Below are 72,089 nucleotides of genomic sequence, written 5' to 3'. Positions count from 1 at the left end.
GTATATGTATATGTATATGTATATATATGTGTATAACATATACATATATATATATATACACTATTGGAGTTAAAGCCCTTAAATAGAGTGTAGCTTGTTTTTTGTAAAGACAAATTATATATCTAATATAATAAGAAGTATTTTATTAATGTTTAGATTGTATTAAATCAATCCAATAAACTAAGATCCAAAGTTATTTTATAAAACTTAAATATGTATATGGAAACATATAGGTGGATCACGTTTAAGTGATAACCTAAACGGTTTGTAGTAGATGGATAAGATTGAGTACCTTATCCTGGTGACACTATAAATATGACCTGCTTTGTAGATGTTACAATTGTCGTAAAGTTCTAAAAATGATCTGATCCTGATCGTTCATGTGGAGACATGCAAGGTAGAGTATTCTATACAAACTGTTTGTATAAGATCGGATCACAAAATGAATAGTCTCTCTATATAACACCATTCCTAGAAGAGACTTACATTTTACTAGGATGACCATATGTGACTTGACCTTAATCTTGAGTGAGTTGTGAACTTTTATCTATGAGGGCAATCATTTGATTTGTATGGGTGAGAATGACCTTATTAGCTGACTCAAGAAGCCTATCATTTTGGAGATTTATCTGATAGAGAGCTAGGAACACAGCTACACAAGATTAAATTAACTCTTGTCCCGACCTTAGAAAAAATAGATAAATTGATCCTTTAATGGCTGATTCTAGGACTTGCACATTGAGACCTTAACCTCTCAATGGCCCGAGAGGTGTTGGTTTATAGTTAAACTATAAATTGTTTGTTCATTAGAGGAATTAGTGGTATTTAAGAGGTTAGATGTAACTATAGGGGTAAAACGGTATTTTGACCCAGCTATAATTATGAGCAATTTATGAAGAGTTGACTCTCTGTTGATTGTATATATTCGTGGACACAGAAATAAATTTACAGTACGAAGAGAGCAACTATCAGTATTTAGTGGAGTGATCAATAGGTAATGAACACTGATTAATTTAATTAAAGACTTTAATTAATTAATCTTATATCATTGGACCTTTTAATGTGTAGATCCATAAGGTCACTTTATTAGCTCACTAAAGAATATATAAGAAGAATAATATGAATTGTTCAAATCAATTGCATATTAATGAGATTAATATAATATGGTTAATTATAGATGTGATCTAAAATTAAAAAAGAAAAATATTTAAATAAAATTCAAATATTAAAGGGATGTATACGTATAAATATGTGATAATTATATGTTGTTTAATTAAATATTAAATATGATTTAATATAGTCGTTTAATTGATTAATTAATTAATTAATTAATTTTTGAGAAATAGAGATAAATAACCATGTGATGTTTATTTATTTATTAATTAATTAATTATATATATATATATATAATTAGATTTAATATATATGGTTATTTAATTATTAGACTAATTAATTAAATAAAAGTTATTTAATTAAATTAGAACTAGAGTAGGAATAGGAAAAACTAAGAGAAGGGGGCACCCCTCATCTCTATAAATAGGTCTTTATGGCCCATCTTCTCTTCTCTATTACTTCTTTCCTCTTCCAAGTCTTGGAGACCACACATCCAATTCTTGAGATTCTAGAGAATAACAAAGTTTCATTTGCGGTGGTATCCCATGATCATTGAAGAGATATTCTAGAGAAGACATGGAGGGAATGGTGAAGAATTTGGGAATCCAAAAAGGTAAGTTTTAGCTCTTTCCTCTTTTCTTCTCTTAAATGCATGCTATTCTTAATTTTTTATCCATTATGTTATTATTTTATTCCATATTTTGTTTATGTAAAATCAAAAAGAAAATTTCAAGGTGATCACACGCTTTCACTTGGGATTCGATCCCTTTAATTGTTTTTATATCGTATTTTGTTTATATAAAATCGAAAATAAAATTACAAGGCGGTTAGATACTTTCTCTTGGGATTCGATCCCTTCATATACATTATATATATACACACACATACAAGAAAAGTGAATGGCTAAAAATGTTTTTTTTTAAAAAAATGATGTTCTCAACGATGTCAACATGAGAATCTTGAAAACATATTACAATAAGGCATCTAAAATGTCGAGATGCCTCTCACGCACCATGTCCTAGCAAACATGTTTGAGCATCACCTTATATTCTTGCATGACAAACAAAGCTAATCTAGATGCCCATCTCATAGGAGCCTTAGATTCCAAGAAAAAAGATGGACTCTAAGCGAATTAAAATTTTTTTTTAGGAATGATAATTGAAAAAGCGCTAAGGTGACCCATCACGCAAACGAGAATGTTAAAACAAAGGCATTGATAACAAACATAACAACAAAATACCAATAGCAAAACACAAAAGTTGGTAACCTAGTTCGGTAAAATCCAACTACATCTGGGGGCAATGTGCCTAGGAAAGATAATCCACTAATATTAAAGAGTTAGCTGTTTATAACACAATACTTATCTGCAATACATAACTACTACAACGACTCATGTAGAGCTCAACTCATTATTCATCTAGGCTTCCCTTAGATGTGAGACTCACTCTCAAATGTACTTAGGTTCCCCTTAAGTTTGGTAATGTTGGTGTTGAATACTTTGGCTTCCGACAGTGTGTGAGACTCCTCTCAACGTTGTTATCATCCCCTTAAGTGAGTGAACTCCCTTCACTGATGAATCTTAAGATCCCCTAAGATGAAGAACTCCTTCTCTAAAGCTGAGTCTTAGGCTCCCCCTAAGACCAAAGTTCCCTTACGTTCAACTGTACCTTAGGCTCTCCCTAAGACAGAATAATCTTTACATTTTTGAACGATGCACACAACGACGTTGCATACAATAGATGAAGAACTTGCACAATGAAATGTAGTGAGCAAAGAGCAAGAATACCAATATGAACAATTCGGCCACAGAACATAAAACAACTTGCTCGATTAATAAAAGCAGCAACCCTAGATGATCAACATAATTGTCTTTAAATAGTCGAATCCAAGAAAGAAAGAAAATCCTCATTTGCAAAAGATAAGTTGCACCTTAATAAATAAAAATATTAGATGGAATGAATCAGTCTAAATTTTTTTGATAAGGAAAAAATATCTTGTAGGAAAATAAATTGTTGTCTGAAACATATGTTAAGACTTTATTTGAGACAACTGTAGAAACTAATATTTTAGAAAAATATAAAGCCAACCAATCAAATCTCCAACAAACTCCCCCTTTGGCTGATATTTTTTTTAAGGCAAAACAAACCAAACAACAAAGCACATCAGCAAAAGATAAGGAGTTGAAGGACTAACGTGTTGAACCAATCTCATTCTCCCCCATTTGTTTGACTTACAAAATAGTCAAAGCCAACTTCAACATAATTAGAAACCATGACTTTAAGAATGGTTGAAATTAGACAAAATCATATTTTGAACACCAGACATTTGATCAATCATAAGACTCCCTAGACAAACAATGGACATTTCAAACACAACACTACCTTCGAGATTATTCTATATAACATCAAACTTAACAGAACTAACTTCAGAAATATCACCAGCCTCCAAGACAGATGCAATGACATTTTTAGGAATCACAACAAACAAATTAATTATGAAATGTACAAGCAAGCAACGAAAACAATCAGAATCAATAAGCACTCTAATTACACTTAATTTGAGTTCTAAAATCATGAATGAAAATACTATTCAAAGAAGAGGGTTTCAAAACTAATACCTTTGAAGAAATCTACCAAATCCAAGTTACTCTCCACGAATTTGAGCTGCAAATTAACAGTGGACCACCAAGAGATCTTCTTTACTATTCTCCAACTTGGATTTGAGTGGTGGAACTATAGATTGAGCTTAATTAAGAGACAGAGGAGAGGGTTTTTTAGAGGGAGGATCTAAATTTCTACCGAATTTCATAAATTCAGCAGCCTCTCCTCTCAATCTTAGAAGAATTGAAGGTTTTTAAATATTTCGTACATGCAAGCACTCAAGGTATCAGCCACAAGACACTTCAAATGACACTCACATGCAGAGCTAGGTGTTGATTTTGTGTTTAATCCACCAAGCAACAAAAAAGTTTGGAAATTTTCACTATCTCAATTTTTATTTTCAACTTTTATTGATTAAATTTTAAAAAATTTAATCAAATATAAATTCAATTTCTCAAATTGAATTTGATAATTGAAAATTAATTTAATTTTTAAATAATTAATTAAATAATTAAAAAATAATTTAATATCAAATATTAAATAAACCAAATACCTAATTCATACATGAATCCCATTCATGTAATTAATATTTAAATCATCATTTAAATATTTTTAAACTCTCTAATTATTTTGAATTTCGATAAATTAAACGTTAATTATATTGAATATAATTATCCAAACCCTAATTTGAAATTGAACAATTCAAATTCAAATCCTAATTTAAAATTTGAACACTTCAAATTAAATTCCCAAGTTAAATTTGAACGTTTCAAATTCACTAAATATACTAATCCAAGATTTACGAGCTAGTAGAGGGACCTTATGGACCTACAGATCATGAGCGCTCCAACAATTTGAGATTAATTGGCTAAACTCTTTAAACTGAATTAATCAATATTCGTTAACTATTGAGACACAATAGTTCAGTAGTTACACTCTCCTCACTGTAGATATATTTCCATCCATTTGATTTAATCATAATCAGTAAGTCGACCATTCACAGGTTTTTGTAATAACGATTGGGTCAAATGCTATTTTACCCACAAAATTATGTCTTGCTTCTTAAGTCCTACTAATCCTCTAATGAACAAATGGTTTGCGGCCCAATCATTAAATTAAGTCCCTCTTGGGCCAATGAGAGGGTGGAGCCCCTTGTTCAAGACCTGGATTCAGTATTTAAGAAAACAATCTCTCTACTATCCCTAAATCGGATAGGTGTAAATTTCGTCTTGCACCCTATGTCCCCAAATATCTATCCGGTCTTACCTTTGAAATGGAAGGCCTATCGAGCTGGTGTTGTTGAGCCAACCCTCACCTATGAAAATCTAAGGATAATCCCAAATAAACAGGAGTTCATAGTTAGCTTAGGATTAAGGTCGAGTTACCTAGGTCATCCATTTGAAATAGTCAGTCTTAAACAATAAATAACATTATAAAGTAAGAGTGATTTATTTCTTGGTCTGATCTTATGTAAACTCATTGCATAGAACGCCCTTGTTCCTTATGTCACTACATGAACGAATCAGGATCACTTCGTTCGTGGCACATTACAACAAATTGTAACAACTACAGAGTGAGCCGCATCCAATAGTGTTACCAGAATAAGGCACCCAACCTTATTCATATACTATAGATCATTTTGGCTATTTACTTGAAATTGATCCATCTTTATGTCGCCACATAAAGTTCAAGTATTCATATAATAGACATGGATCTTAGTTTATTGGATTTAGTCTTTACAAGTGCAATTTACATATTTAACAACAATTTTATTAAATAAACATGAATAACAACTTTATTAATAATAGAAAATGTTTAACATTACAAACTGCGAGTTTTAGGATATACAACCCAAAAATTAGCACAACCTACACAAAGAAGGTTGATTTTCACAATTAAGACATACACACCAGTAACTTTGATTATGGGCTTCAAGCAACAAGCGACCTAAACTGGAATTTTCATTAATTTCTACAATTTAATTTTGCACAAGCCCAAAGTAGGCCTCAGGGCTTCATTAAAACTCTTAGTTTCAGTTGAAGATGTAAGGCAGGTATTGTTAATCATCTAGAGATGTAAGGGGGTGATTTTTACAAATTCTACTAGATGAGGACTTGTTACTAATTTCGGCTTGCTCAGAAACTGTCTAGATATTCTCTACTAGTGTTTCAATATTCTTATCAGATGGCATGTTAAAGAAGATGTTAGGAACATCTGCATTGACAAACGAAAGCACATTGATATCTTATTCTTCCTCAGTTGTAAAAATCGATAAATCAGTAACATCATCAATCACAACATTGATGGATTCCATTACACAACGAGTTCGTTTATTGTAGACACGATATACTCGACTATTTGTGGAATATCCAAGAAATATACCTTCATCAGACTTTGAATCCCATTTTCGTCTAGCTTCTTTATCGGCCAAAATATAACATATATTGTTGAAGGTATGGAAGTATTTACATTTGGCTTTCTGCCCCTTCAAATTTCATAATTTGTGTTGGTCATACCTATGCAAAGAGCAATCTGGTTGAGAATATGACATGTAGTGTTGAGAGCTTTATCCTAGAATTGAAGAGGGAAACTTTTGGCATATAACATAAAACAAGCCATTTCTTGGAGGATCCTATTTTTATGCTCAATCACACCATTTGGTTGGGAAGTAATAAGACCTAAAAACTCATGATGTATTCCTTCAGAGGAACAATTTAACAAACTGCATATTTTCAAATTATTTGTCGTGGACACTACAGATGCGAAGAATCTTCAAGTCTTTTTCTCTCTGAAGTTGAACACACAAAGTTTGACAGCAGAAAAAGTGTTAGCATTTTTTTCTAACAAATCGATTCAATTGTACCTCGAGAAGTCATCCAAACACACAAGGATATAGTGCTTCCCACCAAGACTTACAAATTGCATTAGACCATTGAGATCCATGTGCAGAAGTCCCATACTCTATTAGTTGTAGTTTGAGAAACTTATTTGTGAGAGGCTTTAATCTGCTGTCTAGCTTGAAAATTCCCACAAATGACTCCATGAACATCATGAAAAGAGGGTAAACAAATTATAGCATTTTTTGCTAAAGTATTTTGAACAGATACAATGCTTAGATGACCAAGACATTTACGCCACAATGTAGTTTCATTTTGTTTAGAAAAATGTTGGAAACAACATTAGTAACATTAAGAGAGCAAAGAAAACAGAGGAGCGCATACCTGTTACAAAAAAAGCTATGATATTATCTATAACAAGACAATTATCTTCAGTGAAGTTAACATTTAGTCTCTAATCACGACTTATGCGGATAAGGTTAGTAGTGAGCCATTCAACAAGCATTACATCTTCTAGTGGTGGGAGATCGGGATATTGCAATTTTTCTTTTCCAATGATTTTTCTAGTAGCACCATCACCAAATGTCACTTGGCCAGATCTCACAAATTTGAGATTTGTTACAAAAGACTTTTCACCAATCATATTCCTAGAATATCCACTGTCAAAGTACCAATCATCTGTTGTGGACAATTTACAATATGTAAATACCATATTGCATCTAACTCATACTTTTACACGCCACTCCTATTTTAGCATAGGAGAAAAGGGCTTTTGAACATTAATTTTGTTGACTTATATAGAAGGTAACCAAGATAAGTTGTTATTAAAACCCTACAATTTAAAATAATAAGATCAAATGTGAGCTTTTTTTTATCACAGTGATGACATATTTTACAAACTTCGGAGAGGATGTGGGAGCAGATGTTGAGGACACATATGCTGACATATGCTTCTGATCACATCCACCAGTAATCTTTTGTTTCCCCTTAGAAATAGACTGATCAATAACTCTTCTCATTGTTTCAGAGGTTCCAAGACCTTTAAACCACCAACTTTCTTCTCTTGAAGCAAGATCATAACATGACCATTCATTCATGAGTTAAACATCTTTATGCACTTATACATAGATTCTAACTCAGTCTATGCTTGATTCAACTCACGTTTAAGTTCAGAAATACTAGTCATCAGTCTATGGTTGTCAGAAATAAGCGACTCAATTCTTTATTTATGAATATCCATGGATTTTATATCCTCTAAGCATTATCAGTGTAAAATACAATAAGAAGTTTCAATCGATTCATGGGAATCTTCATCTTCTTCATTACTATTGTCCCTACACAAATTTTCTTGATTTCTATCTGTATGAATGTCTAGAAATGTTACTAACAAGCGCTCTAGCATCTTCTTCAGATTCACTTGTATCTTCAGCGTTTTTATTAAAAAAAAAAAAAAATTTAACACATAACTCTTATTTTGCCGTTTGAGATAATTTGAACATTTAGACTGATTGTGACCATAACCTTTACATTCCTTACAGTGGAAGGATTTTCTTTTATTATGATCAATACTGCTTGAATTATCAACATCCTTCTTCTAATTCTAAAATTTGTATGGATTGAATATGTGTTTCCTCTTTCTTTAACATGTTGAGGCACATAATTTTTCAGATTTATTTTTTAGTGCTTTAGAACCTTGTTAGACTGTTCATATATATCGAGTCTGTAAGAGATTCTTTTGATTCTACAATTTTACCTTCAAACTGATCATTTACAGAGGATTGGAGGGTAATGGTTTCTCTTGATATGTTTCCTATCAAAATTCATCTCAAAAGTATGTAGTGATCCCATGAGTTCCTCAAGTTTCATATCTGCAATATCTTGAGCTTCTTCTATAGGAGTTACTTTCATGTCAAATCTCTTAAGCAGAACCTGAGAACTTTTCTAACCAGCTTCTCTTCTAAGATCTTCTCAACTAAGGCAAAAGATTCATTAGTAATGTCAAGTAAGCAAACATTAAATTCAGCACTAGTTTCATCTTCAAGCATTTTTAAACCTTCAAAATTAGTGGTCAACAATTGAAGTCTAAACATCTTGACTCTCGATATTCCCTCATGAGTAACAACCGAAATTTCTCAAGCTTTCTTGGCAGACACACATGTGTTAATCAAACGAAAGATATTTCTATCCACAACGTTAAAGATAACATTAAGGACACGGAAATTCCCTATGCATGCTTTATTCTCAACATCGGTCCATTCGACTTCAAGCTTAGGAGCATTCTCAACATTAGGAACAATAATCTGAGGAGGAGTCCATCCAGTTACCACTACTTTCCGAGTTGTATGATTAATAGACTTTAAGAAAACTATTATTCTAACCTTCTAATATGAGTAGTTTGTTCCATCTAGAATAGGGTGTCGAGTAGTGGAGCTACCTTCTTTGATTTCGTTTGTGATCGAAGCACCTAAGATAAAGGTGACTCACTTTGAAACCAAATGAAAAAGTGTTGAGGTGACTCGTCACACAAACGCTTATGTTAAAAGGAAAGCATTGACAACAAATATAACAACAAAATACAACCAACAAGTAAGCAATTAAAGAGACACAGAAGTTGATAACCCAGTTCGATGAAATCCACCTATATCTAGGGAGCAATGTGCCTGGGAAAGATAATCCATTAATGTTAAAGAGTTAAGCAATTTACAACGTAGTACTTATCTGCAATACACGATTACTATAATGATTCACGTAGAGCTCAATTCATTGATCACCTAAGCTCCCCCTAGATATGAGACTGATTCTCAAATGTACTTAGACTCCCCCTAAGTTTGGTAATATTAGTGTTGAACACTTTGACTTTCGACAGTGTGTAGGACTCCTCTCAATATTGTTATCTTCCCCACAATCAGCAAACTCTCTTCATTGATGAATCTTACGATTCTCCTAAGATGGAGAACTCTTTCTTAGCAGCTGATTCTTAGGCTTTCCATAAGACTGATAATCCTTTCTCTTCAACTATGCCTTAGGCTCCCCCTAAGACAAAATAATCTTTACGTTCTTGAACAATTTACACAGCGACGTTGCACATAAAGGATGAAAAACTTGCACGGCAGAATGTAGTGAGCAAAAAGCAAGAACATCAAGATGAACAATTCGGCCATAGAATAGAAAATGACTTGCTCGGTTAACAAAAGCGACAATCCTAAATGATAAACATATTTATCTTTAAATAATCGAATCCAAAAAAGGAAAAAAAATCTCACTTGGAAAAGATAAATCGCACCTCAAAAAAAAAAAAAAGGTAAAATGAATCAGCCTGAATTTTTCCGATAAGGAAAAAATAATTTGCAGGAAATAAACTGTTGTTTGAAACAGATGTTAAGACTTTATTTGAGACAACTATAGAAATCAATGCCTCAGAAATATATTTATAAAGCCAACCAATCAAATCTCTAACCATTGTTAAATTCTCCTCTTTTTTTTTCCTCTCTTCTTAAAAACTCTAAATAGAGAGGAGGAACTCTCACATTTTTTAGCTCAGCTAAACATAAATGTAAGAAATTTCAACACTTAAATAGTCAATTTCTTTGAAGTTATTTTGAGTTATGGAAGAACCAATTTGATAACAACTTACATAGACACCATTATTTTTTAAAAGTTTTAAATAGATACTTTTGTTTCCCCCTATTTTTTTAATTCTTGTACCAATTTTTTAAAGGAACCAAATAGAATCCAGATCTTCTCAAAGTATAAAGTTCTATAAAATTCCACAAAGTCTCAAAATCATAATCTCTCCTTCAAAACTCAATGAAAAGATGAATCGCCACATACAAAATGGCAACAAATTGAATATCATCTTCCATCATGGAGAACAACCTTTAACTTACACTAAAATACTAACGTATTATTTTGTTAAAACATTTAAGTCCTAAGGTCCCTTAATGGTAATTTCATTATTCTCATTTTTTCTTGCTATGTCCTTTACACCTTGATTGAAGAGAGTAATTTTAGAGATTGGAGAATGAAAGAAGGGAGTAAAAGTATTGAAAAAGAGAGGAAAAATAAGAGTAACTAGAGAAATGTTAGGCTATAAATTGAAGTAGAAGAGAGAGAGGAAATAAAAAAAGGAGGTGGTTTAGTGAAGATAAACGGTTTCCATCTATATACTAAGGATAAAAATATTTTTTTAAAAAGCTTTTCAAGGTTAAGAGTAGGAGGGCCAAGGACGAAAGGTAGAGGTTCAATGAAAGACAGAAAGTTGTCGAAGTTTTTTATCAATCAAATAATATTTATGTTTAATATAAACACATTAAACTTCATAACGAACTAGATTAGAGGCACTAAGATAGCACATTTTGAGTGCTATCATCCAAGATGATTGATCATGATCGATGGAACCCAACCCATGTCCAATCTATATTTAACCACGACCTTTGGATGTCAATCCAAGTGGATTGACTAAAAAGCCCTGAAAGACCTTGCTAGTCCCATAAAGAACTCCTATAGAACCCATGGAAGACCCACACATAAAGAACTCTTGGAGCCCAATGGAAGGCCTTGCAAGACTCATGGAGGATTTTGCAAGACCTATGAAAAGGACCTTGCATGACCCATGGAGACCTTGCAAGACTAATAATTGACTTATGGAGAGCCTTTTAGAATCTTGTGAGACCTATAGAAGAACACTATGCATAATCTAGGGAGGACCTCACATGATCCATGAAAGGCCATATGCAGGATCCCTACTAGACCTATGGAGAACCATGTAGGATCGATGGAGGTCCTTTGCACCTTTGAATTAGTCTATAGAGTAATTGAACACAATTGTAGGTAGTTTACTCAAGATTTTCAATAGATGGTCCATAAAGGAACTTTTGAGAAGTTAGAAAGAGGGAACAATAATGAACTCGAGTGTCAATTACTTATCATTAATGTGTACATATACAATGTAAATCATTCGTCAATGGTACACTACAACTATAGACTATTTTCAACTATCAAGTTACTAACTTACCAAGATCGACTTAAGCCATCAAAGTATCGATAGTTTTACACCATAACCATGTTTAGTTTTCTTTGTTTTGTAGAACACTATTATTATCTTTATCTCAAATTACAAATTTACCATTGATCCAATTTCAGTATCAACTTAAACATTTAGGCCCGTTTGGTAACCATTTGATTTTTTGTTTTTGTTTTTTAAAATTAAGCCTATAGGCTATCTGCCTCCAAATTTCTTATTTTGTTATATATTTTTTACCAATGGTTTAGAAAACTAAGTAAAATTTTGAAAACTAAAAAAAGTAGCTTTTAAAAACTTTTTTTTTGTATTTGAAATTTGACAAAAAATTCAAATATTATAAAAAAAATATGCAAATCATTATAAGTAATGAGGAGGAAATGAACTTAATTTTTAAAAACTCAAAATAAAAAACAAAATGGTTAGCAAAGAAGGCCTTAAAAGTTGTTTTATTTTATTTGATTTCTTTTTTATAATTTAACCAAAATGCTTTTAGCATGTCCTTAAATTTCCTCAAAATATCTTGCTTCTCATACGCTCCTTGTCGGCGCTTGGCTTCCTTTCCTCTCCCAATTAAATTATTGTTGGTTTCCTCCCTCTCCCAATCCCTATATTTCCCCTCACTTTCTCTCTCCTTTTCCCCTCACTCAAAAGAACCTCCTTCCCTAAAAACCCTTTTTCCCTGCAATGAACGCCGGCGCCGACACCGGAAACAACCACAGAATCCTCGACGCCGTTAACCGGCGTAAGCCCACGAAGAAAACGAAACAACCCAACAAAAAGAAACCCATCAAAGTTGTTTACATATCAAACCCCATGAAAGTTCAAACCAGTGCTTCTAAATTCATGGCTTTGGTCCAAGAACTCACCGGCCGAGATGCTGACTTTCCCGACCCCTCCAAATTTTCCCCTTCCGCCGTCTGCGGCGGCGCCGCCTCCTCCGACCTTCTCCACAACACCGCATCCGGCGGTGGTGACGACGAGCACGGTGCTAGTAATCTTATAATGAATAATAACAACTGTTCACTTGCTGTCGAGTTGCCGGTAGATGACGACATTCTTGGTAGTTTTTACGACGACTTTGACGACCTGATTTTTCCTCCTCCGGTTATCGGAAACTTCTCTGGGTTGCTTCCGGCTGCGGCGGCGGTTGTCTATGAATCATATGCAAGGTGAAAATATTGATATATAATGTGTGAAAGATGGTTGTATCTTTTTAATTTTAGTTTCCATTTCTCTATAAGCTTTTTAATATACATATATATATTTAATCAGGGAGTTAATTGTTAACATAAATATCAAGGAATACATCTATATCATAATAAAAAGATGTTTGAATAAAAGAATGCGTATGAATTGTATGTTTTAATTTTAAATATTATATCTCTTATTTCTTGAGTATTGTTTGCCTTGATATTTGATTGTGATTTTCCTTGACATTTTAAGATGGGGATATATGAATTAATTATTAATACCATGTCAAATATTTTAATTTATGAAAAAAATAATACTCGAGTATATGTCAAGATGCACCTTTTTTGTACACTGGACTTCATCTCACACAAGAAAAACAAATATTTTAAGAAGAAAGAATAAAAGCTTTTCACTAGGCAAATTACAATTAGATTAGATGCACAAAGATGAGTACAATTTATGATACAACAATTAGTATTTTTCTTATGAAAATATCAAGTAAACAAAAGTTTTTAGAGTAGATTTAGAAGTGATTTGAAATTGTTAAAACACTTTTGTCAAGTTCAAAATCAATCTAAAATACACCCTTAATCACTCAAAGTCTTTTTAATGTTTAATATTATACATTTGAATATCATTTTTGTATCATCAAATTTTGTTTTCAACGATTAAAAAGATATTTAAAAGCGAGTTTAACCATTTAAGAATGACTCCAAATTATGTCCTTGGTAATAAACTAAATTTGGGTTTTCATGTGTGTGTGTATATATATATATATATAGCACTTTTTTTTTTCCTTGGTATAATCTCACAACAACTTGGGGAAAGGGGTTGAAGTGAAATAATGGAATTGGCTGAGCTATCAAAGATATGATAAGTTATAACCTCATAGCCAAACAAAACCTCAAAGACCCATAAAGGGGTCAATGTAATAAACTTCCATATTTAAGAGCTAAAGAATCTTAAATTGTTAGATTGAAATAAAACAAATGATTATTAGGTAGATTGAGGGAAATGGGATAAGAATAAGGGTGGAATATGTAAGGGATACACATCCTCTTATTTGATACAAATTTGAAAGCTTTAAGCATGAGAATAAACTATACTCGTGCATCCTTTATATCTATGAATGATATCCATCCAAAAGTTTGGATTTTCTTAATGTCCACTCTCTCTCCCCTCTTTCAAAACATGAATTTATTCTTTTATTTTATATTTATTAAAATTATTAATTTTAATTTTCTTTTACAAATTAATTAATATGTGAAAATATTATTTATTATTTAGAAAATTATATTAAAATTTTAAATTATAATATTTGAATTTAACTACTCCAATTTCATAAATTAATTAATTATTTTTTGAAATATAAATTATTTTTTTTTAGAAAAAAATATATATACACAAGGAATATATATATAATTTAGTTTAATAATTTTTTTATATATATATATACACTAACTGTTAATTCATTAATAAATCATATATGTAGCTAATTAATTTCCATTATGGTTAGTATTTTATGAGATTATTTTTAAATAGTTATAATTAGATTATCATTGATTAATTATAATTCATTAATTTTTAATACAAAATGTTATATTTATTTTCTCAAACTAATTTTGACGGTTTTATTAATTAATAAATTGTAATTATATACATTCATCAAATTGTTCCATCAAATTATATAATCATGTAACTTTAATTATAAATTATTTATTTCACAAATACTTGTAATTAATAGTTTAATTAATATTATTGTTTGATTATTAAATAATTAATTTTGCTCTAAACTTTGAATTAAATTTATTGTTTATCAATTAATGTATTAAAATTTTATAGAGGTTTCATGATTAATTTTGTAAATTTAATACAAAGATAATTTATTCCTATAAAAATTCTAATAACATTCTTATGCACAACCGAACACAGTTAATATCCTTGATTCCCAGGATTCTTTTTTCCATTTTTTTTATTCGTAGACATTCTTAATTCCTAGATATCTATAAAACCTCAAATCAAATGATCCCTTAAGGGGTATTTGGCCATGGACTTCATAAATTGGTGTTAAATAACCTAATTCTACCAACTATTGAAGTTTACATATTTATCGAGAAACTTCATCTTATACCCTCTTTCTTTCTTTTGTATATTTGTTTAGGAACTTCATCTCCACAATTATACACCCCAAACATAGATTTTCTAACTCCAACATATTAACTTTAGAACTCAACTCATGACTTGAGAACTTAACTCAACGCTCCAAACACCCTCTTAATCAAGCTTTTCTAAAAAAGGGTATATAATGTATCTATATAACAGTTGGAAGAAGTTTTTCCAATTCCTTTTTTCTTGGAAGGTTTTTGGTAGGAAAAAGACAAGAGTAAAATGTATATAGATTAACTTGAGAAAAAGTGATTTACAGACAAGAACCTGATCTTTTTGCCATAAAATTTTGATAACATGGATAATCTTTTGTTTTGCTTTTCTTGTAGTCTATCTTCCCTTCTTATCTTTACAGTTTACAAAGGCCTGTGTCCAAATATATTTTCAATAGAATAAAAAGGGAAAATTAAGTAGTTATTGAATCTCTATCTTCAAAAGGGTAAAAAAATACTTAAAAAACAATCTTGCAAACCCTAGTTATTTAGTTATAGAGATTCTTATTATTTTTTGGGGAAGGATCTAAATGGCATTTTTTTTTTTGCTATATTGTAAAAGAAAGGGATCACATCACTCCATATCAAAATACAACTACAAATAATCTTTTATAATCCTTGGTCCCTGCTTATTAAGACAAAACTAAGAAAGTGATAGATAGACTAAGACTAAGGTTATTTTTTCACATAATTTTAGTTTCATAAATAGTTTCTTTTTTGTTTTCATTTTGTTGGGAGGTAGTAGACTTACCCCTTGACTTGTCTAACTTTATTTAACTATTTCTAAAGAAGTTTATATTTATTCAATTAATTAACCATATGCCGATTGTTTTTTAGTTGATCCAATACAAAGTAGAGTAGGAGTTTTCATTGATCGATTTAGATTGAGTTGATGTAATTTTTAGACTCAACCCAATTATTCGAGTTATAAATTTTTCAACCCAAATAACCCTTATAAAATAATGAACCAAATCCAAACCACCAGGGAGGTTGATAAGAATTTTGAACACCCCTAATGTGGAGCAATATAAATAAGAACTTGAAAACATTTGAAGAGATTTCATAAACCCTAGTAATATTTGTTCTTCTTTTTGGGAAATATCTAAGTTGAAAAAGAAATTTGATCTTTTGTTTTTCCAATTTATATATAATGCAAATGAAACGTACTTCATAGTCTTAAGATCAAGACCAAAATACAAAGGGTGAAAGGAATGACTTTAAGTAATTGAAGTTTTCTCTTAGATTCTAAAAATGATAGATAAGTTCATATTTTCATGGGGTTTTTTTTTCCCACTTTCCTCCTTCCAAAATTTTCAGTATTGGAAGTTTAATTTATATATAAAATGTTAATTAATCAGTATGGAAATTTTTGTAGATCCTTGTGAAATGTTGTGGCTCCACTACCCTTAATCAAAACACAACTGAAAAACTAGAGATATGTCCAATTGGGTTTGAAGCTTCTATTATCAGCCTTAAGTCGTGATATATATTGGTTAAAACTGGAACGTTAAGGCTATAGAGAGTCTCGTTAGCCATCAAACTAGTGATTCTAAAGACTTTAGGGCGAAGATAGCCTCCCTTACAGCAATAGGATCGAAAAGAAACCAAATATGTTTTATCCTTCAGGTTGTCTTTTATCCAGAGTTTTGAAAAATAACATATTTTCCCCACTCGACCATTCTCGAGACTCGATCATCATACCATCGGGATTTTGAGTAAACTGAGAGTGAGAGGCTTTCTTTTGCTTCTATGTAGTAGGCTTATCATCGTTGGGAATGTCCTAGAATTCGCAGTTCGTAAATTTTGTGTTAAACATTCTATTTATCAATAAAATATTATTGAGTATCTTATTCGATAAAATTGTTGATATTGCATTCTATTATAAAAATCCAATAAACATATCCATGGCTATAGTATGAATGCTTTAACTCTATGTAGTGACATAAACAGGATCAAGTTAATAGTATATAGCCTAAATGGTCTATAAGTATATGGATGACATTGAGTATCTCATCCTGGTAACATTATTGGATGCAACCCATTTTGTATAGATAATACAAATGATGTGATCCATAGATAATTCATGTAGATACATGTGAGTGGGGGGCATCCTATGCAATGAGTTTGCATAAAGACTGGACCACGAAATAGTCACTTTTCTTTATAACGTCCATTTACTATTAAAATTGACTATTTCATACTAAAGTAACCTAGGATAACTCGATCTTAATCCTGAGCTAGCTATGAACTCCGGTTTATTCGGGATTGTCCTTTGATCTGCATGGGTGAGTGTAACGCTTCTGGGATGTATAGTATAAGTGCTCACAATGATGCGATACTACTTCTATTTATACGTTAATTATGGGTGTTCACGTAGTATGCCATGCGTTGTCATAAGTTTCCTTACGATGGAACCAAGTGTAATTCCACCGCAAATTTCTCGATGTGATCCGAGGTCGAACACGGGGAAATGGTTTAGGTTATTGCGGTATGTTCATGGTATATGCGACCAGGTTTTCAATCTTTTAATAATGAGTTTGTACAAGTATGTAAATTATGATAAAATAAAGGAAAGCAGTAAAGATGCGATAAAACATAAAAATACAATAAACCTAAGCTAGATGTTACAAGATATACACTTCATGTACAAGATGCTGGGATTAAGGCTGGCTGTAAAGGTTGTGTAAAGACGTGAGATGCGGCGACAAGTCTTGTGGACAGAATAGAAAGAGAAAGACAAATAATACAAACAACGCAAGTTCTTAATTGGATTGAAGGTACAAATATTGTTCCGCTCTTCTCTTGGCGTACACCTCTCAATGATCGACCGCGCTCCCATATGTCTGTGGTGAAACAGAGATTAACGTAATGAACGCAAGGTTGTTTCCATGTCTGGAAGTACTACTCGCTTTAGTTAACGCACTTTTCTGGCCTTCTCTCGATAGATCAGAATGACATCTTCACTTCTGCTCTCACAGGTGAAGATGTCGTCTAGCATGCTTTAGCTAAATGTATTTTATAACTTTAATACAGATTAAGTTCTTAGTGATTCATATTGCTCATCAGGGGATTAAGAAGACATCATGAACAAAGTGAATAATGGGTGAACGAAAATAGACAGAGAATGGTAAATGGAATCTATCAAAACATTTAATATTTCTATTAAGCGTTTGATACATGATGTGTGAATGAAGAGATAAAGAAAACATGAAATACACAGTGAAAGAGAGATAGAACAGATACAAACAAGTGTCAATGTCTTGGTACAGATTTGATGTAGATCTGCTTGCTGGATAGGATGGTTTTGATGGCAGGAAGAGCTTCCCTCTCAGGCTTGCTCCACCAATAGCATGGTTCTTTGCACAGAGCTTCGATCGGGCGTATGGCAGGTCGAATCTGAGATTCACCTCTCGGCTTTATCTCGTTTTCTTCCTGGATTTCTTCTCTTAAGTACTCAGCTCAGCCTTTTCTCTCTAAAATCTTGCAGCACTTAGCCCAGTATCAAATAGCATACCTTTTTTCTGAAATCAATAGGGTATTTATAGGTGCAGATCTTTGACTCTGGCCTTGTGGTCCCCACTTGGTTGTTATGGTAATTCTAAAGATGGAGGGATATTATTCCTTCTGTTATACAATCAGACCATCAATTCTGCACAACTGTTAGTTATACACGTGTCTTAATCCTCCGTTCTTGCGTTGCTCAGTTGCATCTTTCGATCATAGGTTCGCATGCGATGTTTTTTTTTATTACCGCATGCGGTTAAAGCATAGCTCTGGACCGACTGTCGCATTGCGCTGTCACTGCGGTAATCGTCTCTTCATGATTGATCAACGGGCGCAATGTGACAGAGATGCATTGATTAGTCTCTCATGAACCTTGAGCACAAGCGGTGACTTGGTCTCCTGCAAAACAGAGTAAAGTTCGGCTTGTCTTCCATCTTTTTTATGTTAGTGAGTGTAATCGCAAACATTTATAATTATTGTCATACTAGGCTAATTTTCATACAATTGGCGCATAATTACTAACTTTTGGCTGCAATATCTAGATAAGGTGACATAAATAACTTGTATTTCTATAAGTTATCAATGAGAGTAGTCCAACAACACTGCTCAATAAGCCTTCCATTTTGGGGATAAGATTAGATAGATAGCTGGGGACATAGCCTTGCAAGATGGAATTCACTCCTACCCATTTTAGGGTTAACAGATAGGTTGTTCTCTTAAGTGTTGAATCCTGGTCTTGAACAATCGAGGCCCTGCCCTCTCATGATAGAGAAAGACATAATTCATAAGTGGTATTATAAATCAGTTGTTCATTAAAGGGCCAGTGGGAGCTTAAAGAACAAGATGTATTTACAGGAGTAAAAAGGTAATTTTAACCCAGCTGTAAATACGACAACTTGTGAAGGATCGACTTACTGATTATGGTTAACATGGACAGAAATACATCTACAGTGAGGAGAGTGCAACTATCAAACAATAGTGGTGTGTCTTCATGGTTAGCGAAAAGTAATTAATTCAGTTTAAAGAGTTTAACTAATTGATTACAAATCATTAGAGCTCATGATCGGTAGGTCCAGTAGGTCCCTCTACTAGCTCATAAATTGGAATAATGAATTGAGTATAATTGGATGAATTTTGAATTTAGGGATATGAATTTGAAATGTTCAAATTCGGTTTTAGGGTTTTTCAATTAATTGTATATGATGCAATTAAAATTTTTTAAATTAAAACGAGATTGGAGAATCAATTAATAATTAATTTATGATTTAAATATTGATTATATGAATTTGAATCATATTGATGGAATTGATGTTTTATTAATCTAATACTAAGATATGAAATTAATTAAATTAGTTTTATTTAAATTAATTAATTTTGAATTAATTTTATAAACCTAATGAAAAATAAAATTTGAAATTATTTTGAGTTAGTGGATTTTTCCCAAAAATTGGAAAAATCCACTGGCTTTAATTCCCTGACTGATGCTCCAAATATTTGTCACCGAAAAGCTGAATGTACTTGTTATCGTTAGCGGTTGTCAGCTTAATTCGAATTCGACCGGCATCAGCTTTCTGTCCCATCGCGATTAATTATGCCTTTCACCTAGATGCGCCCACCAAGTTGAGTTGACCAAGTTGCGGCAATCCTTCTTGAACGAATGTTTGCGAACACAATCACCGCAAAGCCTTGCGGTGAAGTTGCGCTCGACCAATGATTTCCTATGATCGCAATTTCCACCTTGCGTCAACGCATAATCTGCATAAAAATACAAAAATCAACTGTTCCTATGCGATGAACGCATACAACCGCAATATTATGAATGTGATGCTTTTTGGATGCAATCTAACATATTTTATCAATGTAAGCCAACATTGTTTAAGAACTTAGCACTATGATAACATGCATTTCTGCCTGTTATCACACCCCCAAATTTAAACAATGCTTGGCCTTAAGCATAAGCTAAGATTTCCTTTAGCAAGTTAACCGTAATGTTCTTTTCCTAGATTTCTCAAGGATACTTCATTCAACTCCTACACACCAAAATTTCCTTAAGTCTTATTCAAGTCTCTTCTTAAAATATTTCTAAGACCTAGGGATCGCAAGCTTAACCTTCAAAAGGACTTTACTAACTTCCAAAACATCGCATGATTTATTTCAAAAAGAAAATTTTTCACCGGGGTGTCGAATGATTTTTTCCTTGCATATTTCTTGACATTATTATTTTTTTTTTGACCTTGCGCTGATCCAAGTGCCTTGCCTTCATTTTGGCTTACCCCCACATGTGTCATGCGGACATCCAACTACGAGCAATATGCTCTTCCTCAGACTAAACTCATACCTATTTGGCAGCAGAGTTGCGGTCATTTATTTAAGCGTTGATCCTGGTGACTTACTTTCATTTTGGCTTGCCCCCACGTGTGTCATGCGGACATTCAACTATGGGTAAGTGCCCTTCTCAACTTAACTCTTATCAACATAGTTTCCCCATTGCGTTGACAGTGGAGTTGTTATTCTCAATTTTTTTTTAGATAGCAAGGTTGAAAATAAATACCTCACCTCCAAATTTAAAATGAATGTCCTCATTTCCAAAAGATTGAAATAAGTTATGCGATATTCTTAGAAAGCTTCGTAAAGAGAGTTTGAAAGAAAGCTAGTAAACCCTTAACTTCTAGAAATATTTCATGAGGTGACTATCTTAAAGTTAAGTTGACTCTAGTATATACGAAAGAAATAGAAGTATGTTTCTCATCATTGAAATCATACTTGGCAAAGAAACAACATGCGGTAACCTACTAAAGTTATCCATGTCAAATGATTACGGGAATCAAAGAGGATGCGGTGATAAAAGTTTTTAAAACTTCGATGCAATAGTGCACAATTTGAAATAAAGTTAAGGAAGAGTACACCCTCAAATTTGTGCTATTACCCGCTTTATGTTTTGATGCATCCTTCTTTGCGGCGATCTATCTTCTTTGGATTGCGGTGACGGGATTTGATGAATTGCTTCTTTGTGTAACATCTCCGCAATCCTGTGCCACAATCGTTGCACGAAAAACAGAGAGAGAGTTAAATCATTTTAAACAAAACAAAATTCGTTATCGCAATCTCCCATTTTTTTTTTTTTTTTTTTTTTTAGAATAAGAAGAGTAAGAATAAATAAAGACTGAAAAAGGTATAGTGAAGATATAGTGAGAATTCCGAATAGTGGAGAAGAATTGAAGATTCCATGCTTCCCAAAACTTGCATCCCTGATGGATTGTGATCGTCTGATAACACAGGGACTACCTACTTCCTTCTTTATTCAAAGTTCCTCAGTTCCATGGAGTCGACTTGGCGATGCCAGCCTTCTCCATGATACGCTTTTACACATTTTCCATTAACTTTGAATATGTTGGTTCTGTCATCATTTGATAATTCAATCGCACCATACAAAAATACTTGTCTAACTATGAATGGTCTAGACCAACGTGACTTTAGTTTTCTCAGGAAGAGCCGTAGATGCGAGTTGAAGAGTAAGACCCTCTGCCCGACTTGGAGGTTTTTGCCGCATATGTGTTCGTCATGCCAGCGCTTGGTGCGTTCCTTGTAAATCTTTGCGTTCTCATAAGCGTTAATCCTTCATTCTTCTAGCTCGACCAATTGATTTTTTCGAGCTTCTCCTGTTTTTTTAAAATCAAATTTTAGCTTCTTTACTGCCCACAGTGCCTTATATTCCAGCTCCAAAGGCAAATGACACGCTTTACCAAATACCAACGCATATGGGGACATACCTATTGGTGTTTTAAATGCAGTCCGGTATGCCCACAATGCATCGTCGAGCTTCGTTGCCCAATCTTTTCGAGAAGGCCTTACTACCTTATCGAGTATCAGCTTAATCTCTCGATTGGACACCTCGGCTTGATCATTCATCTATGGATGGTATGTGGTAGCCACTTTGTACAGAATGTTATATTTGCGTAGTAGCTCTTTGATATTATGATTGACAAAGTGGAACCCTTCATCACTTATGATGGCACGTGGAGTGCCAAAACGAGTGAAAATGTTTTTCTTCAGGAATTGAGAGACTACCGCCACATCACTTGCGGCGCATGCCACTGCCTCTACCCACTTGGAGACATAATCGACGGCTAATAAAATGTTGTGTTTACCATTCGAAGGAGGGAATGCTCCCATGAAATCAATACCCCACACGTCGAACAATTCAAGCTCTAAAATGGTGTTCATCGACATTGCATGTTTCCATGAAATGTTACCTATGTGTTGGCACCGATCACACTTCATTACGTAGTCAGCTACATCCTTAAACAATGTAGGCCAAAAGAATCCACTCTGTAAGACTTTAGCTGCGGTGCGCTATCCTCCAAAGTGCCCACCATATGGTGAGTCGTGACATTGCGATAATATGCGTTGTTGAGCAGCATTTGGTACGCATAATCGCAAAATCTGGTCTGCCCCTCTTTTATACAGATTCAGCTCATCCCAATAATAATGTCTGCATTCATGTTTGAGCTTCCTCTATTGGTGGTAGGTGTAATCTTCAGGAAATTGCTCGCAAACCAGATAGTTGACTATGTCAGCATACCAAGGCAATTCTTCAATATGGAACAGCTGCTCATCTGGGAACACCGCACTCACCTCTGATTCATTGCGGTCAACTTCAGGGTTTTCCAATCTAGACAAGTGATCCGCAACTTGGTTCTTTGTCCCCTTTCGATCAATTATATCTATGTTAAATTCTTGAAGGAGGAGAACCCATCTGATCAATCTCGGCTTTGCATCCTTCTTTGTCATTAAGTACTTTATTGCCGAGTGATCAGTATGGACGAGTATCTGTGGTGGTATAATTTTTCTGAGAAGGATTTAATGTTTTACTCGCATATGCGATGGGATGCAAGATTGTTTTTCTCTTTTGTGCCAAAGATGCTTCCATTCCATACCCGCTTGCATTGTATATTATTACAAAAGGTAGTGTCCAATCAGATGTAATTAACATGGGTGCGGTAATTAGTGCATTCTTCAAGACTCTGAATGCGTTGAGCAGTTGTTGTCAAATTCAAATTTTTTGCCAGCTTCTAACAACGTACTCAATGGTCGTGCTATTTTCGAAAAATCTTTGACAAGGCGTCTGTAGAATCTAGCGTGCCACAAGGAACTTCGTACAGTCTTCACGCTTGTTGGAGGTGGAAGTTTTTCAATTGCTTCAATTTTTTCTTTGTCCACCTCCAACCCATCCCGGGAAACCTTGTGTCCCAACACTATGCCCTCCTTTACCATGAAATGGCATTTTTCCCAGTTGAGCACCAGATTCGTCTCTTCGCATATTTTCAGTATCTTTTCCAAGTTGGCTAGACAGAGTTCATAAGTGTTCCCATAAACAGAGAAGTCATCCATAAAGATTCCGACAGAGTCCTTAAGATAGTCTGAAAAGATGGCCATCATGTACCTTTGGAAGTTCTTGACGCATTGCAGAGGCCGAACGACATGCGGCAGAAAGCAAAGATTCCATATGGGCAGGTGAATGTGGTCTTGTCTTGATCTTCTGGAGCAATCATAATCTGATTTTACCCGACATAACCATCCAGAAAGCAGTAAAAGTCATTTCCAGCTAGACGGTCTAGCATTTGATCAATGAATGGTAGGGGGAAATGATCTTTCTTTGTGGCCGCATTCAGCTTGTGGTAGTCCATGCAAATGCACCACCCAATGAAGGTTCTTTGTGGTATTAGTTCATTGTTTTTGTCGGGACTACATTCATACCACCGTTTTTTGGCACACACTGCACGGTGTTGACCCACGTGCTATCTGCTATAGGATAGATAATGCCCGCATCTAACCATTTAGTGATCTCCTTTTTAACGACCTCTTTCATCGTAGGGTTGAGTCTGCTTTGATGTTCAATCGTTTCCTTATGGTCCTCTTCAAGACGAATGCGATGCATACAGTATGCTGGGCTAATTCCTCTAATGTTGGCGAGCGTCTAACCAATTGCTCACACAAGCTTCCTCAAAATGCTCATCAATGCATTCTCTTGGACTTCATTAAGCTCAGAGGAAATAATAACCGACAGCTTCTCATTCTGCCTAAAAAATGTGTACTTTAGATGGGTCGGTAGGGTCTTTAATTCCAGTGTTGGTGGTTCTACTAGGGACAGTTGCGTTGTTTTCTTTCTTCTTTTTTTGTTGGCTCTTCTTCTTGGTTTGCTATCATTTCTTCTTCCTTTCTTATTTTTGTTATGATCGCATTACAGGCAGCAATAGATGCGCTGGCATCCTCTTCTTCATTTTATTCATCAAACTTTTCTTCGCCAATCAAATTCTGGTCATCATCTGAGTCATGTAGGTCTTCTTCGTCACGAAACTTCATGGCTCGAATTATGTTGAACTTGAGCTTCTGTTTGTTGATGCTCAAAGTGATCTCCCTTTTATGCACATCAATATGGGCACGACCTGTTGATAAAAATGGTTGCCCTAGTATGATGGGCACATCCTTGTTGGCCTCGTAATCCAAAATGATGAAGTCGGCTGGTATGATAAATTTTTCAATGGTGATCAACATGTCCTTCACCTTTCCCTCGGATGTACCAGAGATCTATCGGCCAGTTGGAGAGTCACGGTTGTGGGCAAAAGTTGCCCTACATCCAGCTGTCTAAATATTGATAGAGGCATCAAGTTTATGCTGGCTTCAAGGTCACACAACGCCTGCCTAATGTACAGTTCTCCTATGGAGCAAGGTATAGTAAAGCTCCCAGGATCGCTCATCTTCGGTGGAATGATTGATTTTGAACCTTGAGTTAGCACCACCGTGGCAAACTTACAAGTGCCCCTCTTTTTGGTTACCATATCCTTCAGAAACTTTGCGTAGGCAGGCATCTCCTCAATCGCTTCGCTGAATGGAATATTAACATGTAATTGTTTTAACATATTTAGAAAGCGTTGGTACTATACTTCTTCATTCTTTTTCTTCCTTAGTGTCTGCGGGAAAGGGGGTAACTGCACTTTCACAATCTCCATCTCAGTTGGCTTTGAGGTCAACGCAACCTCTGGTTCCATTGCTTCTTTTTCTCTTTCTTCTTCTTGCGTCATTGCAATTTTAGGTTCTGTCGCAATGGGAGCTGTCCGACTAAGCTCCTTCTTTTCTCCTTCCACAGTTTTCCCACTTCGCAATGTCACAACCTGACATTGCTCATTACCTGATCCCCCTGGGTTGCATGGGAGTTCTGTTGAACTCGGCAAAGCCCCTTGCGGTCTGCTCTTTAGCTCACTCGCAATCTGGCCCATCTGTAATTCTAGATTGCGGATGGACGTAGCCTGACTTTGAAGCACCGTCTCATTTTTCTCTATATACTGCTTCAAATGGCTCTCCAAGGAAGATGATTGCGGTGGTTGCGAGCTACTTGCTTGATTGTTTGTCTGACCGTTGTTATGTGGGAAGAATCCAGGTGGCCCTTCTTTCTGCGCCACGGGTTGGAAATTCTGTTGCTGATTCTTCCAAGAAAATTTTGGGTGGTTTCTCCACCCGGGATTGTAGGTATTCGAAAAGGGATTATTTTTTACAAAGTAAACGGACTGTGGATTTTGCGGGCAATCTTCCATCGCGTGCCCATCATCGCTAGTCGTACACCTTGCGGTGTTTTGACTAATTGCATTGATTTGCCCATTTTGCGGTGTTGGACTGCTGATCGCAATTCCCTGAATTAAGTTCATCATTGCGGTCATCTTAATTTGTAATGAAACAATAACACCATTACTTGCGTCAGTATCCTTGATTCTCAACCTCTGATCGCTCTCTCGCCAATCTTCGTGGTGCTTAGAGATGCGATCCAAGATATTCTTAGCCTCGTCATACGTTTTGTCAAGCAGACCACCAGCGGCTACTGCATTGGCAGCGGTCTGCGAAGCCGGATTCAAACCATGATAAAAGATTTCCATCTGAAGGCAGTCTGGCAAACCATTGTGTGGACAGCCCCTGACTAACCTTTTAAACCTCACTTAGGCATCATTGAGCGATTCGTTCATGTCTTATTCAAATTTTTTTATGAGTTTCCTACGCCTAGCATTCTAAGTAGGTAGAAAATATTTCTTCATAAATTTCTCTACGACCTGCTCACATGAAGTGATCTCTCCCGCCTCGAGAGAATATGCTCATTTCCTTGCCTGATCACAAAGTGAAAATGGGAACAAAGTTAGTTGAACTTCTCTGGCAGAGATGTTCGGGAACACAAAAGTATTGCAGATTTCAATAAAGCTTCGGAGATGGGCGTGCGGATCTTCGCCATGCCGGCTTCCAAATTGTCTTGCAGTCTAGATCATCTGCAGCATCACTGGTTTCATCTCGAATCTACTTCCATCGAGGGCAGGCCTCATGATTTCTAGAGAGAAATCATAGAGGTTTGGCGATTCATAGTCCCTAATGGGTCTATTATGATCGTTAGCCAGAAGGATTGGATTCGCCATGACGTTGTTATCATTTGGTGCTCTGTTTCCAGGCTGTTCCGCCATCTCTTCTTTATCTGACTGTAGTTGTTGTTGGTGGTCTCTCAGTCTTCGGCTAAAGTTCTCTCAATATCCGGGTCGTAATTCACCAGAGATTAAGAGTTTGTAAAGAAATTAAAAAATTTCCGTTAGCACACTATTTTGCTGAAGTCCCTGACAACGGCGCCAAAAACATGATGCTTGGTTTTATGATGTGGAAATGTGGATGATATGCAATGGTGAAATTGCGTTGAGCACTCAAGATTCCTCAGCGGAATCCAAGTGTAAACTCCACTGAGTTTCCCGGTAAGTCTAGGGTCGAACTCAGGGACTTGTGAAAATAGGTTGCGATGGTAATTTTTATGAAAGCCTTGTGGTAACCAAATAAATCAATAGTTGTTGAAGTTTGTTGTTTGCGGTAATGAAAAGTAAACAAATTCGGCGGAGTTTGAAAAGAGTTGATAAATGGAAAATACGATGAATATGTGGTGAACGGGTTGAGAAGGGTTTCGGCTAACACTTCCTAGGATGCGTTCATTCTTTGTAATCATGCAACATGCATACAATTGTAAACCACCTCTCGGTGCGAATGGCAAGACTTCTAATGCTAGAACGCATGCGATATATGCAATAAGTCTATAAGACCTACACATAAGCCTCTATTCTTATTTATGCGATGATAGAATGACACTCACACAAATAAGGTGACCACATAATATCATTCCTATCTCTAGGATGCATGCGATGCAGATTGGCAAACAGGGCTCATCTCTAAGTCCCTATCTCTTGTTTATGTAGTTCTAATCTTGCTCTCTCAAGTCTAGATTCTAACCTATCTCTCTCGAGTCTTAGGTTCTTTCTTTAGACTCTCTCTCGAGTAGCTATAAAGGGATATTTGGCACGACAACACAAGATAATCGCAAGCAATGGACTTCCTAAGTCATGTTAGCTTAGTTCTTCTTAACCCATTCGACTAGTTTAGCTACTCATGCGTACTAAGAGAGTGAACAGATGTAGAATAAGAACTTCCATTGTATAAATATAAAGATGAAGTACAAAAAAACAATGCAAGAATAGAATAAAGAGTCTGGTAGCAATCTTTTGCTCCCAAGCTTTTACACTGTCTTTCTACTCGTGTTCAAAAGATAATCTCGCTCTCACGAGAGTTGGCCCGCTCTCTGCTTCTACGCCTCAAGGTTCTCTCTCGAGTTTCCCTGAGCAATCTTCGGCGTCACCACTCTTCTCTTGCTCCGCCTTAAAACGAAAGGAAAACTATGAACAAAGACGTGCGAGCCGAACGTATGAATTTTCGAACCTCTTTTCTAAAGGTTGCCCTCGGTATTTATAGAGCTTCTGAGATGAAGGCGGCTTCTCTCTCATGATTGCACAGATGGGATGGCTTTAATTCCCTGACTGATGCGCCGAATATTTGTCACCGAAAAGCTGAATGTACTTATTATCGTTAGCGGCTGTCAGCTTAATTTGGATTCGACCGGCATCATCTTTCTGTCCTATCGTGATTAATTTTTCCTTTCACCCAGATGCGCCCACCAAGTTGCACTGACCAAGTTGCGACAATCCTAGCGAATGTTTTCGAACACAATCACTGTAAAGCCTTGCTACTCCGAGAATACCTTGGGCTCTTTAGTGGTGGTGTTGTCCCGATGGTGTTCGTGTTCACGATTGTTCGTGCTACTATGGTCGACGCTTTTGTTGGGCGTTGGTAGATCGCATGGAGGTCACCCGCTGCTGTGAATGCCGAAGATTGAAGATTGTATTTAACTAGTATGGTACTCTTTCCCTTGTTATTTTGTTATTCTTAGCATGTTGATAATTAGTGTTTGTTTGCATAACTGTTCGTATGAATGTATAATGTTGTATTTCGGTCACTGTGAGATCAGAGTGATCCGAACGCGCTCATGGAATTCTCGGTAAGAGATCCTTCATAAAGAGTGTTAGTTAAAGAAAACTAAGCTTCGCAAATAGCTCGAACTACATCATTGTTATAATCATATGTGTATAAAAAAGCCATTACCGCGCCAAATAAACTGACATCATAAAGGAATCGCTCGTTTCGACCGACTATGGACTCAAGTCACTCCCAGTAGCAATCATTAAAGCTAAATTCTCCAAGGACCTTCATTATGACGTTCCAGTGAGTCTGACCCTCAATTATACAACATACGAGAGTTGACACTTGGTCGAGATTAGGGGCCTCGTCATGAATAGAAGATTGTAAGATCCACACATTTTCTCTCTGAGTTAAAGGAACTTCTTTTGAAAATTTAGAAAGAATTATGTTGTCTAAACTTGGTCAATGTTCTGTAAAAGGGCCAGCTAATGACCTTTCCACAAGAAAGCTAAGTCCATCTTTCGTTGGTTAACCTCTATTTGCAAGAATCACGAGGTATCTCTCACCAAACAAGATGTGTTAAGTAAAGTGAACCATTGTTTTACAATAAATATCACCATAAAAGAATGAGTCTTGAACACATAATCCAAAGGAAATAAGACATGAAAGACCAAAAATATGGTGAACTCCACAAAACTTTATTATATTCTAAACCCAAGTGGATGATTAATCCTTTCTAGAGTTGTTTAGACATTTCCGAGGTCACCCCTACATTGATCAATTAGACGGTTAACCTTATGTTGATCAAGCAGTTGTGTGATAGGGTTGTATAGACCTTCAGGGGTCATCACTACGATGATCAAGTAGTTTTGTAATAGAATTGTTTAGAGCTTTCCAGGGTCATCCATATGTGGATCATAGTGGTATGGTAGGGTTCTTTTGTCACACCTCCTCCCAGATTACCCTTCTTAATCTAGAAGTGAATGTGATGATAGTAGTTACCAACCCTTTTGTGGCACTTACTACCTAACTAACATCCTTAAGCTACTTAGATCCCTGGAGTACATATATAACATTCACCAAACTAATGAAACTTTAAAAATAACCTCAGAACACCAGGGATCAACAACAACATAATTACATCATATTAACACATACAGAGTTCAACAGTCCTAATATATTTTACTAGTCCCTAATATGAGCAACACATATGTACAGACATTTACAGAGTAAACACCTAAAACTTCTCTTTAGACTTTGGACTTTTAACTGGAGTCCTTGAGTGGTAGAGCAGGATGACAGCTAACCTCTAGGGAGATGACCATTACCTGGGAAAAGAAAAACATTTGAAAGAATGAGCTACTCGCCCAATGAATGACTTAATAAAAACATAAATCTCATGCTTAAACTGAAAGCTAGAAAACATAATACTGGAACTAAAACATGCCAAGCAACGTGTACATAAAAATTTTAAAACCATTGTATCTGAAAACATAGCTAAACTGATTTCCGGTTGAGAGAGAACCCTTTTGCTCGATCTTTCAACGTCGGATATCATGTTTAAAAGAGAACCCTTTTGTCGATCTCTCAAATATAAACCTGGGCAGAGGTGAGAACCCTTTTATTCAACAACTGAGAGAGAACCCTTTTGTTCAATCTCTCAAACATAAGCCTAGCCTGGGGTGAGAACCTTTTTGTTCAACACCTTCTAGCCAATGCTAAGAAAGAACCCTCATGGTTCAATCTTATCGTCAGGTATCATGTTTAAGAGAGAACTCTTTTGTTCGATCTCTCAAACATAAGACTGGGCTGGGGTGAGAAGCCTTTTGTTCAGCACCTTACAGTCAATAATAGGAAAGAACCCTTTTGTTCAATCCTACTGAACTGATTAACTGTCATATGTGCACGTAGAGCAAACTAGATCCTGATGTCAAGGATCATAACTGAAGCAGGGTACCACTGCTTATTACTGAGCTGAGTGAATTATTCAGATACCTTCTCTAAGTACTTCAATACCAGAATCATAACATAACTGAAACTAGGTAGTACAGCTCGGATGCCTTCTCCTTGTACTTCAGTATTGAGCTGAAAATACCTTATAGGAAAACATTTTCATAAAACATGCTTATTGAAATCTTGATCTCATAAATCATAGTTTTCACAAAAACATCATTTGCTAATGCATGCTCAACAATATTAAGAGCACATATGATTTAAAAACTTGTAACATAAACATGTCATAGAATCTCCTTTTGAAAACTACCATGGTTCAACAATTGTACCAAAGCATATTTCATAAACTTTGTAACTAGCATACGTTTATAAATTTTAGAGAAATGTGTTTCTTGGAACTTCTTATAAAATAACCAACATAAAAGTAATTGTCAATAAAGCATGGATTATTAAAATATTTATAAACCATTTATAAATCATTTATAGTCACTCACAGGTCCTTCAAGTTTGCTTCCTTAAGGCTTGATAGGCTTTTCCAATTGGAGTTGAACCTACATACCATTCAGTGTTTACATTAGCCTTCCTTTTAGGCCTACTCAATAAATCAAGCTCACATGACAAACCATCACATTGTGCCTCCTACCATTCACTTTGAGGGTCGGACACTTAGCCAATTTGGAGGGATTGGGTGTCAAAAGAATGCACCCTTTGATCGCCCATACTCCCCACACTTAGAAAAGTTTTGGAGCATCAAACTGCAGATTCAATTCCAACAATTCATAACTAAATTTTCAGAACTGATCTCAAGGAAATTCCTTCTACAAACTTGCTTAGAATAAAATTAGAAGCATTACCTTAAAATTTCAGCTCGAAATTCCTCGTCATTTTATCTGGAGATTCAAAACTTTATCATTGGCCCCAATTCAAACAGCTGCTTGCTTGTTCAACAATTTCCAGTTCAAATTAAAAATATATATAACTCAATTTCCAGGCCTCATCTTAAAAAGTTTTATTCTACAAAGTTGTTTATAACTGAGTTAATAATATTACCTCAAATTTTTAGCTCAAAAATCTTCATGATTCGTCCTGGAGCTTCAATTTTTCACTGATGGCCTAGATTCACCCGAGAAACAAACCCTTCGTCTTTATTTTGCTCCTCCGGCCGTATTCCAGCGAGTTTTCCCTCCAATAACACAGCCACAGAAAATAGACTCTCAGATCTTTCGAATGTCACTAGAATTACATAAATAGCCTAAGTAATTTGTTCAAACTAATTAAATGAAGTCGGACTTTCTACTTACCACCGTCTAAAAGTCATTTTCTTCCCACTCCATCACAGCACAATTCAACATTAAATCTCATAGGATAGCATGGTCTCCTCTTGGTTTTCCATACTTAGCCAAAATTTGATTATTCTTTCCTACATAGCCATCCGAGAGTTCTCTTGTTCTTTAGTTTACTTTCTTTCCCCATCACTCCTAACCCAAACATAATCTCATTACAACTCATTGGAAGACATCACATAACTTATACTTGCTTACTTAAGGTAATTAGGGTTCGGGTTTTACATCTTTAGTCTTTCCAAAATCATACCTATATTGATCATTTTCGGGGTCATCCCTATGTTGATCAAGAAGTGTTATAGTAAGATTGTTTAGACCATTCCGAGGTATCTTTACATTAGTCAAGAGGCCATAGAATAGGGACCTTTTGAGGTCATCCCTATGTGTGTCAAGGCGGCAGTCACAAGGAATTCCTACTAAAAAAAATCACCCACCTCTTGCAAAGATATGAAGAAGTCCGGAGGTAAAAAAAGGTTACTCCTTTGAAACCCAAGTTGCTAATAATTTTAACTCTCATCAAAATGAGAGCAAGTTAGCAAATTTATATATATATATATAAGGGTGATATAAAATTTAAAAGAGATCTATTAAATTTTTTTGAATAAAATGGAATTAAAAAAAAAAAGAGAGAAGAAAAGTGAAAAGAGAAGAAAAGGAAAAAGGGAAAAAAAGGAAAAAGGGAAAAAAACAAAGAAAAACAAAAAAGAAAAAAGAAATGAAAAGAAAAGAACTGGAAAAAACGAAAAAAGAAAAGAGGAAAAGAAAAAGGAAAGAAAAAAAAAAGGAAAAAAGAAAAAAGAAAAAAGAAAAAAAGAAGAAGAAAAAAGAAGAAAAAAAAAACAAAAGAAAAGAAAAGGAAAAAAATTAAACCCTAAAGCTCCATCTCTCTTCCACAGCGGCCGCCCCCTCCCCCAAAATCTCTCTCTCTTCTTACTCCCTCTCGCACTTGATTTATTGGACGCTGGCAACCCACCACAGGCAGCCACGTCCAAGCCCACCGTTCGTCGCCGGTGCCCCGGTCCCGTCACCGCCGCTTCAGTTGCGCCACCGTGAGCTAGAATACTGTTAAGAAGAGAATTGGAAAAAAAGAGAAGGCCAAATATTGATTTTAGTCAATTTTGAATGCTGTAGTGAATGGAAAAGCCACGAAAATGAAAGATGATTCTTATGAAAATCAAAGTGAGGAAGGAATCCATTACCATTGTCTGCGAAGGATTGCCCAAAGTTTAAGTCCGAGTTGGGCAATTTATAGAGTATGGTTTATTCAAATCCTACTGGAATTTCATCTCAGGAATCTAATTTCGGGTTCAAATTAGAAGAGATTTCTTGATTAGATCTAGATTAAAATCTAAATTGGGATTAAATCTTTTGATTCAAATTGCTTCTTATCTCATGCTAAATTTATATACGCTTTTATCTCAAATTAAAATCTGAAACATGCCTAAGTTTTATTTGTGTTTAAATCGCCGATAACACCTCAACTTTATCTCAAATTAAAATCAACGGCATATGCTAAGTTTTGTCCAAAATTTTATTCTAAAATTAAATTAGGCTTTTATCTTCAAATTAAATTAGATTGGGGATAAAAGCTTGAAATTTCTATCAAATTACAAATTGCCCATATTTCAAATTGCATACTAAATTCAAATGGTTAGGTTTTTATCTCCAAATTAAATTAAACTAAGATAAAGCTTGAAATTTCTTTTAAATTAAAAAAATTGTCCATGCTCCAAATTTTATACTGAATTCAAATTCTTAGACTTTTATCTCAAGTTAAATTAAATTGGGGATAAAACTTAAAATTTCTCTCAAATAAAAAAAGCGTCCATATTCCAAATTTCATACTAAATTCAAATTCTTAAACATTTATCTTTAAATTAAATTAAATTGGGGATAAGGCTTGAAATTTCTCTCAAATTAAAAAAAAATGCCCACATTCCAAATTTGAAATTATCCAAATTCAAGCTTTTATCCTCTAATCAAATTAAATTGTGGATAATGCCCCAAGTTTATAACAAAATAAAATTTGGTCATATTCCAAATTTTATTTGAAATTCTAGTCAAACTTATATAATAAATTCATAGTGTGACTGACACAAGTTTAAATCAAGAGTATACAACTTGACTTTTGATTCAAAGTTGATCTTTTTCGAGATTCACTCACCCATACATATGCATAAATCTCGAAAAGGGACATTTGTTAAAAGAATAAATTTTGGACTAATCAATAATTGCCATGTTATTTCCTAAATTAATGACGAAATTATAAATCATCAAATTTGGGACCAATTAAAAGTTGACATATTTCCCAAATTAACATTAAAGACATAAATTGACAGATTCCGATGATGCAACTTGTTTTCATTAGGGGCATTGGATTGGATTAAATTAATTTTATCCAATTTGATAATATAATTTGGGATAAGATCCAATTGAACCAAAAAATAAGCTTAATTTGACCCAAATGTCAAATTAGGCCTAAATCCAATTAAATGGGCCCAAGGGCAAGGTCCATGGACCAACCAAGTCCAAGCCTACCCGAGAACTCTATGAATAGAGGAGTTCTCCCCATTTGTGGGAAATAAAAAATTCTACATTCCAGAGTGCCTAGAGAATTCTCTACATTTAGAAGACTTCTGAACACTGAATTACTCCTTGAAACTCAAATTCTGAAGATAAAAATATTATTTAAAGGTTTCAATTTCAAGATCACGCGCTCTGTTTCTCCAAGTCAAGCGTACACATTTAATGGAGAGACAATAAGAGGATTAAACACTAGAGATCGAACCACATCGAATCATATCTACATCAACATAAATTCAACTCTACGAAACAAATTTCTCCAAAAACTTAGTGCAAACAATAATAAAACTAAATGGTACAAATTCATCCTAATTAAATTCCCCTACCCTACTAAAAGAAAAAAAAATCTTGTTGTCTAAAAAAATTATTGCCAAAAAGGGAAAAGCAAGAGTTAATTCATAACATGTGCAGTAGTTTTAAAATTTTGAATAATTTATGTAAAATTTCACATTTATTAACAATTTAGTTTATCACCTTTAATTAATATGTAATAATTTTGTTCATATTTTTTTTATTGCATAATGATTTAATTCTTATAGTTTATATTTTGGTCATCAATTAGCTTGATACATTTTTTATTTATGTAATAAATCAAATTAAATTCATAATAACTTTATATAATAAGGAACGAATGGTTAGAAATATTAAATTACATGGACTAAATGTTATACATTAAAGTTATGCTCAAGGATTAAATTGTTAAAAGTATATAGACTAAAAGCTTTTTCTTACTATAAATTATTTAAATATTTATGTTATGAACAGAGGTTTATTGAGATATACCATATTAAAAAAAAAAAAAAAAAAAAAAAAAGAGCCTTCCAAATTAGAATTACAAGTGTTTGGTATAATTTGTGCACCACAAAGAGATTGAAGCCCCCTTTGTTAGATTTAGAAAGGTATGGTTAGTAGTAAATTTGCTCGAGGAGTCAATCTTCCATCGTAAGATAGCGTAGATGTCTTGGTATAAGGTAGCAAGAGATTGAGAAGTAAAACCCAATGTTTCTGCCATCTCCCACAATGAACTCAACAAAGTAACCCATAATCTGAACTTTCTTTTTGTCTCTAGGCATAAGGGAACTCCAACCACAATCACAAACCCCATAGATAGCGCTAATAACCTCCCTTCACAGGGCGTTCTCCTCGTGGCAAAACCTCCATAGCCACTTCATCAAGAGGGCACAATTTTTCTTGTGCAAATCACCAATTCCAAGCCCCCATAGATCGTGGGGAGGAATGTTCTATTCCAGCCTATAAAGCACAGACACAGATATAGCTACACGATACGATACGATCGGATACGGTGGTTCATCAATTTCTAAAAAACTTAGATACGGATACGTCTAAGGATGCGTTATTTTTTTAATATATATTTCTAAAAAACGAGGATATTAATACGTTGAAGATAAATTTAGCATACAAGTTAATAACAATAGTACAAAATAGAATACAAACACTGAAATGCAATACAAAAAAAAGCAACATTTAAGATGTTAAAGTGCAATAGTTAATAAAATGTAATAGAAAAGTGACTCATATTGCAAAAAAGGAGAAGAAGAATATTAGAGAGAGAAGTATGAAGATAAACGAAGAACTTATTGTTGAAGATATTCAAATGGTTTATATTTTGGTGAACATTGTAGGGACTCATATGTGAAGATGAAGATTAGATGATTCTAGTCTAGGGTTTGGTCTGTTATTTATTTTTTATTCTTTTAGTTTTGGACTCGAATAGTGAGCTTTTTAAATAGATTGCCTAATTTTAGATTGGGAAAAATTAGATAAGTTGATTGTCCTTTTTCTTTAAAAAAATAAGAAAGTACGCATAGAAATAAATACGTCAAATTGCATATCGGATACGTATCTAGAAAGTATAGATACGTCAAATTGTGTGTCAGATACGTATTTAGAAAGTATTTGGAAGTATCGGTATCTGATACATGTCTGATACTGATTCTTTGTCTCACATGAAATATCTGTGCTTCATAGATTCCAACTAACAAGATGGGTAGACGATTTGCAAATCCTCCTATTCCACCCAAATTGGGCCAAAGGAAGGCTACCACCTTTCGAAAGAACCAACCCCCTCCACTTATCAATCTTCTTTAAAAACATCTCCTCAAGAACCTGGCCCCTGCTTTCCCCCAATGGGGAACCCAAATAGTTGAAGGGAAGATTTTCCACTTTACACCCAAGAGATGAAGCCCAAAAATCAATCTTCTTCCCACTAGGATTTACCCCAATCAAGGAAGTTTTAGAGACATTAAAGTAGTTTGTTTTTTCTTTATATATATATATTGTCATGCATGCACGAATTTTTAAAATTGAGATAACTTAATTTTAAAATGATTTGGAGTGAAATGATATTATTACAATGCCATTTAATTTAAGTTAAATCTAATATGAATATATATGTATATGTATATATATATGTATGTATATGTATATATGTATGTGTGTATGTGTATGTATATAGTATATATACAGTCATAGGTTAAAATAAAACATTTTAGTCCCTAGCAAATTTCTTGCTTTGTTTTTTGTTTTTGTTTTTTAAAATAAAACTACTTCCATAACCAAATTTCTTGCTTTGTATCTACTTTTTACTAATGGTTTAAAAAATCAAGCCAAATTTTGAGAACTAAAAGAAAGTATCTTTCAAAAAGTTGTTTTTGTTTTTGGAATTTGGCTAAGAATTTAACCATTATACTTAAGAAAAATGCAAATCAAGATGAAAAAATGTAGATGATATAGGCTAAAATTTTAAAAATAAAAATAAAAACTAAATAGTTACTCAACGGGACCTAAAATTTAATTAAGAAAGACTAAACTTATGATGGAAAGAAATTGTTTAGAAATTGTGAGAAAGAAACAAAATCTTTGGAAAAAAAATTATTTAACAGTCTAATGACTATAAAAAGTTATATGATACAAAAGCACAAAAATGGAGACTGAACTTTGTCATTTGAAAAATTAAAAATAAGATATTAAAAGTACCATTATGGTCAAGTTATTTTGGGAAACTTTTCATAGTATATGGGAGCTTGAAAAATTTCTTATACTCCCTCCATTTATTGTATACTATGTATACTATGGTAAGATACCTTTAAAAATAGAGTGAGACCACTCATATTAATGTAAAATCCATTTATAATTAAAGATATACTTACAATGTGAATAAAGGAATATGATATTCGAGTAATAATAGAAAATTTCTCACTTTGCTTTAGGTTCGTTTCATTATAGACTTTGTATTGTTAATAAATCATAAATTTAGTTATTCAAACATAAATTTTTGTCAAAATTGATTAGATAATTACAACAATCTTCATGCAAGAAAAGATATAGTACTTGAATATATTTTCATAATTTACAAAAGAAATGTTAATGTATATTATTTTAGCTAAATTATAAAAAAAAATGTGAACTTTGTATTTTATGTTAAAAAATACCCCTGAACTATTAAAAGTTTAAAAAATATCCTTAAACTTTCAAAAGAAGTTAAAAAATACTCTTATTGGATGGAAACCATATGTTTTGTTTAACAACTACCCCAGACTTTCAAAAGTTTCAAAAATATCCTTTAATGTTAGTATATGAATAGAAATATGTTGACTTCTTGTTGTAAAAATGACTATAAGATTTCAAGAAAAAGGTTATAAAAATGCTTCTACCATTAGTATAGTGATCAATTTATTTGAAGTTTTCTTGACTACGAAAAGAATCATTCTAAAATAAATTATATATATATATATATAACAAAATGATAAATAGTCAAATAAAAAAATGTATTTGTCTATTAACACGTACTCAACTACTAAGGTACAAATTTGTTAAAACATTTAAGTCCTATAATCCTTTGGTGCTTTCATTATTCCTTTTCTTTTAGTTATATTTTATATAGCTTAACTGAAATGGGTAATTTGATTTCTTAGAATAATTGCAAATTTAGCTAGTCTGGTTTGCAAAAAATTAGACCTTAGTCCCTATATATAATTCGAATTTAGTCCCTGTAATTTGATACAACACTTATAAATAATAGAGTTGTTTTCAAACATAGGAAAATGAACCAAAATATTTATAAATAACAGCAAAATATCACAATCTATCTGTGATAGACCACAATAAACAGCGATAGACTACTATCTATGTCTATCTGTGTCATGATAGACACAGATAGTAGTTTATCACTGTCTATCACAGATAGACTATAATATTTTAGTATTATTTATAAATATTTTTAACAGTTTTGTCATTTAAAATAATTTTCCTAAATAATACTTATGGTAGGGACTGTTTATGAAGATCTTATCAAACTGTAGGGACCATATGATGTTTTATCAAACTATAAGGACTAAATTCGAACTTTTAAAATCAAAGGGACTAACTTCTAACTTTCACCAAATCCATATATACCAAATTTATAATTTAACTTATTTATTTTCATTATTATTTTGAGCTAAATAAATGTGTCAAATAGTGAACAAAAAGGGGAGTAAAAAGGTATTGAAGAAGAGAGGAGAATAAGGAGGGAAATATATAAGTAAGATAGTATTGACAGTTTATAGCGGTAAGAGTATTTTTTTAAAAACTTTTTTTAAGTTTAAGGGTGTTTTTGAAAATTTTGAAAGTCTAGAGTTATTTTTGACACATAATCCTAACAGTTTCCATCAAAACTAACGATAAGAGTATTTTTGAATTGAAACTTTTGAAAATTCAAGAATATTTTGGACACAAAATAAAAAGTTTAGAGGTGTTTTTGTATAATTTTGCCTACTATTTTTTTAATTGAAAAAGTCAACAATAAACTAACCATGACTAAATTATATATTCTAGATTTGTAAGTTTAAAACTACATGACCTAAAAAAGATGGTCAAAATAATTTTTTAACCAGAATAAAAAAAAAAAAAAAAAAAAAAGCTTCAAACCAAATCCCAAAAAAACCAGACTGAGTATCTTGTCTTGTCTTCTGCAAAGCACAATTATATAACAAAAGAATATTACAGCAAGAATTCATGTCACTTTTTAGCATTCTTTAAACAAAATCTATACCCTTTTTTGTCATAAAATCATTCTAAATATAGCATACCACATGTCAAAATTTTGCTAAACGAAAGAACGAGTCTCTCTCTCTCTGTCTCTCTCTGGATGATGTGTTCTATGCCATTGTTCAAGAATTGAAAATTTGATTGGATTACACATTTAGAAAAAGATTTTGGTTGGTTACTGAAATTTAATGGCCTCTAAAAAAAATTGAACCAAAACCAACAAAGAATCAATGTTTATCATCAGTTTATAGACATGACCGTTTGTTCTGTTTTCAGAATATTGGAAAACGAATGGATGAACTCTCTCCCCTTCATTTGAATCCTTCTTTTTTAGCATTTCTTGACCACAAATTCAAAAACTGAAGAACAACAAAACCAAAAACCATGTTACAGAGAGAGAGAAAAAAGAAAGAAACGGAGAGAGATTTAGAATTGGGATTAGAATTCATATTCTTCTTCTGTTGTAATATCACATTGTTTAATTGATCCATATTTCGTTTTTTTCTCCATCTGGGTATCGTTCAAATCCACCAAAATCCAACTTTTCTTCCATTTCCCAATTGGGTATCCACAAAAATCTTCAAATCACAATTCTGAATCGAAACTCCCATCTGGGTGTTGCAGATTTTCGTGTTTTAATTCCATTATGAGCAGAGAAAGTGGCGTTTTGAAGGCATGGGAAGCGACGGTACGCAAAACTCAAGCGGCTAAGAAACGAGCTCACAGCATTTTCGGCACAACATCGGTAGCTCATGCCGACGATGGCGACATCGACGGCGGTGGTGGCGGCTGCGAAGCGATGGAATCTGAATTGAATACCGGCGAGGTTTATCATGCCGACAGAATCCTCCCAAATGGCGACTATTACACAGGCCAATGGTGCGATAGCTTCCCTCATGGCCAAGGCAAATACTTATGGACCGATGGCTGTATGTACGTCGGTGAATGGAGCAAAGGCAAGACGATGGGCCGAGGCCGGTTCAGTTGGCCTTCAGGAGCCACTTATGAAGGAGAATTCAAGAGTGGTTATATGGATGGGATTGGAACTTATACAGGTTCAAATGGGGATACTTATAAAGGGAATTGGGTGATGAATTTGAAACATGGACATGGAGTTAAAAGCTTCTCAAATGGGGATTGTTATGATGGGGAATGGAGAAGAGGATTACAAGAAGGGAATGGGAGATATCAATGGAAAAATGGGAATCATTATGTTGGAGAATGGAAGAATGGTGAGATTTGTGGGAAAGGGAGTTTTGTTTGGAGTAATGGGAAGAGATATGAAGGGAATTGGGAAACTGGTTTGCCTAGAGGGAATGGGACTTTCAAATGGCCTGATGGGAGTTTCTATGTGGGGTATTGGAGTAAAGATCCACAAGAACAGAATGGGAGTTATTATCCTTCTACTTCAACTGGGAATGTGCATTGGGATCCTCAAGATGTGTATAATGTTGATTTTAGTGATTGCAAGATCTGTCTTGGAGAGAAGGTTTCGATTTTGCCGTCGCAGAAGAAGTTAGCGGTGTGGAGATCGTCGAAAGGGGAGGATGGAGCGAAGCCGAGGAGGATGTCAGTTGATGGTAGGGTGAGTGTTGAAGTTGAGAAGCCGTTTGATAGAATGCAGATGTGGGGAGGTGGAGATATGGATGATTATGCGGCAGGGTGTTGTAGCGAGAGAACGTCGTCGGTCGGAGGAGGAGGAGGTGGTCGAGGGGATGTGACTGATTATATGTTGGGGTTGAATTTAGATAAGGAGGGACTTGGGATGCCAATGAAAATGCCAAGGTCTTCTAAGAGGCAGGGAGAGACAATCTGCAAAGGGCACAAGAACTATGATCTAATGCTCAATTTGCAACTTGGGATCAGGTAGTTTGATGATAAAATTTCATTTCAATCTCTTTTCTTGTGATCTCTTAACACAATCATAACTGTACATATCAGTTCTGTTTTTAGTACATTATGACTTTTCTGTAACCATTAGTTTGTATTTGTGAGGATTGAACAGGCATTCGGTAGGAAGACCGGCTCCGACGGCTTCACTCGACTTGAAGCCTTCAGCTTTCGATCCTAAGGAAAAAGTTTGGACCAAATTTCCTCCAGAAGGAAGCAAATACACTCCACCCCACCAGTCATGTGAGTTCAAATGGAAGGACTATTGCCCTTTGGTTTTCAGGTACAATGCCAATTTCTTGATATATAGATTTGTTCAGTAAATTAGCTTCATTTCTTTGCTTTGCTCTTTGGAAGAAGATCAACGGTTTAGTACAATAGTTGGAGAGTTGAATAGAAGATGTGTTTAAGGAAAAGTTAGGTCTGCTGTCGGCATTTTTCGACATTGTGTTCTCGAAAAGAACGACGAAAAGCACGCTATCCGAAATTAGTTCTTGAACCAACTTGTCAGTAGTATCATGTTAATTCTTAAGTTTCATGGCTTTGTTAATGGATGTCATTAATTTTCAGAACTCTGAGGAAATTGTTCAAGGTGGATCCCGCTGATTATATGCTATCAATCTGCGGGAACGATGCGCTGCGGGAACTCTCGTCTCCTGGTAAAAGTGGTAGCTTCTTCTACTTGACCAATGACGACCGATATATGATCAAGACGATGAAGAAGTCAGAAGCCAAAGTGAGATCTTGTTTTCTTGCATTATTCATTTTAAATGAACAAAGGGGTGTTGTAATTTGGGAGAACTTGGCCTCATTTTGCAGGTTTTGATAAGAATGCTCTCTGCCTATTATAACCATGTGAGAGCCTTTGAGACCACTTTGGTGACAAAATTCTATGGTCTTCATTGTGTTAAATTAACTGGGCCGATCCAGAAGAAGGTAAATCAACACTTGTTGCAACACAAGCTTTATGGTTATCGAAACCGCTTTGGTGAGAATGTGTTAATTGAATTCTATGGATGATTTCTGTGTTTTAAACATAGGTAAGGTTCATCATTATGGGAAACCTTTTTTGCTCGGAGTACTCCATTCACCGACGGTTTGACCTGAAAGGGTCGATTCTTGGACGCACGACAGATAAGCCTGAGAGCGAGATTGACGAAACAACTATCCTTAAGGATCTCGATCTTAACTTTATATTCCGACTTCAGAAATCATGGTTTCAAGAGTTTTGCAGGTGAAAACTATGCATGGATTCCATGCTTAAGAAGTTATTTATGTTTCTTGTCAAAGATCTCAACTAACATTATGACTTGATAAACTAGTTTCATCTTTGTTTTCATGTCTCCTTTTGATGTTTATTCATTGCATTTCTTTTAGGCAAATCGATCGAGACTGTGAGTTTCTTGAACAAGAAAGAATTATGGATTATAGTCTTCTTGTTGGTCTTCACTTCAGGGAAACTTCAGCTGCTGGTGATTTGATACCTTCTGGGGCTCGCACTCCGATAGGTTGTTTGCTCTTACTTTTCCTAGATCCGTCACTGTTTATACCATAGTATCTCTATCCTCACCAAATGACAAAATGTATCTCTTTCAGGTGGGCCTGATAACGAAGCAGCTCCTCGTCTGTCGAGAGTCGACTTGGATCAGCTCTTCCTAGATCCATCCAGGTGAAATCCTTATTGATTGAGAACAGTCATCATTCTTCTTTTTCAATTAAATGTTTGAACAAAACCTTTAGTTATAACTTTGTATAAAACGATTCCGGTGGCCAAAGCGATCGACAATTTCGTTTCATTTTACAAGCTTTCATATGCTCCATTTTTTGTTCTATTTCAAAAAAAGTGGATTGATAACACAACACAATTTGTTCCTGAACTTCACAACACTGAAATTGCAGATGGTCGAGTATCAAATTGGGCGTAAACATGCCTGCTCGGGTCGAACGAACGGTGAGAAAAAGCGACAGCGAGTTTCAACTGGTAGGAGAACCAACAGGAGAGTATTATGATGTGGTTATGTTCTTTGGTGTCATTGACATACTTCAAGATTATGACATTAGCAAGAAGCTTGAGCATGCCTATAAGTCCATTCAATACGATCCAACTTCGATATCAGCTGTTGATCCGAAGCAATACTCGAAGCGGTTTCGTGACTTCATATTTAATATCTTTGCAGAAGATGAGACAAACTTCGAATGAAAACGAGTCTCTCGACTTATGAACTACTTGTTGAGGAAGCTATTTAATTTTTAGCCGGGTCGAGCGGGAAGTGAAGCTAGCCGTCGCCTGGTCACATTCTTTCATTTGTTTTATATATAGAAGCAGATCATATATTCATAATGTTTTAGTAAATGAGAAGAAAAATGAAGCAATAGAATTCTGTTTATGTAACCATTTCTGTAGTTTTCATTACACAAATTACACAGAGAAAGGTATAGTCATTGATTATTGGATATTTGGTATCAATTTGCAAATGTAAATAGAATCTGTTCTTTCACTTATTTTTTTTTAATGCTTTACAAAACCTATAATTCCCATCAGGGGTGTTCATGGGTTGGATTGGGTTGGGTTGAAAGACTTCTTAGACCCAACTCAATTGTTCGGGTGGTAAATTTTTTCAACCCAAAAAACTTTTATTAAAAAATGAACCCAATCCAACCCATGAAATATTTGAGTTGGGTTGGTTCGGGTTTATCGGGTCATTTATTTAAAATTTTATTCTAAAAAGAAGCAAAACGTAAATATGTAAAAGTCTAATTTAATTATTTCCATATATTGAATTAAGATTAACAAAGTGTAAAGAAACTACTTCTAAGAGTTGTTGAAGAATAAATTATTATAAAAAATATTAGAATTAAATAAAATTAAAATTAATATATGTATAAATAATTGTGTTATAAGTTAGAAAAAAATATATTTTAAAGTTAATAATAAATTCGGGTTGGTATTTTAAAGTTAATAATAAATTCGGGTTGGTTTGGATTATATCAGGTGAACCCATGAACCAATCTAACTCATAAAATTTTCATTTATTTGAACCTAACCCAACCCAAATGAGTTGATAACTCAATCCAAACCGCACGGGTTGGATTGGGTTGATCGGTTTTCGGGTCATCAGATTTTTTGAACACTCCTAATTTCTATTTTATTTTTCCATTTTAGGGTTTTTTTACAAGGTATTTTTCTTCTCAAGCTGAGATTAATTTTGAACTGTTTTAATTTCCCTTTTATCCAAATTTCTATTTTACTTTTCCATTTTTGGGGTTTTCTTACAAGGTATTTTTCTTCTCAAGCTGAGACTAATTTTGAACTGTTTTAATTTCCCTTTTGTTTATCATTGGAAACATCAGTGTATTTTCTTTTTCAATATCTTAAAAGGCATTTACTACGAATTTAAAGAAATATTTTTGAGCAACTAAAAATGCATTTTAAATTCAAAAAGTGTTTTTGAATAATTTTGGCAAGGTAAAAAATATATTCTAGATTATTGTAAAATGAATCTTGTAATGGTAAGATTTTGTTTTAACAAAGGCTATTTGGATAACATTAGATTTGAGATGGTAGGAGATCCTTTCTATTCACTATCTTTTTTCTTTTCCCTTTATAACATTTAATGGGTTAGAAAGGTTATTGATGAAATATTCTGATAGTATAAGACATAGGTTGCTCCCCACTCAAATTTTTTATATGAAAAAACCAATCTTAATACACAAGGATTAAATTATTATGAAAAAGTATGTTAATACACATTTTTGTCTCTTATAATGCATACATTTTTTAAAAAAATATATCTAGTCATTGTACATTTAAAAACTTTTATAAGAACAAATCTTTTTTAGATTTAAAGGTTTGGATACTAACACATGCAAGTGTACGTGTCGATTTTAATATAGTCAAAACGATCAAGAGATCCGTATTGTCTTCTTGGAATTAGATATTTGAAGAAATCGTTTCAACTTTATTCAGGAATCCAATAGGCGATAAATGTTATGAGAATTAAATCTCAGCAAAAGCATGTGATCACGTTCTTTCATTTCTTGAAAGAACTAAAAATACAAAAACTAGAAGAAAAGGTTAAACATCAAACCTTTGCCGATCCACAATTACAGTAAATCTCCTCCTCGAACCGATAGTCTTCTCCTCGAATTTTTCATTTTTCACAAGATCTTCCTTGTTATGATTCTGGCAAGGATTTGGCTTGTGGGAATCACTCTTCAAAGACGAGAGAGAATAAGGAAGAAAATGACTATAGAGATTATTTTGTAGAGTGTAGAGAGTAGAAGTGTAGAAGTGAGTTCATAAGGGCTTCCTAGGGCCCTATTTATAGATTTGGGTCACTCATTAATTTGAATTTATATAGTATCCATCTACCGATATTCTAAATTAAATATTCAATAGTATCTAATAAAAATATTTTCCCATTTAATATCTCATATTAAAAGGTTTAAATATTTAAATCATATTAAAGGGCTATCATTTGGGATATCTCACAAAATGGGCTATCAAGTAAAAATGTTTTACTAAACGATAGCATAGAGAGCATACATGATCGAGCTACGAGTTTACTATACGATAGTTACTTGTTTAATCATTGCTACACGATCGAGTAGTAAAGTCTATATGATAGGTTACTGTTTTCTAAACGATCGAGTATTTCATCTATATGATAAACATCATTCATCTCCCACTTACTCGATCGTCTACTCGATCATCTACCTTCTGCTTTCCTCAATCCAAAATCATACAGAGCCCACAACTTCTGGATTCTCACACCGAGAATACCAAGGTAACCATTGTGGTGGTATTCTAATTCTGTTCGAGGATCAAGATGGACTCGAATGGGATCGAGGTTCATTAAGACGTTCGTTGAGATCGTGTTATGATCGTTGTGTTCGAGTTCGTGCTGATTGAACAAGTTGCTGAATGATTGAGGGATACTTGAAGAAGAGTTCTTCTAAGGTTTGCATACTCTATCCCTTGTATCTTCATATTAAGTAGGATGCTGTAATTTATAATTATGCATAATCTGTTCGTTTCCGTTTAGACTGTAATTGTTATGTTCTTTCTCAATTGAATTTGGAACGATCCACTTACGCTACTCAAAAGATCTCGATTGAAAGTTTCTTTAATTGGTATCGGAGCCAGGTTGTTATGATATTCCAAATTCCATTGTTGTATTGAACTTCTTTTACATTCATGGTGAGTTTTAAGTTTTTTTTACAATGCGTTTAAGAGTTAAATGTGTTTGTGGATGTGTTGATGGATGTTTATGGGATGATTGCCTCTATTTAAAGCTTTCTTTAAGTTTACAAAGTGTTAGTTTGTAAAGGCCCCTGTGTTTTTGGGCATAATTAACAAGCAATCGAGTCTGTATTCAAAGTGTTTGAAGTTTTTTGAGTCATTCGTGATGAAGTTTTGAAGCATGGAGATGCTGTTCTCATCGAGGAAGAAGACCAAAGGTTGGTTGAATCGTGTAGCTCAGGCTAACGATCATTCAGATTTGGCTAAAGATCGTGTATAAAAGTTCTTCCCGATTGTGTAGTATTTAATAAACGATTGTATAGCTAATGCTAAACAATTGAGTAAAGAGTTTACTCTATCCTATTGCGTTGGTTGCTCGATCGCATAGACGCTTGAGGTAAACGATTGTATACACGCACTAAATGATCGTGTAGTCCAACATGCTTCATTGCATAGTCACTGGTTACTCGATCACTTGGTATATGATACTTGACGCTTGCTCAGCAATCGTTTAGACGATCATGCTTCACTGCATAGTTGTCGTCTACTTGATCGTTTAAGACATGCGTTACACGATGTGCACTACATGATCGGGTGACCTTCATGCTTCATCGCATAGTCAAAGGTACTCGATCATTTCTAAATGATCTTTTATGCTCATACAGCGTTGCTAGACGATCACAAGGAGCTGTTACACCATCAAGAAGATGCAGCTTCACTCGGATGGTTCAAGACCGGTTCGCCTGTTTGAACCAATGGACTCAATGCTCTTTGTAATGGTTAGCTTTATTCTTAAGGATTTGAGGCTAATTATCCCTGTTCATCAACTTTTACTTAATGTACATAAGATGTATGTTTGTTTATATGCCATAATGTATGACATATAAATTTAAAACTCACCTTCGGTTGTGCATTTATTCATGCATAATATATTATGTGTTACAATATAATAGATTGCATGATTAAATTACATTAAAGCATGCTCATGCATCAAATATTATAAGAGTTATATTTATGCATGCATTAAGTATATTGATAACGGGCAGAAATGCACGTTATTACAGTGCTAAGTTATTAAAAAAATGCAGATTTGCGTTGATAAAATATGCTAAATTGCGTCCAAAAGCATTAAGTTCATAACATTGCGATCGCATAAAAAAAGATTAACTTTTGTATTTTTATGCAGAATATGCATTGATGCAAGGCAGAAAGTACGATCATAAGAAATCAATGGTTGAGCGTAGCATTACCGCAAGGCTTTGCGGTGATTTGTGCTTGCAAATATCTGCTCAAGAAGAATTGCCGCATAGAGCCAGCGCAACTTGGTGAGCGCATCTGGGTGAAAAGCATAATTAATCATGATGGGATAGAAAGCTGATGACGGTCGAATACGAATTAAGTTGACAAGCCGCTAACGATAACAAGTACACTCAACTTTTCGGTGACAAATATTCGACGCATCTGTCAGAGAATTAAAGCCATCCCATTAGTGCAATCATAAGAGAGAAGCCGCCTTTCACCCCAAAGCTCTATAAATACCGAAGGCAACCTTCAGAAAAAGGGGCAGCTGGTTCAGCAAGTTCGAACACTCAGAGAATTTTCCCTTAGAGAGAATAGCCTTGTTCTTAGTTTTTCTTTTATTTTAAGGTGGAGCGAGAGAAGGGAAGAGACGCCGAAAGATCGCTCAGGGAAACTCGAGAGAGAACCTGGAGGCGTGGAAAAGCAGAGAGCGGGCCGACTCTCGCGAGCGGGAGATTATCTTTTGAACAGAGTAGAAAAGACAGTATAAAAGCCTAGGAAGCAAGAGATTGCTACCAGGCTCTTTATTCTCATCTTGCATTGTTATTCTGTATTTCAATTCTATATCTATACAATAGAATTTCTTTATCTAAATCTGTTCACTCTCTTGAGAGCATGCATGAGTAGCTAAACTTATCGAATGGGTTGAGAAGAACTAAGCTAACATGACCTAGGATCTTCATCGCATGCGATTATCTTGTTTTATGTTATGCCCAACACCCCTTTAGAGCTACTCGAGAGAGAGTCTAAAGAAAGAACCTAAGACTTGAGAGAGCTAGGTTAGAATCTAGACTTGAGAGAGCAAGATTAGATCTGCATAAGCAAGAGATAGGGACTTAGAGATAAGCTCTGTTTGTTAACCTGCATCACATGCACCCTAGAGATAGGTTATGATATTATGTGGTTGCCTTATTTTTGTGTGTGTCATTTTGTCATCGCATAAATAAGAGTAGAGGCTTATGTGTAGGTCTTATAGACTCATCGCATATATCGCATGCGTTCTAATATTAGAAGCCGTAGCATTCGCGTCGAGAGATGGTTTGCTATTGTATGTGTGTTGCATGATCGCATAACATGAACGCATCCTAGGAAGTATTGGCCGAACCCTTTCTCAACCCGTTCACCGCATACTCATCGCATCTTTCGTATTATCAACTCTTTTCGAAACTCTACCACATTCATTTATTTTATTACCGCAAACAACAACACCAAATAACTATTTGAGTTACTGGTTACCGCAAAGTCTTTTGGAAAATTATCACTGCATATCGTTTTCCCAAGTCCGTGAGTTCGACCCTGGACTTACTAGGAAACTCAGTGGAGTTTATACTTGGATTTCGCTGGGAAAGCTTGTTGCTCAGTGCATTTCCATCACCGCATTTCATTCCATAATTTCACCTAATAAAATAATGCATCACATATTCATGCTTCATCTTTATATTATAAGTGTTATACTATAAGAGTGTATGAGAGCATGTATGTTTGGTTCATTACTTTGTTATATAAGAGTTATATAAAAGTAGTAATGAATGAACAATGCATGGAGCATGATCCCTTTTCAAACACTTACAACCCTGGATGGAGAAACCACCCCAATTTTGCTTGGAAGAATCAACAACAAAATTTTCAACCAGTGGCACAAAAAAAAAGGGCCACAAGGATTCTTTCAACATAACAATGGTCAACCGAGCAATCAAGCAAGTAGCTCACAACAACCAACGCAATCCTCTTCTTTGGAGGGCTTATTGAAGCAATATATAGAGAAAAATGAAATAGTGCTTCAAAGTCAGGCCACGTCTATCCGCAATCTTGAATTACAGATGGGCCAGATTGTGAGTGAGCTGTAAAGTAGGCCATAAGGGGCGCTGCCAAGTTCAACAAAATTTCCACGTAACTTGAGGGGATCAGGTAAGGAGAAATGTCAGGTTGTGACATTGTGTAGTGGGAAGACTGTGGAGGGAGAAAAGAAGGAGCATAGTAGAACAACTTCCATTGCAGCTGAACCTGAGATTGTGGTAACGCAAGAAGAAGAAAGAGAAAATGAAGCAGAAGATGCTGAGGTTGCATCGACCTCAAAGCCAACTGAAATGGGAACCGTGAAAGTTCAGTTACCACCTTTCCCTAAGAGACTAAGGAAGAAGAAAAACGAAGAGATATAGTACCAACGCTTCTTATCTATGTTAAAGCAATTACATGTTAACATTCCTTTCAGTGAAGCGATTGAGAAAATGTCTGTCTATGCCAAGTTTCTGAAGGACATGGTAACTAAGAAGAGGGGAGCTGGAAAATTTGCCATGGTGGCATTAATGCAAAGTTCTAAATCCATAATCCCACCGAAGATGAGCGATCTTGGGAGCTTCACCATTCCTTGCTCCATAGGAGGATTCTATATTGGGCAAGCTCTGTGTGACTTGGGTGCCAGCATAAATTTGATGCCTCTGTCAATTTTTAGACAATTAAATGTGAGACAACTTGTGCCCACATTAGTGACTCTTCAATTGGCGGACAGATCTCTGGTCCATCCAGAAGGTAAGGTGATGTGCTGATAACAATTGACAAATTTATTCTACCAGCTGACTTCATCATTTTAGACTATGAGGCCGACAAAGATGTGCCCATCATTTTGGGGCGACCTTTTCTATCAACAGGTCGTGCTCAAATTGATGTGTATAAAAGAGAAATCACTTTGAGTATCAATGGACAGAAGCTCAAATTTAATATAATTCGTGCCATGAAGTTTCCGGATGAAGAAGACCTGCAAGATTCTAATGATGACTTGAATTTGATTAAAGAAGAAAAGTTTGATGAAGAGTATGAAGAAGAGGATGCCAGCGCATTCGTTGCTGCATGCAATGTGATCACAACAAAAAAAAAAAAAAAAAAACAAGGAAGAAGAAATGATCGCAAAACAAGAAGAAGAGCCAACAGAAACAGATCAAAGAAAAACAACGCAACCTTCTTTAGTAGAGCCACCAACACTTGAACTAAAGACCCTACCAACCCATTTGAAGTACGCATTTTTTGGGCAGAATGAAGTCAGCTGGCAAAATAAATTTATCAATCGTGATCAACATGTCCTTCACCTTACCCTCTAGATGAACCAGAGATCTGTCAGCCAGTTGAAGAGTCATGGATGTGGGCACAAGTTGCCCCATATTTAATTGTCGAAAGATTGACAGCGACATCAAATTTATGCTGGCTCACAAGTCACACAGGGCTTGTCCAATATAGAGTCCTCCTATGGAGCAAGGAATAATGAAGCTCCCAGGATCGCTCATCTTCGGTGGGATAATAGATTTGAAACTTTGCGTTAGTGCCACCGTAGAAAATTTTCCAACGCCTCTCTTCTTAGTTACCATGTCCTTCAGAAACTTGGCATAGGCAAGCATTTCCTCAATTGCTTCACTGAAAGGAATATTAACATGTAATCGTTTTAACATAGATAAAAAGCGTTGGTACTATACCTCTTCGTTTTTCTTCTTTCTTAACATCTGAGGGAAAGGTGGTAACTGGACTTTCACGGTTCCTGTTTAATTTGACTTTGAGGTCGACGCAGCCTCAGGTTCGACTGCTTCATTCTCTCTTTCTTTTTCTTGCGTTACCACAATCTCGGGTTCAGTTGCGATGGAAGTTGTTATACTTTGATCCTTCTTTTCTCCCTCCACAGTCTTTCCACTACGCAATGTCACAACCTGACATTGCTCCTTACCTAATCCCCCTGGGTTGCATGGAAGCTCGGTTGAACTTGGCAATGCCCCTTGCGGTCTTCTTTTCAGCTCACTCGCAATCTGGCCCATTTGCATTTCGAGGTTACGGATGGACATAGCCTGACTTTGAAACACTGTCTCGGTTTTCTCGATATATTGCTTCAATAGGCTTTCTAGGGAAGAAGATTGCGGTGGTTGTTATGAGCTACTTGCTTGGTTTCTTTGTTGACCGTTGTTGCGTTGAAAGAATCTCGATGGCCCTTCTTTTTGCGCCACAGATTGAAAATTTTGTTGCTGATTCTTCCAAGCAAAATTTTGGTGGTTTTTCCACCCGGGGTTGTAAGTGTTTGAAAAGGGGTTATTCTTTACAAAATATACAGACTAGGGATTTTGCGAGCAATCTTCCATCACATGGCCATCACTGCAAGTCGCACACCTTGCGATGTTTTGACTTATTGCGTTGATTTGCCCACCTTGCGATGTTGGGCTGCTGATCGTCATTCCTTGAATCAAATTCATCATTGCAGCCATTTGGTTTTGCAATGACACAATAGCACCGTTATTTGCGTCAGAATCCTTGAGTCTTAATCTCTGGTCACTCTCCCTCCAGTCTTCATGATTCTTGGAGATGCAGTCCAGGATATTCTTCGCCTCATCATAAGTCTTGTCAAGCAGACCACCAGCTGCTACCGCATTGGTAGCAGTCTGCGAAGCGGGATTCAAACCGTGGTAGAAAATTTCCATTTGTAGGCAATCTAGTAGTCCATTATGCGGACAGTCTCGACCCACCCTTTTAAACCTCGTCCAAGCATCGTTGAGCGATTCGTCCATGTCTTATTCAAAATTAGTAATAATCTTTCTCCGTCTCGTGTTCTCGGTAGGTGGGAAATACTTCTTCATAAACTTCTCCACCACCTGCTCCCAAGAAGTGATCTCTCCTGGTTCGAGCGAATAAGCACATTTCCTTGCCTGATCACAGAGAGAAAATGGGAACAATGTTAGTCGAACTTCTTCAGCAGAGATGTTCGGGAACACAAAAGTATTGCAGATTTTAATAAAACTTCGGAGATGGGCATGCGGATCCTCGCCACGCCTTCCTCCGAATTGACCTGCAGCCTGGATCATATGCAGCATCACCGGTTTCATTTCAAATCTACTTCCGTCTAAGGCAGGCCTCATGATTCCCGAAGAGAAATCATAGAGGTTTTGCGATGTATAGTCTCTAATGGGCCTATTGCGATCATTTGCCAATAGAATTGGATTTTTCATGACATTGTTGTTGTTTGGTGCTTCATTCCTAGGATGCTCCGCCATCTCTTCTTTATCGGATTGTGGTTGCTGTTGGTGGTCTCGTAGTCTCCTTTAGAATGTTCTCTCAATCTCCAGGTCATAGTTCGCTAGAGATTGAGAGTTTTGCAAAGAAATCACAAAAATTACCGTTAACAACTATTTTGCTGAAGTCCCCGACAATGGCACCAAAAACTTGATGCATTGTTATCTTAGGTGGAAATATAGATGATATGCGTTGATGGATTGTGTTGTGCACTCAAGTTTCCCCAGAGGAATCCAAATGTAAATTCCTCTGAGTTTCCTGGTAAGTCCAGGGTCGAACACAGGGACTTGTGAAAATAGTTGCATTGGAGATTTTTATGAAAACTTGCAGTAACCAGTTGAATAAATAAGTGTTGGGTTGTTGTTGCATTAATGAAAATAATAACGAATGCGGCAGAGTTCGAAAAGAGTTGGTAAACGGGGAATATGATGAATATACGGTGAACGGGTTGAGAAGGGTTTCGGCTAACACTCCTTAGGATGCGTTCATGCATTGCGATCATGCAACATGCATACAATAGTAAACCACCTCTCGGCGTGAATACCACGGCTTCTAAGGCTAGAACATATGCGATAAGTCTACAAGGTTTACATATAAACCTCTATTTCTATTTATGCGATGACAACATGACATTCACACAAATATGCGACCATATAATATCATTCTTATTCCTAGGATGCGATGCAAGTTGACAAACAGAGCTTATTTCTAAGTCCCCATCTCTTATTTATGTAAGCCTAATCTTCCTCTTTCGAGTCCAGATTCTAACCTAGCTCTCTCGAGACATTAGGTTCTTTCTTTAGATTCTCTCTCGAGTAACTCTAAAGGGGTATTTTGCACAACATAAAACAAGACAATTGAAAGCAATGAACTTCCTAGATCATGTTAGCTTAGTTCTTCTCAACCCTTTCAACTGGTTTAGCTACTCATCCATATTAAGAGAGTGAGCAGATGTAGAAATAGAACTTCCATTGAATAGATATAAGATGAAGTACAGAATAACAATGAAATTATATTAAAGAGCCTGGAACAATTTCTTGTTGCCAGGCGTTACACTGTTTCTACTCGTGCTCTAAAGATATTCTCGCTTTCACGAGAGTCAGCCTGCTCTCTGCCCTTACGCCCCAAGGTTCTCTCTCGAGCTGCCTTGGATGATCTCTGGCGTCACCACTCTTCTCTTGCTCCGCCATAAAATGGAAAAGAAAACTATGAACAGAGGTATGAACTTGTAATGGTGATGAGGTAATCGACTGCTTAACCCCTTCTTTGAAGAATGCACTTGGTATTTATAAGGCATCAAAGATGAAAGGCAGCTTCTCTCTCCTAGTTGTACAGATGGGACAACTTTAATTCCTGACTGATGCGCCGGATAATTGTCACCGATAAAGCTGGATGTACTTTGTGACCGTTATCGGCTGTCAACTTAATTTGGATCTGATTGCCGTCAGCTTTCTATCCCATCGATCTTAATTGTCCTTTCGTCCGGATGCGTCCACCATGTTGCGGTGATTCTTCTTGGGTAAATGTTTGCGAGCACGATCAATGCAAAGTCTTGCAGTGAAGTTGCACTCGACCAATGTATTCCTATGATCACATTCTTTGCATTTCATTAACGCATTATTCCGCACAAAAATATAAAGATCAACTGCTCTAATGCGTTGGACGCATGCGACCACAATATTATAGAATTTATGCTTAATAAACGCAATTTAACATATTTCATCAACGCAATCCAACATTGTTTAAGAGTTTAGCACTATGATAATGTGCATTTTTGCCTATTATCAGTACTCCCAAATGAGAACAACAAATTAATACTGCAAAGGACCATCACTGGATGGTGCATATGCATGGACTACCACAAACTAAATGCGGCCACAAAGAAAGATCATTTCTCTCTGCCATTCATCAATCAAATGCTAGACAGATTCGCAGGGAATGGTTTTTACTGCTTCTTGGATGGGTATACCGGATACAATCAAATCATGATAGCTCCTGAAGATCAAGACAAGACCACATTCACCTGCCCATATGGGACATTTGCTTTTCGCCGCATGCCATTTGGCCTCTGCAATGCACGAAGCACGTTCCAAAGGTGCATGATGGCGATCTTTTCAGATTATCTCAAGGACTCAATGGAAATATTTATGGATGACTTCTCCATTTATGGGAACACTTATGAAGTCTGCCTAGCCAACTTAGAGAAAATTCTAAAGAGATATGAAGAGACGAACCTAGTGCTCAACTGAGAAAAATGTAATTTCATGGTCAAGAAGGGTATAGTGTTGGGACATAAAGTCTCCCGGGATGGGTGGAGGTAGACAAAGCAAAGAAAGACGCAATTGAAAAGCTTTGACCACCAACCAGCATGAAGGCTGTGCGAAGCTTCTTGGGGCATGCTGGATTCTATAGACGATTTGTCAAGGACTTTTCTAAGATAGCACGACCACTGAGTGCGTTGCTAGAGGTTGACAGAAAATTTGAGTTCGACAACAACTGCCTCAATGCATTCAGAGTTTTAAAAGATACGTTGATTACCACACCTGTCTTGATTGCGCCAGACTGGACATTACCATTTGAAATCATGTGCGATGCAAGCAGGTATGCGATGGGGGCAGCTTTAGTGCAAAAGAGAAAAACAATTTTTCACCCAATCGCATATGCGAGTAAAACTTTAAACGCTACTCAAACAAATTATACCATTACAGAGAAAGAACTCCTAGTTGTGATTTTTGCGTTGGAAAAATTTCGGTCATATCTGTTGGGAACCAAGGTACTCATCCACACTGATCACTCGAAAATCAAATATTTAATGACAAAGAAGGACGCAAAGCCAAGGTTGATCAGATGGGTTCTCCTCCTTCAAGAATTTGATATCGAAATAATTGACCAGAACGGGATAGAGAATTAGGTTGTGGATCATTTGTCTAAACTGGAAAATCCTGAAATTGACTGCAATGAGACTGAGGTGAGTGTCATGTTCCCGGATGAGCAACTATTTCACATAGAAGAATTTCCCTAGTATGCGGACATTGTTAATTATTTGGTTTGCGAGCAATTTTCTGAAGATTACACCTATCATCAACAGAAGAAGCTCAAACACGAATGCAAACATTATTATTGGGATGAGCCAAATCTGTATAAGAGAGGTGCAGACCAGATAATTCAATTATGCATACCGAATGGTGCTCAACAACACATATTGTCACAATGCCAAGACTCACCATATGGTGGGCACTTTGGAGGGCAACACACTGCAGCCAAAGTTTTGCAAGGTGGATTCTTTTGGTCCACATTATTCAAGGATGTTGCTGACTACGCAATGAATGTGATCGGTGTCAACGCATAGGCAACATTTCATGGAAAAATGCAATGCCAATGAATGCTATCTTGGAGCTGGAATTATTCGACGTATGGGGATTGATTTCATGGGACCATTTCCTCCTTCGCATGGCAAGCATTACATTTTATTGGTCATCGATTATGTCTCCAAGTGGATAGAGGCAATAGCATGCGCCGCAAGTGATGCGGCGGTAGTCTCCTAGTTCCTGAAGAAAAATATTTTCACTCGTTTTGGCACTCCTCGTGCCATTATAAGTGATGAAAAATCCCACTTTGTCAATCATAATATCAAAGAGTTGATGCGCAAGTACAACATCCTCTACAAAGTGGCCACCGTATACCATCTACAAACGAATGGTTAGGCTGAAGTATGGAATCGTGAAATTAAGTTGATACTTGAGAAGGTAGTAAAGCCTTCATGGAAAGATTGGGCAACGAAACTTGACGATGCGTTGTGGGCATACTAGATCACAATTAAAACACCAATTGGTATGTCCCCTTATGCATAGGTACTTGGCAAGGCGTGTCATTTGCCTTTGGAGCTGGAGTATAAGGCACTGTGGGTAGTTAAGAAGTTGAATTTTGATTTGAAGAAAGCAGGAGACACGCGGAAAATGCAACTGGTCGAGCTAGAAGAATGGAGGATCAATGCATATAAGAATGCAAAGATTTATAAGGAGCGCACCAAGAGCTGACATGACAAACGCATATGCGGTAAGAACCTCCAAGTCGGGCAAAAGGTCTTACTCTTCAATTCAAGACTACGGCTTTTCCTGGGAAAATTAAAATCACGCTGGTCTGGTCCCTTCATCATTAAAGAAATATTTCCCCATGGTGTGGTGAAGCTGATCATTGAGGATGGAAGCCGGACATTTAAGGTTAATGGACAACGAGTTAAAGTATATTGCGGAGGTGATTTTCAACCAGAAAAAGTCTCCGTGAAGCTGAAAGACCCGGACTACCCCCTGCATGATTCTTGAACTCTTATTTCTTCGTCTCTTTTACTAGTATTTAGCTATCTAAATCTTACTGAATTTTACTTCTTTCTCTAAAAAAAAAATTGTTGTTTTGTTTGAAATCATTTGACCCTCTCTTTATCTGTTTACAAAAATTAAGGCACAGGATTGCGGAGATGTTACATGAAGAAGCAAATGATCTAACTCCATCACTGTAATTCACAAAAGATAGATCGCCGTAAGGAAGGATACGTCAATACACAATGCAAAATTTGCGCTATCACATCGCATGTTAATTTTAAAAGTCTTATCACCACATCCTCTTTAATTACCACAATCATTTGACATAGATAAATTTAGTAGTTTACCAAGTATGATTTCAATGATGACAAATATGCTTCTATTTCTTTCGTATATATTAGAGTCAACTTAATCTTAAGATAGTCACCTCGTGAAATATTTCTAAAAGTTAGGGGTTTGCTAGCTTTCTTTTAAACTCTCTTTACAAAGAATTCTAGAACATCGCATGACTTATTTTAATCTTTTAGCAATGAGGACATTGCCTCATTTTAAATTTGGGGGTGGGGTATTTGTTTCCGACCTTGCTATTTCAAATATATATATATATATATATATATATATATATATATATATATATATATATTGAGAATAACGACTCCACTGCCAACGCAATGGGAAACCCATGTTGATAAGAGTTAAGTTGTGAAAGGCACCTACCCGTAGTTAGATGTCCGCATGGCACACATGGGGGCAAGCCAAAACGAAAGTAAGTCACCAGGATCAATGCATAAATCAATGACCGCAACTCCACTGCCAAATCGGTATGAGTTTAGTTTGAGAAAGAGTACATTTCTTGTAGTTAGATGTCCGCATGACACATGTGGGGGCAAGCCAAAACGAAGGCAAGGCACTTGGATCAGCGCAAGGTCAGAAAAAAAAAATAAGCAATGAAGAAAATTTTTGTGCAAGGATAAAATCATTTGACACCCCGGAAGAAAATTTTCTTTTTTTTTAAAAAAAAAATAAATCATTCGATGTTCCGAAATTTAGTAAAGTCCTTTTAAAAGGTAAGCTTGCAGTCCCTAGGTCTTAGAAATATTGTAAGAAGAGACTTGAATAAGACTTAAGGAAATTCTGGTATATAGGAATTGAATGAAGTATTCTTGAGAAATCTAGGAAAAGAACTTTGCGGTTGACTTGCTAAAGGAATCTTTAGCTTATGCTTGAGGACAAACATTGTTTAAATTTGGGGGTGTGATAACGGGCAGAAATGCACGTTATCATAGTGCTAAGTTCTTAAACAATGTTGGATTGCGTTGATGAAATATGTTAAATTGCGTCCATTAAGCATAAATTCTATAATATTGCGGTCGCATGTGTTCAGCGCATTAGAACAGTTTATCTTTGTATTTTTGTGCAGAATATGCGTTAACGCAATACAAGATTGTGATCATAGGAAATCATCAGTCGAGCGCAACTTCACCGGCAGGCTTTGCGTTGATCGTGCTCGCAAACATTCGCCCGAGAAGGATCGCCGCAAATTGGTCAGTGCAACATGGTGGAAGCATCCGAGTGAAAAGAATAATTAAGAGCGATGGGACAGAAAGCTGATGACAGTCGAATCCAAATTAAGTTAACAGCCGATAACGGTCATAAAGTACATTCAGCTTTATCGGTGACAATTATGCGGCACATCAGTCAGGAATTAAAGCTGTCCCATCTGTACAACCAGGAGAGAGAAGCCGTCTTTCACCATGGATGCTCTATAAATACCAAGTGCTTTCTTCTGAAAAGGGTTCACCATTTTCACAATCTTTTGTTCCACAATTTCGCACGTCTCTAGTTTCTTTCATTTTAAGGCGAACGCGAGGGAAGAAGTTGTGTCGGTAGATCGTTCCGATAAGCTTGGGAGAGCATCGGAAGCTCCAAGGATAGAGAGAGGGCCGACGCTTGCGGAAGCAGGAACATCTTTAGATCAGAATAGAGATTTCAGTGTAAAAAGCCTCGGTCAGCAAGGAATTGCTACTAGGCTCTCTACCTTTACTTTCCATTGTCATTTTGTACTCAACTCATTTATAGGAATGGAATTTATCAACTCATTTATAGGAATGGAATTTCTTTCTCTATATCTGTTCACTCTCTATTATTCATGCATGAGTAGCTAAATTAGTTGAATGGATTATGAACATGTATTGGATAGTATCTCCTTGGTTTGTCTATGAATCAATGAGGTAATTTTTTGATTAGTTCTTGGATTAAGCATTCTTATATTTCGATGAGTTTCCAATTCAATTTTTATGCTTTAATCAAGAATTATGATTTTCTTAAATCTTGTTTAATTTATATTTGCTTTTATGTCTGGATTGACGCCCTTATCTTGAGTGCACATCTTTGCTAGTTAAATTCAAGTACGCACGCATCCTTGTATTGTCCATACTTTGAATTTACCTTTGTAGCACATATTAGATAAGCATGCTTATGTTTATAGGCTGGTCTTAAATCTTTGCATCACACGTTTAATCTAGATTTAAGGAACCAATTGATTATTTGAACACGACTTTCCTGACACTTAATCAACACAGTTGAAACATGAATCTTAATGCATGTGTTTTTAGTTCTTTATAGCCGCTGAGGACCCGAATTAGGACACTTGATCAATGAGCATGTAGGTTAGTTAGGGCACAACTTTCTAGTCTCAACTACGAATTAGGACACTTGATCAATTCAAATTAATTGATTTTTGGGCTTATAGAGATTAGTTAATTTGCACCTTTTGTACTGATAAATTTTTATATTCTTTATCTATGTGTGTGTATTATGCGCTAATGAATGAAAATGATGATACTCTATGCGCTCAAGTGCTTTGCGATAAAGATATTACGATACTACGTTCTAGATGTATGCGATGATGATAATATGCGTCGTAGTATGCGATGATGTAGTGCGTGTCACAAGTTTTCTTACGCTGGAACCAAGTATAATTCCAATGCAAGTTTATCAAATTGACCTGAGGTAGAAAACGGGGATTGTTGTTGTTATTTCGATACTAATGTGGTAAATGCGACCGGTTATCATAAAGAATAAAGAATTGTTTTTGTGCAAAAAAGTAAATTGCGATGAAGATAAATTGCATTGTAAATAAAATGCATTAAAGTAAATTGCGGTGATAAGTAAATGACTAAACTACTAATGATACAGGGTGAGGACTGGCTGTGAAGTTGTACAAAAGAATCTAATGAATGCGGTGGCAAGTCTTGTGAATGAATCAGAAAGAGAATGGGTTGAGGAAAAGGACATCGTAAGTTCGTCAATCTTGTTGAGGATGCAACTAAGGTTCCGCTTTCCCTTAGCTTACACCTTTCAGTGATCAGTCACGTTCCCATATGTCTATGGTGAAACAGAGATGAACGTGATGAATGCAAGGTTGTTTCCATCTCTGGAAATACTTCTCGCTTTATTTAATGCATTCTTCAAACCTTTTCTCGATAGACGGAATAACATCTTCACTTCTGCTCTCATAGATGAAGATGTTGTCGAGTATGCTTTAGCTAAACTTAGTCGATTACCTTAACAAGGATTAACTCACTCGCTTAATCCTTCCCCTTTACCTAGGGGATTAATGACACATGATGGAGAAAATGGATGATAAATGTGTGGAAAAGAACAGAGAGATGATAATGATTACGATAATCATATTTAACTCTAAAGATCAGCATTTGATACATTATTGTGAATGAAAGATTAAAGAAAGATGAACACAGTAGATGAATGAAAGAATAGAAAAAAATACAGAAAGAGTGTCAATGTCTTGACACAGATCCTGATCAGAGACTTTGTACTTCCCGGCGTGTGGATGAGATGGAGTGGAAAGCTTCCCTCTCAGGCTTGCTTTCCAAGTAGAAGTGACCTCTTGCATAGAGCTTCTTCTTCGAGAATGGAAAGAATTTCTTGCTCAGAAACTCACCTTTCAGCCTTGTCTCGTCGTTCTCCCAGATTTTCTCTGTATTGTCTCTTCAGACCAGCCTCCTCTACAATGAATTCGAGGAAGCTATTTGTAATTATGATAATTCCTGCCATGGCGTAATGGAAAAGTCCGCTCTGCTCCACGATCAATTTGTCAGAATTGTACAACAGAAAAGCTGTACACTTGTCAGAATGCTTTGCGAATGCGTTGCTCTTCACATCTTTGATCGATCGCCGCATGCGGTGTAGTTGTTTTGATCTCTTGTTGATTACCGCATGCGGTAGAAATACGTTGATTGCTTGAATCCATGATCGATCGTCGCATGCGCTGCAATTGCGTTGATCTTTTCTATTCTTGATCGATTGCCGCATACTGTGTGGATGCGTTGTTCCTTTTTGTCCTTGAGCAATTAACGCATGCGCTGACCTATTTCCTGCAAAACAAAGACTTGGAAATTCCATTTCGCCATTGCAATGGGGTTAATGGGTGTGTTCACGACACTTTACAATTTTCGTATTTCTAAGCCAATATCTATACTGTCGACGCAATTTTTCCTTCTTTTTGCCACATAATCTTAATAAAGCAGCATAAATAACTTGTATTTCTACAAGTTATCACCGATTATGTAGCTATGCATGCATAATTTGAATATATGATATTTTGGCTAAAATCAATGATTTAATTTACATTGAATGGGTACTTGATCCGAGAACTAAATGAATCCATTACCTTTTCATTTATCCATCGCATTTTACTTATTACTTGCATGTTTTCAATTTCAAAACCACAAACCAAAACCCAATTTTTACTTGTTTTCTATGGTCAAATCTAAATTCTCTTTTGTTTCTACATTTTAATAGTAATAGAAGTAATTCGGGTAATATAAATTCTCTTTTGTTTCGGTTCCAAGTCGAATTAATGACATCAATTCTCGAGTCCGAACAAAAAATGGTGTCGTTGCCGGGAAAGTAAGCCAATTAATATCTCTTAATTAGAATTAACTATTTAACTTTATAATCCCCAAAAACATTTTCTTTCTTTTGTGTCTAGTTTTTTTCAATGGCAGAAAATATAAACATGTATGCGTTTTAATACGCGGAATGGGAAACACTAGATGTAAGAGAGATTCCTGGCCTTAGAGATCAAATTTCTGAACTAACCTCTATTGTAAAAGTAATTGCAAATATGCAGATTTAAAATTTCATGGTCTTGAGTACGGACATTATCCTCCTTTGGAGATGGCTAGCCAAACACCGTGGTCAACGCCGTATCATTATATCAACATAGGTATTTCTTTAGAGGATGTAGTTAGGGAACTTTCTAATCGCTTTGGTGAGATTGTGCAGGAATGTCCCTACTATTATCATGAATCCATAAGTTTCCAGCAAGATGACCTCTATTTCAAACACGAGGTTAAGCTGAGCTTCAAGGTTTGAGCAACCAAATGCTTAAATCGTTGAATCAGTTAGGAGATTGGAGGAGTCTTAGGAATCATCTTCTGAGGATGCCAAGTTGTGTAGTGGAGATACTTCATCGATGATTCCGCAAGAACAGCTGGTTCCGTATATTTTTTATCAAGGTAAGACATTGGATTATTTAAATTATGAACGTACTAATGATTTTTTTTTAATGTGTAGGAAATCATTTAGAGGCATCTCACATCTGTTGCACTAGGCTGACTTTGTGATGGAATATCTGTGGACCAATTCAGATGATGATATTTATCCTCTGCCATCCCAAGAATAAGTTTGTGAGGTTAAGTATGATTGTGAGCTTAATTTGGAAGAATCCCAAGTAAAAGAGTCAGAGGCTCCCAAGCCTCGTCCTATTCTTTGTATTGGTATTCCTCTTATTTTTTAACTTTGTTTAACTTCGCCTCACGAGTCAGTCAAGTCAGTTGAGTCCGAGTCTTTATTTTCAGTTCAGTCAGTCTTTGAGTCTTTTGATTTTTCTTTTTCCTTTTTTTCAAACAAAATTAAAAATACAAAATTCGGCATGTCTAGTTCTCTTCAAAAGATGGGAACCCTTATAGCCTTATCGGGCTATATCGACTCATCCAAGAAAGGACCAGAGAAATACGAGAATTTTTTTGTGCCTTGATAGGGGATAGGCCACGTCGAGCAATCGACGTTAAAAATTTGCCCTTTATGGAGGGAGCCAGGAGAAAAAAAATTACTGCTTTCTTTATTTGTTTTCTGATTAGGTTTCTTTTTCTTTTTGTTTTGTAGGAACAACCTAGGAGAGGAGAGCATCTTTCTAAAATTACTGCTTTCTTTATTTGTTTTCTGTTTAGGTTTCTATTCCCTTGTTTTCATTCTTTTTTAGCTTTACTTGAAATACATTGGGGACAATGTATATTTTTAAGTTAGGGGTGGGTTTTCGTTGGGTAGGATGTTATGTGCTTGATTGCCTTGCTTGTTGTTTGCTCTATTGTTATCATGATAGTTTATGACGCACTCTTCCTATAATAAAGTTTGCTTGAAGGAAAGTTAGGAATGCATGATCATGATTTTTAGCCCATTTAAAAAAAAAAAATTCTTATCTCTCATGCATCTTTGTGTCATTGTTATGCGAAATTAAAGCCTTGCATGCTTAGAATTGGGTTATCTGTTTTGTACTTCTGTTGTCATTCGAAAGGTCCACCTTTGACTTAAGAGTAACTATGCTTGTTTTAGAGCAAAACTAGATAAAGTGGATAAAATAAAATAAAAAAAGAGAAAAAAAAAACAAAGAAAAGCAAATTAGTTGCAATTCTGAAAAAGAATAGAAAAGTAAAAAATGAGGCATTTGTTGACTTTCTACAAAAAAATAGTGTGCATATGTACATGGATAGAGGTGAAAAGAGCTACCTTCGCCGTGTCTAGTTAGGGCTTGCGAGAAAAGGTTGATAGGTTCCCAGCGGTGGGGTGTGAAAGTTGGCCCTCTAGGTAAAAGAAATGCCCTTAATGTTTTTTGTGTGTGTGTCTAGGCACCCTTGTCTTAGTGTTGCCCTTTTTTTTGCAAGTATGGTATGTCTAAGGTTGATAATCAAACCAGAGTAGGGGGAAAATAGGATGAGGAGCTTATAAAAATTTTCTCGGCTATGCAATGCATGAATAGATCAAGAATCATTTTTAAACTTGTGCTTCATTGATTGATCATAAATGATTTTCGTTCTTGATCACAAATTTCATTCTAACTGACTATTGAGACTGGAGTAATAACTTTGCGAATTAAGCTAGCATGTTTTTAGTTATTTTCTACTTGATTGTATGTTTCTACCTTACTTGGGACGAGCAAGATTAAATTGGGGGTGTTTGTTAGCCTTAAAAAAGAGCTAATATTCCTAGCTTAATTCAGGTTTGTTTCCTTATTTTGTAATAATCAAGCAACCAAGAGGTAGAATTAACCATTTGGTGAAAAACCTAGTTAATTTGAAGTAATTTGGAGTTAATTTGAACATCCGGGCTTCGAAGGAGTTGAAAAGACCAAAATGCCATCAAGTTTCACCAAGGTTGAAGCACCATCAAGTAGAAGGCCGTCGAATTATCAAGAAAATGCTACCGAGTGTTTGAGGATAGAGTATTGAGCTATCGAGGACTGAGTAGTGAGTATCTGGCAGTGGCAGCATTGTAACGCTCTCCAACAACATTTCAATGCTATGACACTTGACGGACGAGCCTGAGTGCGTGTGCAACCCAGCATTGCAACGCCATTCCAAGCATTGCAACACTGCAATGGATTCCTATTTATACCTCTCCTCAGCCCTAGGTCAAATTATGCTGAATTTTGGGGGGTTTAAGCCAACTCTTGGAGCTGAAGCATGGAGGCCGAAGTCAGGCTTTCTTCACCTATTCCCTTTAACTTTTAGTGTCCATAGGTTAGATTTATTTTATTTTCAGATTATGAACATGTATTTGATTGTATCTCATTGGTTTGTCTATGAATCAATGAGGTAATTTTTTTATTAGTTCTTGGATTAAGCATTCTTGTATTTTGATGAGTTTCCAATTCAATTTTTACGCATTAATCAAGAATTATGTTTTTCTTAAATCTTTAATTTATATTTGCTTTTATGTGTGGATTGACGCCCCTATCATGAGTGCACGTCTTTGCTAGTTAAATTCAAGTTCGCACATATCCTTGTATTGTCCATACTTTGAATTTACCCTCGTAGCACATATTAGATAAGCATACTTATATTTATAGGCTGGTCTTAAATCTTTGAATCACACGTTTAATCTAGATTTAAGGAACCAACTGATTATTTGAACACGACTTTCCTGACACTTAATCAACATAGTTGAATCCTAAACCTTAATGCATGTGTTGCTAGTTCTTTATTGTCGCTGAGGACCTAATTGCATCTTGCAACATGTAGGTTAGTTAAGGCACGACTTTCCAATCTCAACTACGAATTTATCGATTCAAATTAATTGATTTTCGGGCTTATAAAGATTAGTCAACTCGCATCGCTTGAGTAGTTATGCATGCATAATTCGAATATATGATATTTTGGCTGAAAACAATGATTTAATTTACATTGAATGGGTACTTGATCCGAGAAGTAAACGTTTCATATATCCATCGCATTTTACTTTTTACTTGCTTGTTTTTAATTTAAAATCCACAAACCAAAACCAATGTTTTACTATTTTTCCACAGTCAAATCTAACCTAAAAGAAATTATTTCTTCGCTTCTCTATGGTTCGACCCCGCACTTACCACTATTGCTACGTTTTAGTAGTAATAGGAGTAGTTTGGCTAATTATAAATTCTCTTTTGTTTTGGTTCCGAGTCGATTAATGATATCGATTCTCGAGTCTGAACAGCTATCTTCGTGACAATCACGTCCCCTCGATGCACAATCTCTGGGATAAGATGGTATTTCTGCTCAATGTGCTTGCCATGCTTATGACTCCCATTCTCATGGGAATTAGTCACAACATCACTATTTTCACAATAAAGTGTGATGGGTTTTGACATGTCTGGAACAACTTTCAGATCAATTAGGAATTTCCTTAGCCGAATAGACCCTTTATCAGCTTCACAAGCTGCTACATACTCGGCCTCCATGGTGGAGTCTACGATGCACCTTTTCTTGGTGCTTCACCATACTATAGCTCCTCCGTTAAGAGTGAACACTGATCCTGTAGTAGGTTTCCGAAAATCCATATCAGTCTGAAAATCAAATTTTGTGTATCCTGTAAGGATCAAATCCTTAGAACTATACACAAGCATGTAGTCCCTTGTTTTCCGTAGATACTTGAGGATCTTCTTGACGGCTATATAATGATTATATCCTTGATTAGATTGATATCTAGTGACCATCCCCACAGCAAAGCAAATGTCAGGTCTAGTACATAACGTCGCATACATTAAACTACCCACGACAGATGCATAGGGGACCTGTCTCATTTCCTTAACCTCTTGAGGTGTCTTAGGATACTGTTCCTTAGACAAACTCCGTGCCTGAAAAGTAATAAGCCCCTCTTGGAGTTCTGTATCGAATATTTGATCAACATCTTTTCAACATACGATGCCTGAGACAGTGCTAGCATTTTGTTCTTACAATCTCGAAATATCTGAATAACAAGAAAAAACTGAGCCTTTCCTAAATCTTTCATTTGCAATTGGGTCGCTAGCCAGTTTTTAACTGTACTTAGTAAGCCTACATCATTCCCAATGAGAAGAATATCATCTACATACAACACTAGGAAAACTACTGAACTGTTGATGATCTTCTTGTAGACACAACGCTCATCAACATTCTGATCAAAGCCGAAATATTTGATCGCAATATCAAACCTTATATTCCAAGATTGAGATGCCTGTTTCAGTCCATAAATGGACTGATTCAGCTTGCCAACCTTTTCCTCTTGACCTTGGACTATGAATCCCTTGGGCTACAACATATAAATGGTCTCCTCAAGGTTTCCATTCAGAAAAGAAGTTTTGACATTCATTTGCTATATCTCATAGTCATAGTATGAGGCCATGGATAGGAGGATCCGAATAGACTTCAACATGGCAACAGGCGGGAAACTCTCCTCATAGTCGACTCCTTCTACTTAGGTATAACCTTTTGCCACTAGTCTAGCCTTGAAGGAGGTTTGCACCTTCCCATTAGCACCCCATTTCCTCTTGTAGATCCATTTACAACCTATAGGTTTAACCTCATCAGGTTGATCCACAAGATCTGAAACATAAGTGAAGTACATAGAATCCATTTTGAGATCCATGGCTTTGATCCATTCATCTCTGTCAACATCCTCCATTTCCTTCTTATAAGATAGTGGATTCTCAACCAAGCCATCAGCTACCATAGCTAGGATTTTAGTTAAATCCATATAGTGAATAGATGGGTTCGCAACCCTCCCACTACGTCGAGGTTCCCTCAACACTTGAGGTGGATTTGACCTACTAGATGAACCTACTTCACAACTCTTGTTGAGGTATTAGGCTCTTCAACAACTCTTGTTGAAGATTCAGTAGTTTCTTTGGAAAGCTCATTCAACACAATTTTGCTTCTAAGTCTGTGCTCCCTTATATGATCCTCCACAAGAAAAGTAGCATTTGTCGATACAAACACATTGTTTTCTTTAGGATCATAGAAATAACCTCCTCTCACTCCTTTGGGGTAGCCTATAAATAGGCATAACCTTGAACGTGGTTCCAATTTCTTAGGATTAGCCTCAAGCACATCTGCTGGGCAACCCCAGATCCTAAAATGACGTAAACTAGCTTTATGGCCATTCCATAACTCCAAAGGTGTTCTGGCAACACTCTTAGAGGGAAAACAGTTCATGATATAAGCTGCAGTCTCCACTGCATAACCTCCAAAACGAGTCAAGTAAGAAAGCATAACTCATCTTAGACCGAACCATGTCCAACAGAGTTTCATTTCTCCTTTCTGATAGACCATTATGCTGAAATGTACTAGGTGCTTAGAGTTGGGAAACTATTCCATGTTCTATCATATAGTTCGTGAAATCAGAATCCAAAAAACTCTCCACCTAGATCATATCGAAGTGTTTTAATCGTTCTATCTAATGCGTTTTCAACTTTAGCCTTGAATTTTTTGAACTTTTCAAAAGACTAAGACTATTGTTGCATTAAATAAACGTACCCATACCTTGAATAATCATCAGTAAAAGTGATGAAATATTCATTACCTTCCCTGGCTTGTATATTCATCGGACCACAAAGGTTTGAATGCAATAGCTTTAGAGGCTCTTTGGCCTTATAACCTTTTCCAGTAAAAAGTCTCTTCGTCATTTTTCCTTTAAGGCATGACTCACACATAGTAAAGAATTTTCTTCTAACTCACTTAGAAGTCCATTCTTCCCCAACCTCTCAATCTTATTGAAATTAATGTGTCCTAGTCTTAGGTTCCAAAGTTGGGTTTTTTCTTTAGAAGAAGTTTTAAGTCACTTATTTTGAGTTACGACAGTTTTAAACAACTCTATATTATGGAGGGCATTTGTTGGTAATGACCTTAGCACATACATATTACTTTCCAGTTGAGCTGAACATATATCAACAACATTTTTCGTAATAAACACTTTATTAAATGAAAATTGTATTTGAAAATTATATTCAAGCAAAGACTTCACAGAAATTAAGTTCCTCTTTAACTTGGGAACTTCATATACATAATTCAGAATGATGAACTTATTTTGTAAAGTCAACCGGAGACCTCCCACTGCCACAGTTGAGACGACGTGCCCGGTTCCAACTCGCTTGTCATCTCACTAGCACCAAGATTCCGCTAGGAACTAATTTCCTGAAATGAAGAAAAAAACATGGTTAGTAGCCCTAGAGTAAATAATCCAGACAGAATCATCATTCTTCACTAAACAAGTTTCCAAAACTAGCAAATCACATTTACCTTGTGTGGCCTTCTTCTTCTCAACTAAATATCTTGGGCAGTTTCGCTTCCAGTGTCCATCCTGGTTGCAATGGAAACACTTTTCTTTTTCAACCCTCACTGGTTGTCTACCCCTTGGAGCAACAAGTTGTAGGTTAGCAAACGCCTTCCCCTTACCACCCTTCTTCTTCTTCCACTTTCTGGTGTCGGAGGAAGAAGGTGGAGACTTAGTTTAAAGGCCAAATTTTGTGGAATGTTTTGGATGATGAAACGACATTTGCTTCACCAACCATCTTCTCCTTGCTTTTCAGCAAAAATTGGAAAGTCTGAACTCATTGAGTAGAGTTGTAAGGTGTTGGGGTTGATGCCCTAAAGTGTCATGTCCTATAGTTTGTAAACTGTTTGTATGAATGCTTGTGTTGTATAATATATGATATTTACTTCACATCTTGTTTTTGATCAGTTGTATATTTTATTTGCTTTACCACAAACCAATAAACATAAAATCCCTGGTTATCTGTATGTAACTTAAGCATGTATATGGTGACATATAAGTGGATCATGTCTTGAGTGATAACCAAAAGGGTTTGTAGTATATGGATATAAGAGGGAAACCTTATCGTGGTAACACTACGGATGCGGCCCGCTTTTTGGGATGGTCTCAAGTGTTGTGACTTGTCATAGATGGTCTGATCCTGATCATTCGTGTAGGGGATATGCGAGCGGAGGCATCCTATACAAAGAGTTTGTATAAGACTTGACCACGAAGTGTTAATGTCTCGTTATATAACATTGTTCATGATAGAGACTTCACTTCACTAGGATGACCATAGGTAATATGACCACAATCCTGAGTGAATTGGGAATTCCTACCATTGTGGGCGGTCCTTTGATTTGTATGGGTGTAAGTGGCCAGGTCGCCGATTCAAACCTACCATTTTGGGAATTCGTCTGATTTGGGAGCTGGGAACTCATTTACACAAGATGGAATTCACTCCTTCCCCGAGGCAGGGGCAAGTAGATATATAGCTCCCTTAAGGGCTGATTCTAGGGCTTGAATGATGTGACGCCACACACCTTCTCTTGGTGTGGAAGGTGTTCACACATAGTTGGACTATGTTGTATTGTTCATTAGAGGAATTAGTGGTACTTAAGGAGTGAGATGTAACTACAGGGAAAAAATGGTAAATTGGCCCAGTTGTACTTATGAGCATCTGTGAAGCGTTATCGTACTCATGATTGGTTATATTCGATGGAAAGAGGAAATATATTTGTTGTAAGAAGAGTTCAGTTGTTGGTCTTTAATGGAATGCCTAGCAATTAACGGATGGTGGATCTTGTGGCTAAAGAGTTTAGTCAGCTATTCATGTACCATTGGAGCTTTGAGCCACTGGTCCATTAGGTCCCCTGGGTAGCTTAGATAAAGTTGAGAATCAGTGTTTGGGTCAGTTTGAAATGTTCAAATTGACAAGAGGGAGTTCGAATATATATGATATAATTGGACTAGTTAATTATATATGATATAATTGACTAAATGTATGAGATACATTAAATATGGAGGAAAATAGATATAAATATGATTTATATCAAGTGGAGGAGAAATTACTATAGTAGATATGTGATATCAAACTATAGAGTAAAAATATAATATGATTATCTTCATTAATTATTAAATTGGTTAATTATGAGATAATTGGCCGTTTTATTCTCCATAATCGGGCGTTAGTGGGAGTAGCCGCATTTGGTTATGGTAACCGATGAATAAAATGAAAATTTTTTTCATTTGGCAAAAGGTTCGAAAATTTGCTATCTCGCCTAATTTGAGAGCCTATACGATAGTTGCTCATCTTTTAAACGATCGCACACCAGCGTCTAAATGATCGCACGAGTTTCCTTCAATGATCGCTTAGCTTTCCTAAATGATCACATAGCGTGCCGTATTTTATAAACGATCGTCTAGCTTTTATTAAACGATCGCTTAGTAAAACCTACACGATCGTGTAGCTTCATCTAAACGATAAGCACCCTTACTATACAATAGCTCTTTCTCTCCCACTTACTTATTGTCTACATGATTTGTCTTTTCACCTACCTCTACCAAATTCACCAAAGACCATACTTTGGATTCTCACTCTGAGAATACCAAGGGCTCCAATTGGTGGTGTCCTCCCCACTATTTACTTATTCGTGCTTATTCGTGTTGCTGTCGTTCGTGTAGATGATCGTGCTGCCACAGTCGACAATTTTGCTGGGCGATAGAGTTAGTGTAGAGGTTCTTCCGCTGCTTCTGAGTTTAAAATTTGAAAAGAGTCTTCAATTGGTATGAGAACTCTTTCCCTTGTTTTTATTGTTCGAAGCATGCCGTTAATTAGTGTTAATTTGCATAACTATCTGTTATAATGTGTGTGTTGTATTTCGGTCACGATGAAATCGGAAAGATCCGAACGCGCTCATAGATGCTCTTCGTTAAGAGTTCCTTCATAAGGTTGTAGTCAACTCTATTCAAAACAGCATTGCTAATGAAATGAAGGAATTCTACACGATCGATGTAGCTAACGACTATACGATCGAATAACATGCGCCGAGCATCGTATACTCTGCGATCATGTAGCTACTGACTAGCGTTGAGCATGATAATCTACACGATCATTTAGTACACATCCCTTGCATCGAGTATCAAATACCGAGCAATCGTTTACCCCTCGGTCATCTATGCAATCATGTAGCCAACACAACACGAACGAGTAAACACTTTACACGATCGAGTAGCATTAGCTATGCGATCGTTTAGCAGATGGTACATGATCA

General features: G+C 35.7%; 2 protein-coding genes across 2 annotated transcripts; both read left to right on the top strand.

Annotated features, from left to right (window-relative positions):
• Window positions 1–12,075: 12,075 nt before the first annotated feature.
• Window positions 12,076–12,913, top strand: LOC120073957 (uncharacterized). Its single transcript, XM_039026884.2, has one exon. The coding sequence runs from the start codon at window positions 12,258–12,260 to the stop codon at window positions 12,744–12,746; it is 489 nt and encodes a 162-aa protein (XP_038882812.1). The 5' UTR covers window positions 12,076–12,257; the 3' UTR covers window positions 12,747–12,913.
• Window positions 12,914–39,770: 26,857 nt separating this feature from the next.
• Window positions 39,771–43,978, top strand: LOC120074214 (phosphatidylinositol 4-phosphate 5-kinase 5-like). The gene is made up of 8 exons (XM_039027269.2): window positions 39,771–41,544; window positions 41,684–41,851; window positions 42,139–42,304; window positions 42,388–42,504; window positions 42,609–42,802; window positions 42,946–43,076; window positions 43,165–43,237; window positions 43,468–43,978. Exons 1-8 carry the CDS (start codon window positions 40,325–40,327, stop codon window positions 43,766–43,768), a joined length of 2,370 nt encoding a protein of 789 aa, XP_038883197.1. The 5' UTR covers window positions 39,771–40,324; the 3' UTR covers window positions 43,769–43,978.
• Window positions 43,979–72,089: the final 28,111 nt, after the last annotated feature.

The sequence above is a fragment of the Benincasa hispida genome, chromosome 3 (assembly GCF_027475165.1).
Source record: "Benincasa hispida cultivar pf3 chromosome 3, pf3_genome.v1.1, whole genome shotgun sequence".
Taxonomy (NCBI): domain Eukaryota; kingdom Viridiplantae; phylum Streptophyta; class Magnoliopsida; order Cucurbitales; family Cucurbitaceae; genus Benincasa; species Benincasa hispida.
Note: the sequence above shows the minus strand (reverse complement) of the source record. Positions and strands in the feature narration are given on the sequence as shown.

Bases quoted from the DNA above. Each gene is read 5' to 3' on its own strand.
- LOC120073957 (XM_039026884.2), top strand. From the start codon at position 12,258: ATGAACGCCGGCGCCGACACCGGAAACAACCACAGAATCCTCGACGCC.
- LOC120074214 (XM_039027269.2), top strand. From the start codon at position 40,325: ATGAGCAGAGAAAGTGGCGTTTTGAAGGCATGGGAAGCGACGGTACGC. The intron at 41,545-41,683 runs GTAGTTTGATGA...AGGATTGAACAG, and splicing joins AATTTGCAACTTGGGATCAG to GCATTCGGTAGGAAGACCGG. The intron at 43,077-43,164 runs GTTGTTTGCTCT...TATCTCTTTCAG, and splicing joins TGGGGCTCGCACTCCGATAG to GTGGGCCTGATAACGAAGCA.